The 71,274-nt window shown below is 48.0% G+C and overlaps 4 protein-coding genes across 8 annotated transcripts in view; 2 read left to right on the top strand and 2 right to left on the bottom strand.

Annotated features, from left to right (window-relative positions):
* Positions 1-4,727, top strand: part of Timp (Tissue inhibitor of metalloproteases) — a 23,625-nt gene extending 18,898 nt beyond the window's left edge. For 3 of the 4 annotated variants that reach the window (XM_017900700.1, XM_017900699.1, XM_017900701.1), the window contains exons 2-5: positions 3,142-3,268; positions 3,366-3,448; positions 3,549-3,785; positions 3,884-4,727. In XM_017900700.1, the coding sequence (XP_017756189.1) occupies positions 3,142-3,268; positions 3,366-3,448; positions 3,549-3,785; positions 3,884-4,105 (669 nt within the window). In that variant the 3' untranslated portion in view covers positions 4,106-4,727. Of the gene's footprint in view, positions 1-992; positions 1,037-3,141; positions 3,269-3,365; positions 3,449-3,548; positions 3,786-3,883 lie in introns of those variants that run through there. The other variant, XM_017900702.1, reaches the window with a different exon arrangement.
* Syn (synapsin) overlaps positions 1-10,344 on the bottom strand; it is a 35,113-nt gene extending 24,769 nt beyond the window's left edge. The window contains exons 1-5 of one of the 2 annotated variants that reach the window (XM_017900698.1): positions 10,229-10,344; positions 7,846-8,170; positions 6,220-6,473; positions 6,014-6,149; positions 5,809-5,913 (exon numbers count right to left, since the gene is read on the bottom strand). In XM_017900698.1, the coding sequence (XP_017756187.1) occupies positions 5,809-5,913; positions 6,014-6,149; positions 6,220-6,473; positions 7,846-8,103 (753 nt within the window). In that variant the 5' untranslated portion in view covers positions 8,104-8,170; positions 10,229-10,344. Of the gene's footprint in view, positions 1-5,808; positions 5,914-6,013; positions 6,150-6,219; positions 6,474-7,845; positions 8,183-10,228 lie in introns of both variants that reach the window. The other variant, XM_017900697.1, reaches the window with a different exon arrangement.
* Positions 10,345-15,766: 5,422 nt separating this feature from the next.
* On the top strand, positions 15,767-41,338 carry LOC108547912 (uncharacterized). The gene is made up of 9 exons (XM_017900623.1): positions 15,767-16,148; positions 35,252-35,488; positions 36,194-36,306; positions 36,426-36,535; positions 36,657-36,735; positions 37,231-37,370; positions 38,045-38,191; positions 39,052-39,274; positions 40,113-41,338. The coding sequence occupies exons 1-9, from the start codon at positions 16,059-16,061 to the stop codon at positions 40,309-40,311; spliced, it is 1,338 nt and encodes a 445-aa protein (XP_017756112.1). The 5' UTR covers positions 15,767-16,058; the 3' UTR covers positions 40,312-41,338.
* Positions 41,339-45,268: 3,930 nt separating this feature from the next.
* LOC108547965 (laccase-1) overlaps positions 45,269-71,274 on the bottom strand; it is a 48,496-nt gene continuing 22,490 nt past the window's right edge. The window contains exons 2-10 of the mRNA XM_017900705.1: positions 50,697-51,057; positions 50,089-50,373; positions 49,749-50,022; positions 49,072-49,276; positions 48,742-48,926; positions 46,999-47,194; positions 46,609-46,821; positions 45,745-45,975; positions 45,269-45,623 (exon numbers count right to left, since the gene is read on the bottom strand). Of these exons, the coding sequence (XP_017756194.1) occupies positions 45,451-45,623; positions 45,745-45,975; positions 46,609-46,821; positions 46,999-47,194; positions 48,742-48,926; positions 49,072-49,276; positions 49,749-50,022; positions 50,089-50,373; positions 50,697-51,057 (2,123 nt within the window). The 3' untranslated portion in view covers positions 45,269-45,450. The remainder of the gene's footprint in view (positions 45,624-45,744; positions 45,976-46,608; positions 46,822-46,998; positions 47,195-48,741; positions 48,927-49,071; positions 49,277-49,748; positions 50,023-50,088; positions 50,374-50,696; positions 51,058-71,274) is intronic.

Here is a 71,274-nt window from a genome sequence, read left to right on the forward strand (position 1 = left end):
GGCAGTGAAAGCTTGCTTATCCCAACATTTTTCCCTTTTCCTTTTCTCTAATTAGCAGAGGGGATACAAAGGTAGTGTAATGCGACAGGAGTCTAGTTGTGTCATCTAATGTCTTTTTTCTAAATTGATACAGGAGATGCGAAACTTGTGTAATTATAGTGCATGTTTGAATTACGCGATCCGTCTAAAGGTGAAATTTATGTGTGCAAATAGCGAGTTTAAATGAAAGTTGCGATTCTGCGGGGTTAACTGGAAGCTTTGGTGAACTCGTCAATTTTCATAGGCTTGGCACATGTCGCAAAGGTCAATTTTTCCAGTAACTTTTCACTCTGCGTATAAGCCAGGAGTTGATCGATTAACTGAAGTTCCCGAGGTGTTAGGAAAATTTTGTTGCAACTACTACAGCGAATTTTGCCCGTGAGTGTGAATCCGTGAGACTCGGGGACACAAGTGGCAGTTGCCTGCCACATGTTCGTTGCACCATAGATGCCTGACGGGAAATAGATTATTCGTGTTAAGATACGCAATGTAGAATAATAGTAGAGAAAGAATTTTGCCGATATGTCGGAAAGTGAAAGGAAAAGATTGAAAATCCATCATTTTGACGAATTTAGTAGTCGATAGGCCGAGTTGCGCGATAAAGCTTCACTGATTCCTCGCTGCTACACTCGAGTTCAGGGAAAATGAGTTTATGCTCGAACGAAGGAGGCGCGTTAAACTGTCGTTAATTAAAATTTCGTTTCGATAAGTAAAGTTGAGATAAATAAAGCTGTAACAGAGAAGCGAAGAGGTATTTACGAGTAAATGCATGGAAGGTGAGCGTCTCGAACGTCCGTGACTTCTCAATCGGTAAATTAGCAGGATACTAAATGTCATTCCGTACGGCAACGAATTAATTTCGCATTTGTCTTGAATGCTAATGAGACAGAATTTTTTCCCCGTGCTTTGCGACGTAGAAAATTTTCAGTCACGCTTATTGCGAGTTTCGCTGGCCGCTCGAGTTGGCACTCGTAAATTCTGCAACACCCGGTGCTCTGTGCGTAATTACGATAATCAGACCGCGCTTTATGGCCGTCAAAGGCAAAATTGCGCCTTGTCAGTGGTACCATAATGTCCCGGCCGAGGCGACGTCAGTGATAAAACCGCGAAATACGGCTGTAAACGTAAATAAAATCGAATCTCCGTGCCGGGGAAAACACCGTCGAGCAAGTGGCTCTACGAGCGTACCAGCGATGGTCTAACGTGCGTCAATTCAGTCAGATTGCCTTCGTCGTTAACGACCGTTTTGCTCGTAACGACTACTAGCTCGCTGTCAAACGAACGGTTAATATTTTCGAAACGATCGGGCGACGAAAGTTTATCGAAAACTGACAGTTCAACGATAGCGTAAAGCGTGTCTCGAACGATGATCGCGTGGGGTATAGGATCATGCTACGCGTTACGCTTTGAAAGCGAGTGCTTTGAATTGTACGTTGGTGAAATCATCGAAGCAATTTTTGGATATTTCAGTACTTACCTAAAAATAGTAGCTAGGTTAGCGTTCGAAATACGGAAGGTTTACTTAGAACCGATTGACTCGGTGGAAATGTGGAGAAATTATCATTGAAAGTAGATTTGAAACCTATCTATTCAAATGAAATAGCTGTGATTAACTCTGAAAGCAGAAAACCCATTGAACAATTGGACCGATATACTGGAGAAATTAATATCGGGAATGCAGGAAATTCGTTTAAAATTTATCGACTCGATTAAAGTAGCATTCTCGTTCGCGCGAGAGACGCGAATAATTAATTCGAAAGCTATCGATTCGACTGAAATAATAGCGAGATTACAAAAGAGACAGGTTCGCGCGAAACAACCTGTAGCCTCTGAAACGATATCGAAATCACCATGGACAATGCAAGTCCACGCGAAAGTCATCGACGCGACTTCGAGATAATCTCGAAGCTGGTCTAAGAAACACGGAAAAGTGATTTGAAAGCCATCGACGCGACTGGTATAATACGGTAGTTACTCTAGGAAATGCAGAGAATTCATCGGGAACCTATCGATCGAGGTAATCGCGGTGCAGTCGGCGAAGAGAATTCTGCAGCAGCCGGTTGGTTCCGTTAGGAATGCCTAGATCGTAAGCTGTCCACTGGTCTATTCTCGCAGACCTAGGGAACGTATCGTCAATACGATCTACGAGACGACTTCGCGATGTCCGCGTTCGACTTTGGTTGCACATTTTACGTCTATGTTTAGACCTGGTCCAGCTGACGTCGATAAACTGGGCCGAAGTCCGACCGCTTCCGTAACGTACATCGTCGTCGCAAAAGATGATCTCTTTGGTCGTCATTCCCGACGCTCGGTGTCATGAATGAATACACCTTTCCGAGTCGCGAAGCCTGCGACTTTGGGTCTCGATCTCCGTTCATTCCAACCAATTTGCCTGATCGATACACGCGATTAGAGAGGCCGTCTAACCTCGTCCTCGTCGTTGTTAGGATAGGCCCAAGCTTATCCGGAACGTGGCGTTTAACAATTGTCGATCATCGGTTTCGCAGAATTCGCGCATCTGTTTAGCCGCGCGTTGCAGCCCCGCGAGGATGGAATAAATTTGCATTAACGAGGTTCGCAGGTGGGCTGTCGAGATACCAGATTTAGATGGGCCAATGGCAAATTGAGATTAGCCGTTTAGGAACGGTCGTGATTCACCGAGACGTTCCGTTCGTCGCAACAAAGACGAAACGCGTGCTGAGGCTTAGTCAGGCTGTTTTACGTTCGTTAAATAAAGTCGTACGTTTCCCGGTATCCGACAGGTGACAACTGACTCGGATCGTTCAGATACGCTTAATCAGATTTCGAAGATAGATGGACCTTGACTGCGAGAGGAAGCATTCCTTTGGGCCGGCCATTATCTCGCCACAATGCTCGCGTGTCTTCAATCCCGGATCGTTTCATTACCTCGCCTCTTATCGTCTTATGAATTCCTACCTTTCACTCTTATCTCCGACAAACATAAATTCTAATTCCGATCCGTACACCTATCCCCGATAACGCGTAACGCATCGTTGTTTATCGCGAGAAATAAAATCTTCGAGCCGGGAAACGTGTCTTTTTCTAGCTCCTACGTAACCGTCTTCCCTCTTCTGTTCACAGATGTGGCAATTAAGGTTTTGGATGTACCTGCTGCTGATAGCGTTATCACTGGCGCCAGTGCAGAGGGTCGCGGCATGTAGCTGTATGAGCAGTCACCCCCAAACGATGTTGTGCAATTCAGATTTCGGTAAGTCTCGAGGATTTTCCGTGCGCGAATTTCATCTTCTCGCGTACTCTGTCCAAACCTGCTCATTACAGTTTTCTTCCTTTTCATTCGCGTCTAGTCGCCCTCGTGAGAGTGAAGAAGGCCACGCACGTGAACAGGGACGAAATCGGGTACAGCGTGAAGATCAATAAAATCTTCAAGGTACGTATGCATATGGAAATTTCGCGAAATCGTAGCATCGTTTACGCGAGATGATCCTGGGACGACGTACTACTATACGCGATCGCTCTTTCGCCAACAGGTGAACACCAAGTCATCGTACACCGTGCTGATGAAAAATATTTTATGGACCGCCTCGTCGGAAGTTATGTGCGGAGTACACCTTAAAGTCGGGGAAACGTACGTGGTAAGCGGGAGTGCGAATGGACGTGATAAGGCTCACATATCACTGTGCGGCATGTCGATGCCGTGGCGTTTGGTGACGAGCAGACAGCGAAAGGGCTTCAGACTGCTGTACCGTTTCGGTTGCTCGTGCAACGTGAGTAAAAGTTTCGAGATCGGGAACACCGATCTCCCGTCGGCGATTTGCATTTCGTTCGTTTAAATCACGCCACGTGTTCGTTTCGTGCACTTCAGATCTATTACACGCCCTGGTGGACGAAGGGAGCAGCTCTGGAGAACACGGACGGCAAGGAATGCCTGTGGGAGAGCAAACCAGGCCCGGAAGAGTGCCAGAGGGATTACGGGGTGTGCATGCCGGGACAAGGCGGTTGCTACTGGGTTCCATCCGTGCCTTACAAGAACTGCATCAAGGAGTATCAGCAGAAACGCGAGCAACAGAGAGCGCGGGAGCCTTAGGCTGTTAGGCGTACACGAAAGTTCTACGGTTGAACGAAGATCGATCACGCTGGCGAAAAATCGACGTCGCTCACGCCAGGTCGCACGTAGCACGCGTCCCGATCTGTCACGCGTTTGTCAAATTTCGCGTATGCCTCCAGTAAGGATGCTCGTTAGCAACGAGCGCGAGCGGCCAGCTGCTGCGACGACGTGGCAGCAGACTGCCGCTACACCGTGTGAACACGTCGATAAATTAATGCTATCCCGTCTAGACGACGCGTAGTTATTTAAATCGACCGCGACTAATCAGCGTCGTCGTCGTCGAGTAAAATGTCCGCGACGATTAAGGATTGGAAAAATTCTACGAGCGAACTAGACGTCGGCGGAGGACGGTGTCAGCGTATTTGTTCGGAGGCGTAGCATTAATTTCCCCCTACAACGTAGCGTTTTCATTTCTGCATCGTGTCATGCTCTATTTATTGTTGCGTTCCATCAGAAGTATTAATCGGGTGGTTGTGTCGGCGAGTACAAAAGTCGTTCGTTAATTAAACACGAAGCAGCGAATCGAGTGGTGAAAATCGTGCACGACTAGTTGGGAAGCTGTCGTTCAGGGGTATAAATATAGACCGTCGAACTCTTGAAACTGCTTGCATTTCCATGATAAATTACTTCCTCGACGTTTCGAGGTCTGTTGCATCGCGTTTCTATTAATGCACTTCTTTCCCTGTCTTCCCTACCTTTCTTTTCCTACCTTTAACCGGTCGTCGATAGTATTTATTACCGGCAGTTGCCTTCTTTTCGCATCCGAATAGAATCGACGATCGTCCACGAGCCAACCTATTCGACCAACCTAATTGATTCCCGTCCAGACGAATTAACCTACGAACGATCCGCGTATCGAAATTTCTCACTTTTGTACCGTTAAACGCCGCTATTAACCTTGTTCGCGTTTAATCGATTCGGCCGAGCTAACTCGGGACCAGCGGGTGCACACGATTGGCCATCTCTTTAGTTGTACATATTAGGCTATCGATGTACATTATACGTTTTTTAAATTATTCTCATTTCTCATTCTCGTTTGTACGTAACTTTGTCCTTTCTCCGTATAACAAGCCGCTGAAACGTATTTAATTTTTAGCCAAGCCTTGTATAGGTCTCCGAATACCGAAATAACGTAACGATCGAGTTTGTCCTTTCGAAGAGAGAACGCGTGTCACAGTATTAAGCAACGACGACGGTCATGACTCTGTCAGTGAGAGAGAAAGTGCGCAAGAGAGAAAGAGAGAGAGAGAGAGAGAGAGAGAGAGAGAAAAGAAGAAATTCGGTTTTCTTTGCAACGTTTACGTTCTCTCGCTATTCGGATGACGCACGAAGTTGCTAGGCGTCGTGTTAGAAATGTTACAATCGAGTTAGGTTCCTTAAACTATAAACTATGTATCCGAGCGTGATCATATCGTTTTCTCGGCGACAGTAACGAGAAACGGAGGCCCTGCACGTGGGTAGAACTTTAGTATAAAACACTAAAATCGTTGAAAGCGACGCGACGGAGGTTAGCTGGCATTTCCTAGCTTGAGAACGTAACGCGAAACGATGTATGTTAGTCTTAGTTCTTCCATTTGATAACTTTTGTAAGTATTATGATACTTAAACGATGGGAAATAAACGAGAAACGTGTAATTCGTTCCGTGGACACGGCGCGTTAATTGAATCATTCGGTTACTCACCATTTCGCGATGATTGGGGTAGTAAGTTTGATCTATCAGAGGGAAATTGTCCTTCCCAAGGCGACGCTGAAGTCCCAGGAGGTGCGCGAACACCCACGGTTTGTCCTGAAAGCGCAAGTACGATTAAGAAACCCGATTTCGCATCGAAGTTATCTCCATCGAGTATGTATCGTATCGAATCGTGACGAATGTACGACGTTCGTACCTGAAAGTTGTAGATCGCGGTGAGATTGTTGACGCTCGGGATACCGCCGTACATGAATCCGAGAAGAAGGTTCTTGTAGTCTTCTCCCGCGTCCCTCAGGTTCTGTCGTACCAGGACGAAATCAGGCTTGAAGGATCTACCGACGAAATTTCGTTCACTTCTCTCGCGCGATAAATGATAAACGAAGAGTGGGAAAAATCGTTTACCGGATGACTTTGGTCCCGTTACGATAAACGGCCATGGACACGATGGTACCAGCCTCGCTGGCCGTCAGGGACAATTCCCGAAATTCCGCCTGCTCCACGCGAATCTCGTAGTCACCGTGCAGCCTGCGACCCCGGAAGTACTTGCTCCAGTCGGTGTTCTGGTCGTCGATAACCAGCAGGGTGAAGCATCGATCTTTGTTGTAAGACGGCCCTCTGGTCGCGCTCGACACCGCTGCTCCCAGGATAGATGCACCCTGGTCGTGATTAAAATTTATACAATTAGCCGCCATGCTGCTCCCCATCGGCTTACGGTCGCAGCTTCTAACGCTCCGGAAGTTACACGCCTCTAATGGGATAACGAATACCGAAGAGATTGATGGCATTCGGCGCACGCGAGTGCCTGCATATTTCCTCGAAAGCATTAGACGGACCGCGTATCGCGTTCAGCATGCAAGAACGCAATTCTAGCCCCAAATCTGGCTCGCTCTATCAGCGGATTTGCTCCGCACGTTATGTACGAATGTAATCCGACTGAAAATGAGTAACCATATACGAGTTTACGTACATACATCACGCGTATTACACATTCGTCGAATGAAAATTTCAGACAGAACACGTTCGCGGAAGTACTCGCGATTGCTTCTATACTGGGTGGAAAATAACTTTGATCGCCCTCAATATCTTTTCAGAATATTTCATGGACGAACGTTGTACAGCGTGGGAGGAGGGGTTGTTACGTGCAAATTGCAGCTTCTTCGGTTTCTTTCTAACAATACCAGCCTTTCTATAGACCCGATGATCTTAATGGTTCCAGGTAGAAGAATATTCCGATAACAGATAATAGGATTAACCGAAGAGACTTCGTTATAGCAAAATTATCGAGGAGATGGGCGAATGCACAATGCGACCTACTGATCGATTAGTGACAGGTCACGGATAAAGGGCAAAGAACGCGTCTGATCGAATCCTCGTTTAATCCCATTATTATCGAACGACCTGATATTACGAGACGTCGAAGAATAGATTAGGGTAGGCACGAAAATTTTAAATCTGTCAAAGCACTCCACCCGTAAAGGAATTACAATTTTCGCGTTACCCATAGAATATCCCGTGCTGTACAATTTTCGTCCACAACCGTGTACGCCTCTAACGCGTGGCTGTACTATTTAATTTCCAATGGCCTTACCATAACGTCGAATAACGTCAACAAGAACGTCGGGCACGTCGAGACACGTCGAGACACGTCGGACACGGCGAGCCACTTCGACCGTTCGTGGCGAATAATAACACGTAACTGAGACAAAGACATCGGCGAAAATTGACCAGGAGCCTGAGCCGCGATGTTTACATCGTTACGAGGCCTATCTCGACAAACCACGCCTCTGGCCGTGATACTCGTGTTTGGCCCGTTGTACCGCGAGTCTCGCGCGATATTATAGACGAAGGGGTTAAAAATAACCGAGACAAAGTCGTTCGCGGTTATCAGTCCACCCTGTATGTATATCGTAGAGCGCATTTCCCGGCGCAACGTTGAAATATCACGGATATCCATAAACTTTGCGATCCGGCACCGCGGCGATTTGTCCATTCAGCCTAATCGCGCGAAGAAGGCAATCTCGCTCTCACCTGGTCTCGAGCAGCTCCGGTCAAGCTCTGAACCCTCTGCAGCAAGCTCTCGCGGGTCTTGGCCGGCGAGGATGGAGCGCTGGTGGTCCTCGATCCGGGTCTCAGGTTCAGGCTGAGATCGCCGCCGACTGGTTGGGGTGGTCCTGGCGGTGGTGCTCCAGGTACCGGTGGCTGGCTGGCCGGTGGAACTGGCGTTGGCTGAGACTGCAACGGCCTCTCCGGTACCGCTTGATACGATTGGGACGAATCCCTGGCCATGGAGGCCAGCCCGGAGTCTGTGCTTGGTTCATCGTCGAGCTCCGAGCTCAAATCTCCTGACGAGAACCTGGAAGACAAACTATGGTGGTGGTCGTGATAGTGGCAATCGGTCCGATCGTCCAGCCATTTCACGCTTTTTGCATTCTTATTTGCTCGGTTGCTTTCGTTTTACACTGCTCGGGTATATAATGCACATCGAACAGCCAGTGCTCGGGGTATATCGCATAGATGGCACGTTGGCAATGATGGACGATTGCTGATTGCTGGTTTGCATGCGTGACACGGGGGTGATGACATATTCGGCTCTGACGCGCGCAGCCCGTAGTCGGCTGGCGTGTCTTTCAGTGACGGCCATATCGGTTGCCTTCGCGTGGAGACGCTTCTCCTCTCGCGGACAATCGGCTGACGATCGGGTGACGGGTACCCGATGGTCGTGTTTCGCTGCACGGTAGTACAACGACTGGCAGCGAAGATACCGAGTTCGGCATTGGAAAGCTCGAAATAGTCCGGGGCACGTATGTTTACGGGCCCAAATGACGCGAAGCGACCACGGTAATTGGACAAAGGTCTGTCCAGAACGGTGCGAGTCGCTCGGTGAACGATCGAGATGGAAAATGTCGGGCCTCAGGCTGTGTTTGCACGATGCCAAAGCACTTTCTCCCACAATTTGCATGCACACATCGAGATTTGCGAAACATGGAAAAACATCGGGATACTCAGCTACTCTCCTCGCGACGTTAATATCGCGTAATCGTGCTTTAATTAAATAATGGCTGGCATGACGCAGCGCATGAAATAATCGCTCTTCCATCCGCGTCTCGTGAAACTCGAATGCCGCTGTTAATTATAGTTCGATGGATAAATCAGATAGCCAGCCCTAGATTAATCGAACGAGCCATTTATCCGCGCAGGTATTACGCGACGTATATCACCGTTGGCTACACGGCATGTCCGTTGTAGAGACTCTGTATCGAGATGGTTGTCCATTATTTTAGGCTTGCTATTGTATCAGTCCGTGTGTCCGTATTCGATGAAAAGGCAGCGACAAATGCGCCTGTCTACGAGCATCTATCGTACAAAGACCCGAATTCTTTGTCTCCCGCGTTGCCTACGCTCGCTCGTACCGTTACCAACGAATCGGAAACAGTCGTCGACAACGAGAAACAGCGAGTGAGGATTTTACTCGCCACCCGAGATGGTCCCTTGCACCTGGTACTCCCGAAAAAGCTCAACGACCTCTCTCGCTTTGGCACACTCCCGCGAGCTTTTAATCCGTGAACAGCTCTCAGCACATTCCGAGCTAGGCGCTTCGTTACTAACGATATCCGCTAGCTGACTATTTCATCGCTACTTTCTACGACAGTTTCGTCTCTCGTTGACCCGTAGAAAGGAGAGACACTTGGTCGACGATCAACGTTAAACGTGAGATACCGAATGCGAGATGTGCCGTGCTGCACAATGTATCAACGTTGCAACTATCTACCCGTAGCGTGTATTTAAATATAACATCTATTGATAATAATAACTAAAGTGGCATGATAAAAATACGTCGGTATATATAATTATATCCCCATCTCGACAAGGATCCACGTTAATTTGATAAAACGCTGAATACGCGTTTCCCATACCTGCAGAAACGAAAGGACCGAGACCAGTTACCAATTTCACCGTTACCTAACACCAGAACTATCAACCTTTAATCTCCTATCTAAATATAACCCGCGCTAATAATAATAATTAGAGTAATCCAACGAAATTAAACGGTCTCTCGTAATCGCGACTCTGCTGCTAAGGATCGATATCAATTTCGTCGAAATTACCTACGGGCTTGCGTGTAGTTCAACGATTAAAAGTCTGACAGCCAAAGAAACAGGTTCATCTCGAGCGCACGGTAGCTGCGACGTCGTCTCGGGCATCTAGAAATCTCTCTCTCTCTCTCTCTCTCTCTCTCTCTCTCTCTTTCTCTCTCTACGAGAAACTTTCGTACGGTCTCGCTTCCGAGTTCCTCGAGTCCGTTTGGTCAGCCAGAAGGGGGGAAAGCGTGGAGGAATTTTCATATAGCAACGTGTTATCGGGCATGCAAAGAGACAGGCGTCGCGGTTGGACAGCGATGGCTGGCACTCACCTCCGTTTCAGGTAGTTAACATTGGTAGTGAAGGACTGTCGAAAGCTGGAGAATGAAATGTTGCCGGGTGAAGGAGCTGTACCGCAGTATTTGGCGCAACCGCCGCGGCCGGTAATCTTGCTGGCTTAACACCGACCACGTCGCCCTGGCGAGAGCCGCAGGATCGCGGATGGTATTCGTCAGCGGGATTCTCGCGGACAAGGGACGATCCTCCTGTTCTCCGAGATGGCCGGGAAGCTGGGACAGGGTGGGTGGAAGAGGATCTGTCACGGACACGTTCGCTCGACCACGTTCGAACGGTTCGGTGTGTCGCGTCCTTTGCCGAGTTGCGTGGAATAACGCTTGAACGTAAGGTAATCTGAAAGGAAAGGGCGAAAGAAGAGAGGTGAGGAAGGAGAAACTAAACGATCCAAGTCGAAATCTGCAACAGGAACGGTGGGCGATGGTTAAACGAAAGTCCCTGGTCATCCGGCGAATGTTGATCGACGCGAGATGAGAGCGTAAAGAATGGAAGGCCGGTCAATGCAAGTTCGTAAGCACCGCCTTATATAGAGGCTTACGACGAGCCGGTTACGTAAAGGCAACGAGAGATAAAGCCTCTCGCTATACAGACACGGATAACGTATTATCTTGGGACAAAAGTGTCATTCGAGTTTTCAAAGCGACGTCCTTTTTTCCCTTTCAGCGAGACGCGTATTTACGATACTCGAAAGCACGCGTGAGATGATCATCGAGAGGCTTGGAAATATCTAACACGAGAGAGGGAGAGAAAGAGAGATGAAAGGTGAGAGGGAAGATAAATTTCTTTTATTTTTTTCCCTCCCGTTCCTTTTTTCTCTCTTTTTTTTTCCCACTCTCCGTTGAAGTATCGCTATAATTAAACCTGCATGTTCTCGGTAAGGAACAACGAGCTCGTGCGAGGCCCGCGATAAAAACGTCCACGCGAACACTCGGAGCGCGCGAGATGGAGACCCCTCGCAGAAATTTAGCACGGCAAAAGTAGAGCTTGATACTCCGCTGATCGATACGAGGCGGCGTGACTTTACACGCCGAAGAATTTTTACCACGACGGCTCGCTTCCACGGGCCACGAGCGTGATTTCACCTGCGATATCGGCATCGCGATACAGACGACCCATAACGAGTTATTGCCTCGCGCCGCGTGTTTAACCAGGCTACTAGGAAACGGAGGGTTAGCAATTTGTCCCCGCGTGTAAAAGAACGATAGAGGCGAAATTTTCGCCCAAGCGAAATCACGCTGTTGTTCCGTGCGAGCAAGCCGTGCGTGAACGCTCGGCGTCGAATCGAATATTGCGCGGAGGACGAGGAGAAACTGGCTACGCGAGAAGTTTCGAGCAAGAACGAAGAAAAGTTTGCCGATTTCTCCGAGGTCGGAACTTGGGCCGCTTTCCATACGAGAGCATTTTCCACTCGGAATGTCTCGAAACTTTAAACTAACGAAGTTCACCGCTCCGCGCAACTTGGCCAACAGTCCGCGTTCAATTAATTCCCGGTGATCCTGCGGGCCTAATTGAATTTCAAATCAGCTTCAACGAATTTCCAAGCCTCGCTCCGATCTTTCTCACGCGGTTTTTACACCCCTCGATTCTCCGGCAACACCCCTCGCCCCGCTACGCAGCATCCCTCTTCGCCGATGGAATTTATCTTCCGGCGAAAATTCGCGAAACTTCGCGCCGATGAATTAACGGACCTTGACGATCGCTTCTAATTTTAATACCACGATGGCGCGAGTTTGTCGCGAGGGGGCGAAGCGTGAGAAAAGTTTGGAATCGATAGATTTCGTGGCGCTCCCCCTCCTCTCCTCTCCGAGCTTCTCGACTGCGTAACGCGCGACATATTCGGAAATCGCGTATATTTAATCCTATTAAGCTACCCTCCTTTCCGCCCGTTTAGCACGTCGGGGATAATTTGCGTAATTAATCGGGGCGAAACGCGTGTACGTAATTACTTCCTCGCGCGTTCATATTTTCATAGATCTACGCCGTTCGCGTTCTCCCTAGGGGGTTTAGCTTAGACCCTAGTAATAATCGATGACGGAAGAGTCCCTAGGTGTTAGGAAAGGACAGGCGCATTGACCGCCCAAAGCTGCGCACACGGAAACGTGCACTTGACTGACAAGTTGTAAAATGAAAGAAATACTTGCCATTCGATATCGGATTCGCGAGTCGTAAGAGCTTATTCACGCTGGTACGCGAAGCATGTTGATTCTAATCACGGAATACGTCGATTAAAATTGTTTCAAACGAGCGTGGTACTTTAGTTGTCTCGTTTATCTCGTTTCAGGCACGAGACAGTTTGAACTATTACCCCGAGTACCGATATAATTGTAACCAGACATTCTATTCCTCGATTGCTTTCCCTCGTCGAACTGCCCTTATCGAGCTTCTTCGCTATTAACGTCGCGCAAACCGAGTCCGAAGGAACTCTTCTCGCATCGAACTGAAAGAAAGCAATCGAGGAAACCGAAAAATTGAAATCACGGAGTAGAGACGTCACGTGAAAATAACGTGCAGCTCGCACGCGAGAACGATAGTGTCGCTCCGTGCACGCTAGGAACTGATATCACCTACTCGACGTAGCACCGTTCCGTTCATAAGCTCCCGCGTAAATTCAAACCGAACCCAAACTCGACTAATAATTTCCTCGATGCCAAATCGACAGTACGTAAACTCGTCGATCGTTTAATCCCCCTGTCGAATGATTTCCAACCCTCGACGGAACTACTCTACTCGTCTCGCGACGAAATCTCTGTCGTCGACAGAGTCGGGATTTCATCTACGCCAATCAGCGAATATCTCCATCGACATCCGGTGCAAACCCCACGGAACGACGAGACAGGAACGCGAAATATATATTCTCCACTTAAAAATCAATTCCCCATTCCCTTCGATCCCCCCGTGACCGTTTCGAATAACCCGTGGTCCCCTAATCGACAGCAGGAGCAACCACCACGGTACCACGAAACACGAGCTACCGGGAAGCAAAAGAAACTAACGGTGGAGTAAAAAATCCGTAATCCAATTCACTTGACCTTCGAACAGCCGTACAACCGAAACAAATCCGCCGGTCGTTAATTCTACCATGGACTTTCTCCGTTAGAGCACACTTAGGAGCAAGGTCTGAGAAGCTGGTACTCACCTGTGTCGCGTGCGTGTACTACCCACTAGTTTGCCGGTGAAGCAGTGAGCCTCGGCCGAGGATCGCGAGGGTGTTACCCGGAGGGTTAGCTGGTCGATAGGTCCGCGTCTGCGCTCTTCTTATCATCCCTCCTCCGACGTGTGGCGAGCTAACGACTAGGGGAAAAAGGGACGAGCCCCTGTGTTTCCCGATATGCCCGGTCCCGGTTCTCTCGTGTTTGTACAGGGTGACGTTGTTCCGTGCACATCAAACGCGTTCCACCTGCTGGCCGACTGAAGATGAAACGTCAGACTGCACACACCGCTAACGCGTCCACGACCAGTCGATGCATCCGGGTCCCCGGGTTCTCGTGCATCCCTGCACGATCGACACCCGAGACTCGTTTTTCAACTTTATTCGCTATTCTTTTCCCTCTCGAAAACGAACTACGGAGACCGTTCGACTGGAGGAGCGCCGCGATACCGAGGGATGAAAACAGGCAACTGAACCCGGCAATAATATTCTTGCATCACGTCGGCAGCCTTCTCTTTACCCCGATAGCGTAATAATTATAGAGAGGCTGCCGGTGAGACGTTGATTTCCCGGTTTCCTCTGCCGCCAGTCCACTCGACCGGCTGTACTGTTCCACAGCCACGGCGGGCTGCATAAAAGAATTAATGCAGCGACCCAGTTACTCGCGATTCCTCGGCGTTGCACTTACGGAGCTTTTGTGCCTATGCAGATCGTACTTTGGAATCTTTCGGGAGATAGGATTTCCATTGTTTCCCGCGACGGTGGTCGGTAACGCACGGCAACGAATTCCCTTTGAATAAAATTTCTTCGTTTACTCCCGGTTTTTCAGCGTCGCTTCGCCGAGAACGCGACGGGATTGCTGCACGTACGCGTATATTCGCAACAATATCTGTCTGCGAGCACTACCGGAGATGCGAGATAATATTCAGCCAGAAGACGCTCTCTGGATTTTTCTTTTTCCCTTTCTCTCCGCTTTAGACCACCCCCGTTTCTGCCTCTCTTCTTCCGTTCGGTGGCCAGGAAAAGAGGGATCAGAGCGGCGGTTCGTGGGAATGTGGGTCGCAAACATTTTTCCGGGGTGGAAAGTTTGAAAAGAAAATACGGACGTCTGGATTCTCATCGAGATTACGGTTCCGGCACCTCGTGTCAGACGTGCACGTCTCGTTAACGGAAGAAGCCGTGAATCGCGGAGGGATCTTCTTCTTCTTCGTCGGAGCGTTTTATTTCCCCCGAGTTAACCGAGTTTCCCCGGCGGACTAATTAAACGAGCACTCGGTAGGTCGTAGGTGAAACCGTGTTAAAAGGTAGGAAAAGTCTCTGGGTTACGCGCGCGTTCGATTCTTTTAATGGGATCCGAACGATTATCTCTAACCTCGTTACAGACATCCACGGGGACTCGATGAATGATAATTTATTCGATTAACCGTGGTGGCAGGATGCTCGCATATGATCGTGGGAAATGTTGGAAAACGTAATCGTGCTTCGTTTCGACACGGATGCATCGGTCACGCAAATGCTTTCCACGTCAGCCAATGATCCTATAAGCTCTGCCTATTGTCTCCGATAGTCGCCATTGTCCGCTTCGTGACAACTTAAGAGGTACTGCGACAATACCCTTACCAGCGTCACGACTATCATCGACAGTACCGTAATTCCCGCGATCTTGGTTCGATCGATGACCGTTCGATCGATCCTCGGATAAAATTCGTCGGATAAAATTACCAGCTTGCGCGAATCTTGGCGCGTGTAATCGATCGAGAGGAGAAATTCCTCTGCTTTCATCAGCGATGTGCCGACGAGCGAGTTCTCGCGTAGTCAGCCTTTCCAAAATTTAAGCTTTAAAGCGGATCAGCCGTTCTACCGGACGACATCTACGTCTGACGGTTTAAACCCAGAGCGATTGTTAAAAGAGCGATCGATTTCTCCCCTTTGGGATGAAAATCCGCTTCTTTCGTACAAACGTCGTTCCCTTTCAGATTTCACGAGTCTATTCGAAAGAACGCCAAAGGGAATAATGGTCGAGAAAATGAAATTTATACGTTTATCGAACTACATTCAGCGTCTAGGGGAAAATAGTAACGAAACCCTTTCGGAGAACTTCGGGAACGTTCTCGAACTGGTGAGCTGCGTCGGTAAAGCGGGTCACTGCGCGGACAAGGTATCGCTTGCACAGTGCTGGCCCCGCGCGGTGATCAAGGGAAGCACGAATGGCTCATCGCTGGATTCGGAGACACGAATGCGTGGATCGCATACAACATCGGATGAAAAGGGAATGGCCGCTGCGGCACGATCTATCCCCACCAAAAACGCTGAACACCTGAGCGTCCCTGGGGGCAGCTCAGGAGGAACAGTCATTATTGCGCCAGTATAACATTCGCTTGCAGTTCCCTTGAACGAGCCATCGAGTTTTCGAGACACCATCCACGCGAGATTCACGATTCACCGTGAGACGATCGACGGAGCCTCGTTGTCGCAGAGGGAGAGAAGAGAACCGCGTGGCCGCCTCGAAACGTCGATCTTCGTTCAACGCGTGCGATACGATGAGATCGTTCTCGGGAAATAACGAAAATGTGACGTGAGACTGGCCGATAGAGAGCCTTGGCAAGAACGTGACACGTTTCGCAGTCGGTCGTTCAGTGTGTGGCACGCACTCCGCCAAAATGCCAGTGAGAAGGACCAATTTCCACGCGTTCACCAGTGCGCTTGTGTCGGTACTGTGCTTGGTCCTGGTGGCGCTTCGTGTCGGCCAGGTAAGTTCGGCACTGTCCAGCCACGAAATTTCACCTAGGTACCTACGTCTCCGCGCTGATTTCCGCTGCATGCGCGATAAATCCACTCGGGAAACTCTTGCGAAACCCAGGAATAACTGTTGTTCTCGGAATATCTTTAAATAGGGATATAACGTCGATTCGGGATCGAAGAGATGCTGCCGAAATATCGGACAGTCGAAGAACAACTCGGAATTTCAGGCAGTACGAATCTGTTCGGTTGACGACGACTCGAAATAAGCCGTGGATATCGCAGGACGTTGATCCGCTTCGGTATCGCGAACTATTAATTAGACGCTGGTGGAAATCGACGTTGCTGCGTCGCGCAGTAAGTAGATCATAGATAGCCCCGCTGGTATGCAGGTTTAATGCAGTTGTACTGTTACGTACCAGTATCGCTGTCGTTTATTCGTCTCCGTATCGTCCGTCACGCGCCGAGATGCGCGATACTCGCTCGCCGCTGGACGAACGAACTTTGACGAAAATACGTGGAAATCGAAACGGTAGTCGAGTGTTAGCTATCTGGACGAGATAACGCGAGATGCATGTAAACGCGCGTTCCGCGACGATAAATCGCCGCGATCGAGCGCCGCGTCGCCAGCTGACTCATTCATCTCGCGCAAATGCACCAGCGTCGCCTCTAAATCCGTGTGCCCATCCGTTAAACCGGGAAAAGGAAAAGGGCTAACAGGGAGAACCGGGGTCGTAAATTCATCGGGATTTGGAAAAATCGAAAGATTCCCGTGGAATCTCGTTCGTTCCTCTTACCCGCGGCGCGCTGCGTGCGAGAGACCGCGGGGAGATCCGATCGAACGGTACTCGAACGTAGTATCGTGGAAGCGTTCTAGGAAAAAGCGGATCGCTCGGGAATTCGCGCGCTAGCCGCGTAACTCGATACGACACGGTGATCTATCGGCGTCGGTAACGGCCGCAAACGTCGGCTTACCGCGTCGTTTCGGTGCGAAAAAGCGCCGCGGTGGCCGCGAGAAAAATTCGGATAGACCGCCCCTCGGGCTTCGCAGGGCCCGGGGTCCCCGGGGTCCCCGTGGTCCCGGTACCGGAATGCGTGTCCAGCGGGAGGGCCGCGTTGCTCCACGGCTCTCTCTCTCTCTCTGTCGTTCCAGTCGAAATATATATCGCGCGCGAGCACTCGGATCTGCGTATCGCCAAAGAGAATGCGGGTTAACACGAACGTGGCCACGCGTGTGCGTGAATCGATGAAACGACTAACGAATCGAGCGATTACGCGTGCCGGATAAAAGAACGGACGGCGCGTATGTACGCGCGAATCCAATGGCAAACTCTTTCGAATGGGGAAAACGTGCGAGTAATAATTCGTAAAGAATCGAACTTACGCGAAATTATTAATTTAACACGGGGCAACGATTTATTTTTCGATTATTTTCCGGCCAGAAAATTTTCCTAGATACGGAAGGCGAGATGCAGCGGACACCCGGTATGCGCGGCGCAAACGCGTACCGTTTAAGCGGGCAGCGGGAAACAATGATGCGCAGAGCGGAGCGGCTACGCGTCGCCTCGCGACTCGCGGCGCGGACCGAACTTTTACTCGATTAAAAAATCTATTTAACAGGAAACTGGCCTTGCCTCATACGGGGCTATCTGCGACGTGAATCGTAGATACGAGCCGGCTCGTTCGAATCCCGCGCGTATAAATAGAGCCAGCCGTGAGTCCCTGCTGCGGCGAGCGGAATTTTTACGCACGCACAATTACGCACGCGTCAGCGGCGAGAAAGGGCATCGGGTGCACGGCGAATGTTATCGAAATCGGCGATATGCTCTGAAAAGCTTGGCCACGCGAGAGATTCGAAAGCAGCTTTTGCGCAAGCTCGCCGGGAATTTTAATGGCGCTGGCCGGCAGTCGGGGCGAGCATCGGCGAATTAATTGCATACGCTTGTACGTCGGAATCGCGGAGAATCCCGCGAGAGGAAGGAATCTCTCGTTCCTTTTCCGTCGATACGCAACCGATCGAGGGCACGATCCTCGGGCTGACGCGTAATAGTAAGTGATAGTAGGCGGCCGTACCGGATGGCGCGGCCTCGCGACGCGCGATTTACTCAACGCCGGTTTATTAATATTTACGAGCGGGACACCCCCTCGCGCGACCGTCGCATCTGCGAAGAGTGACGCGTCGGGGCGATAAGTTGGAATCGTGGTGCAACTATTTTACGCCAGTTTCGTTATGCCCTTTACGCGGAGGGCTCTTACGGGCCGTACGCTGCCGCCTCGGAAGAATAGACGGCCATAAACGAGGATAATCGTAAAATCGCGCTACCGTTGTCTTAATAATGCAGCTTCCACGGCCGTTAAATTCCGGAATTTATTCGATAGTAATTTCAACGCACGTCGCCCGATTCCGCCTAACGTTAACGTCCACTCGCGGATTAATTCTCGAACGCTGGAATTACGGAGCGATTAGACGCGTGCGTTACGAATTCCCGCGAATTTTGTCAACCTAGAATCCCGAGTCTACGAGTCAACGGGGATCTCTGGATCTCTCGAGGATCGAGGAGCGAAACGAGAGGCGTTTAAAAACGAGCGTGAGCCAGTCGGTTAAACATTCGACGGCGTCCGAGATGACGCAACGGAGAACGACGCGATGGTAGAAAAATCCACTCCTTCATCCTTGCACGCGTTCGTGCGCGCGACATACCATTCGACGTCCTCGAGAGCAGCTGCGATCTCGCGCAGAAAAAGCCCGTGCTCCTCGTACGTATCGTAGCTCGAGCGAGCGCAGGAATTCGCGTTTTCCGCGAGAATTCCGGCGAACGTTTTCAGAAATCCGCGAACGCCCAAGATCCTGGCCGCGGTAAAGATCGGCGGAATTTAAAGCGCGACGACTGCCTCGCGTTTAGTCCGCCCACGTTGATCCTCTTGCGCCGAACCATCCCTCCGCGATCGTATCCTCGAGCACCCACTACGATCGTCGCAAAATCCGCCGACGACGATCGAGGATCGCGTCTCGATCCTCCACTTCTGCGCCTCGACCACGGGTATCTTTGACGCTCCACTTCCCGCCAGCCCTTGGACTTGAAGATTGTACTTTCGTATCGATTTCTTGCCGCGTCATCGACGTGGGATAAGGTTCGCGGGCCAAGTCGAGCCGATAAATCGGTAACGATCCGCGCGTCGATACCGCACCGAAGGCGTATGTTTATTGGGAATAACGTCGGACCGGTTGGCTCGACTTCGACGGGAAAACGAACGAGAAACGGAATGAATTAGAATATCGCGTCCTGACAGGACGCAGCGCGACACGGAGCGGTTTTATCGGAAAAGTTTCACGGTCTAGCAGAGGCATAATGCAACGCGCGATTAATTCCTACGCGATATTACATACGGTCGGTCGACCGGCAAGAATTCCATACGAATTCGCGATCCTCTTACCTGCTCGCGGCTCGCTGGTCGAACGAATTCGCGCAGGCCGAGGCTGTCGGCCGACAGTACGGCGGGGAACGGGGGCAAAAGCCATCGAAGGATTTTTTCGTCTGCGAGGCGCGTAAGTGCACCGCCATATAGAGAGAGCGTGGCGAACAAAAACGGGCAGAACCGTTGCATACTTTTCCTCTCATCGGCGTGTCCATTTCGGGAGAACGAGCACGGGGTCCAGATAGCCTCTCTGCCTACGCCACGGCGACGGCCTACGTTCGCCCGCGATAATATGTCTTTCCCTGGAGATTGCGAAAGAGCACGGGAACGGCCACGAGGCAACGGAGAGTATCGACGATCCACCCAACGCGCGACCATAAGCACTCGCGGTTGGTATGTCATACGCGCGTTCTATCTGCATCGGGGATCGAGCGCGTACGCGACGCCGGCCACACGGAAGCATAACGCTCGCGGTATTGTCCGATTTTAGTCCCACGTCGCGACGCCGGTCGAGCATCGTCGCGAATAAAACCTCCGCTTTATCGCGATAACGCGGTGCAAGCTTAGGTGGACGCGATGGGGCAATTTTTCTCCCCGTAGTCCGTACACTCGATACCACAGTCGGTTAAATTAGCCTCGGCGAGAGCAGAATCGGCTAGACTAAAATCTACGAGCCTCGAAGCCGCGATCTCGGAATCCGCGGGCACGAACTCGACGAACGACCACGCTAACGGACGTAAATTTGCAATTACGATCGAATCAGTCGAACCCTCGACTAATCGTACCGGTGGGAAAATTAATCGCGTTATCGGAATTTCAAAAAGTATAATACGCGTTTCGGTTGAAACCGACCAAGGTTGCCTGGACGAAATATGGCCGAACGGTTTATTACCATCGGTCTGGCCTGCTCTTTTTCCCTGGCATCGCCGGTGCTTTCGAACCCGGTACCAAGTTCTTTTACATAGGAATGCAGATGGTCGAGGCTACGGAAAGATACAGCGTTAACGCTGCGAGGCGTTGTTTTTTCATCGATTTGCATTGGTAAATTCTAGAATGATCTGGCCGCTGGGAATCACGCATCGCTTCAGCGTTGCGAGCCCGGGCTGTGTATCAGAGCGAACGGAAACGGTGCTAACGATGACGCGTTCTAACCAACGCGTGCATACTATCCGCCGTACTACGTACAATACGCGATTTCACCGCTACTCGCGGCTCCATTATTTCCACGCTTATCGAGATGTTACCAAACGTCAATGAAAGTGAATACGTATACAGCGAGCCGAGCCATCTTTTCCAGCCGACATCGCGTTCGCGTTAATACGACCATCCTCTCGGCGGAGGATCAATTTACCGATCGAGATCCATCGCGATCGCGATAACCGCGAGCACCGCGTTTGTTATTCGTCTGTGTATAAAAGTTGAGGATCACTGCCGGGCTGTGTGTCATTTTCTCAGTGGAAATTACACCTCTCGATACGTATTACTATGTTTCTGCAGTCCGATCAGATCTGATAAAGAGATTCGATAGGACGTTAGCATTCGGTTATAGTCGAAGATTGAAGGTTTTTAACGTGCCATGGCACCGGGTCTTTTGTCATGCTTCTTGGGTGGCGAGGCGAAAGACAAAGGAGCTTCGAGCTCTGAATATTCCCGGCTACGCCGCAATTAATTCTTTCCTTCCTTCTTATTCTCGTTTTCCTAATGTCAGCGATGCTGACAAATAAGCACGCCGGCACGGGTGTTCGTCTTCCTCCTACGCCGCGAGGCCAGCAAAGCGTTAATGCCTCGTTAAAACATTTCTCGGCAAGCGTGGTAATTAAACACGATCTTCCCGGTCACACCTTTCGTTACCATCCTGAAAATCGCTGAACAAACAGCGCGCGGTAGATCGCCGCGTCGAAACAATTAATACCGAGGCTACCGAATGGTCGCGGGCAACGATATTATTTCCCAGCATCGTTAAACATCGCACCATAACGGTGCCCCTTTTCACCAATTTTCTCAATCTACTCGGACGCGACAGCAGCGCCAACTATCTTGCCGTCGAATCCACTCGGGCGGCCGGAGGAGCTCGGGATCGTTGGGTCGTTGGATCATTAAATCCCCGATGCGAGCGAGAAGAAAGGAAAGAGGGGAAAAAGGGAAAGAAAGGAGCGAGGAAAAGGGGAGAAAAAAAAAAAGCGGCGTATTTGATATTCCCATCGCGGCGATAGTCGTCGGATAAGTTCCGCTCGCTGATATTCCCAGCAGCGAAGCTGCGCGCCGGCGCGCAAGTTCGATCCTCTCGGTCCGTGGTTTCGCCCGGTGCTCTTCCTCCGCTTCCACCAGATAGGATTCACGGACGCTTACATCTTTACGACAATGCCATTTCGTACGCGGCGCGGTGTGTTGCCTCGCGGACCGACGTGCACGTACACGAGTGGAACACAAAGGGGAAGCCGGGGTACTGCACACGAAGCGTGAAGAACGTACCTCTCGGCCGATTTCGCCCCGGCGTCGCCCCCGGGAGAACCGCGGATATAAATCACCATCTCCACTGACGTGGCTGATTTGCCGACTGCCGTGGGCAAACCTATATGACTGCTCCATGGATCGAAGCATGTCAAGTGTTTAAACTACCTATGGGGCTCCGGTCCACGGAATCCGACGGGTTACCGGCAGGGGGGTAGCCGGGAAGGGCGAGGGAGGCGCAGCAGTGGCGGATAGGGAGGACGAAGAAACGCGGGTGTACAGGATGCTCCAGAGGACGAGGATCGCGCGTTTCGGTGAACAACCGAGCCGAGACTGCGGGAATAAGCCGGCATGTTTATGCGAGGTTGTACGATTTCTCGTTTCAAACTGGTTTTTACGAGCGAGCCGCGAGTATCCCTGGGACACGCGAGGAAAGTGCGAAGAATCAAACGCATCGCGGCTGATTAAAAGGCGTATCTTCTAACTGGCCATTCGTATTACCATAAACGGCCAACTTTTACGCGCTCCTCCGTCATGGCCTGTCCTCTATCAGCCCCGACACGGCCCGCTGTCCGCTTAGCCGCGCAGCAAGCCGGCTTTGAAGCGGCCTGTACAGCCGCGCATCCTTCGCATCCTCCCGTTCTACCGTTCGACTCGAAATCGAATTCAGCCGGCTCTGAATTCTTCGTCGTTTTCTGGGAAACGAGGCAGAACGGCTCGGACTGCCGCATGAAATCTCGCCGCCTGTTTTAATGTCCCGTTCCTCGGACCGAGCACTTCCTTCTTCGCCCAACTTCTTTCTCCTTTCCCTCTTTTTCCACCTTTCGTCTCGTCACGGCTTCGTCGTCCGCCGACTCGAGAGCTTCGCTCGGCCACGAAACTGCCTCGGAACAAGAAACCGAGCTTTTTGGCAAATCCACCTGCGTACCGTGTATCATACGGAGTAATTTTTTGCCTCGCCTTCTCGATTAAATTAGCAGGTTGATCGATGTCAACCGGGCGGGGCTCGCTCCATTTTTCGGACCACGCTGTGTGTTTCACGTATCAAATATGACAACGCGTACCTCGGAGTTATGCAACCTTCCTCGAGATCGAAATTCGGTGGAGCTTTCTTTCGTTTCAGAGAAAACGACCGCCATTATTCATTAGCTAGATAGCTAGAACTACCGATCTTTAATAGGACATCTAAACATAGCGGGTGTAGATAATAGTAATTTTAATGGCACGAAGATAAATTTTTTTGAAAGTAGGTATACGTTTTTAGCAATTGCAAAGAAAATTTCGAGACCAATCATGTTGATTTTTACGGTAGTTCCGGTGTCAAAGATGATGAAATTATTTCCTCGCTAATATCGTTCAATGGCAAACGAATAATCCTAGTCGTCCCGTTGCTATACAACGATAATAATAAAAATAATATGCACGGGGAAACTCGAAATAAGATCCGCGGATCGAGATTATCACCGCGGCTAAATAAATAATCCCGATGTTAACCGAACCTGGCGGAGCTTGCACCCGAAAATAAATTTCGAACCGGACCACTGGTTCCGAGTACGACTTCGTTTATTGGCACTCTACTCCGACGACTCGGGATTAGAGATTTAAAAGACCGTTCGCCCAACTTATCCGACTGATCCGACTTATCCAGCGATCGAGGACTCATCGGTCGACCAGTCGAACTCGCAGACGCGTCGTCGACGAGGATCGTCGGAGGCGGTATCGCGGCGTGGAATCTTGCGGAAACTCGGCGGTACCATCGGCTCTGTGTACCTTCTTTATTCAGTCTGCGTTCTCCACGGAATCGGGATCGTTCGCCCGGTACCGTAAAATACGCTCGTACTCCGACGCGTACGGGGGATCGGGGGTCTGCCGGAACAATAAACGCGCGCCGTGTGTCGCCATTCGGATCGGTAATGACGCCGTTCCGCGGCGAGATAAACGACGCTGCTAAGAAAATAGCGTCGGGGGCAGCGATTCCGCGACGCTCCCCCGTCGTACATACTCATTATCCGGCTGATACCAATGCCTCGAGACGAAACTATTGGAACGTTCCTCGAGCTTCAGCCTCGCGCGATCGTTCCTACCGACATTACGTACGAATCCCGACTCGCCTCGTTCCTACCGTCTACCACGCGGCCGTAAAAATTCTACCCGGTTACCAGAGAGAGCGCTCCGGGAAGTTTATAAAATACAGTCGTACCGATAGAAACAGATTACTCGAAATTGGAGCTCGTTTGAACGACTAGCGACACGCTCGAGGTTAGTTAGCATCCGGCTCGCCGTTATCTCGCGTGTCGCGCGAACTTACCGTCGCGATAGTTGTAAACTCGCGACTCTTGACTCGCGTGCTGGCGAACGCGTAAATTCGGTGGAGGCTATGCGACGAAGCGGACGAGACGAGAGGATCGGCTGGCGAGTGGAAGGCAAAGTTTCGAAGAATGTCCGAAGATCTCGAGGATCGGCGAAGAGAGGTGCCGAGAATGGAAGTCAAGGCTCGGCGAGCCACGTGGAGAGAGGATTTCGCCGCGACGACGGCTGGACCAGTGACCTCGGTTGTAAAATCGAACGCAGCTTCGCCTTTTTGCTTTTTAATTTCGACGCTTTCACTTTTCGCCATACTTTTCCGTCTGGCCAGTGGCCGCTGCTCTCGCGTCCGATTCCTTTCCCTCGCGATGCTTCCCCCGAGACCGCGCGAAACGCTCGAGATCCCGTTTATTAATCGGAATGCCGGGCCCGGAGAAACGTCTGGAGCGGCACGCGATTCGTGGCCGTGTCGTGGAATTTCTAGGAAGGATACTCCGCGTCGATTAATTATTCCCCATATTTTCCTTTCTTCCCGTTCGCCTCGAATTTCGTCCAGACGCTGCGAATCCACGACGGCAGACGCGGATCTAGCAGCGCCGAGTCCGCGCGCGCGTCTCTGATAAAGCATCCGGGGGGATCAATTGCAACGACGTTATGGCGTTTTAATAATTTAATTGGGCCGATGGCGACAGGTCTCGGCTTGGCGCGAAAATTAAATACGTATTAATTGGAATAATTTTATTGCGGCTGCACGGTCCGTTTAAGCTGGACGTAAAATTAATCGCGATAAACACTGGACGGGGTGGACGAGAGGCGGGAAGTGGCACGCGGATTCCTCTCTGCGGTGTTCTAATAGAAATTCAAACCGGTGTTATTTTCGTATCGCCGGTTTAATTATATTCGACGGTGGCTCGACGACGTCTGAAAGTATTCCGATATTTTTTGCTCGGTTTTTCGAGACGCAGAGGTAGCTCGGATCGGTTAACGAGTTATCGCGCGAGATTAAGCAACCTCACGATCAGACGCGATAAACGATCCACCGTTGATACGACAATTTATTAATAAGTATACCGGGCTAAGCGCGAGTCTACGAATTCCCGACCGTGTCAGAGATTAATTAAAACCGCGAAGAGAAAGAGCATCGAGCCTCGCGAGCCCGCGTTCGACTTTATTCCGAAGCTCGCTCGTCTCCCTTGTACGTATACGTATCTGCGCGTGTACGCGCGTTTACCAGCGCAGCTCGTGATTATTAAAGAAGAACTGCTGGCCCCACGCGAGAAATTACATCGGCCGCCGCGTCGTAAGATTTATTAATTACAACGGACGAACGCTCCTTATCGGGGCTTAACGGTTCAATTAAAAACAGCGGTTTACGATAACTGGACTACGGAATTAACATCGATTTAATCACGGCTGGGATTAAATTGCATTCATATTTCGCGCGGTACACCTCGCTCTCTCCTTCGCTCCCGTGCGCATACGCGTACACGCGGGTTCAACCTGGCATCCGAGATGCTTCGTCTCCCATTTCCTTTTTCGAGCTGGCTGAAAAATTACGATGCTTTCACGGAGATAGGTAACGTCGGGGAAGTTGGCTCGCGTGGCACACCGTCGGTATCCATCTGTTCAAACACCGTGGCATTATTGAAACTTATCGTTTATCTATTTATCGACGCAGCTGGCGAAGGTAATAAGCATCGGTGCTCTCGCGCCACGCGCGTTTCGTATAATCGTAATAATTTAACGCGATTCACTTTCGCCATTCAATAACCCGCACGAAGAAAGCGTACACCGCCGCCCCGGCCACGCTGCACCGATGCGTCTATATCCTGCGCGCGCGCTATCTCACGCGGTTATTAAAGCCGCGGTGCACGGTCGTGCGCGCGGAACGTATTCACGAGCACGCGTGTGCATTTCTATCGGGCAGTAATTTATGCGACACCCGAGAAACAAACTCGTTGCGAAACTCATCCCCGCGTTATTTGCTCAGCGCGTAATCGGCTACTTTTCAAGAAGGCAGAACGGACCGTTTGACGCGGGGATTTACGCTGCTTAAGACCGCGGAATAAATTAGCCGTGATACAAAGGCGCGGGACGAAAGAGCAAATAAGATGGAATAGCGGCAGTACGCTTTGGAAAATTTCTACGCCTGTTCCGTTGCGTTCCGCGGATCGAGATCCATGCCAGAAGCACGATCGGCGCGCCGCGCGTTCCGGTCGTTGTGGGATCCAGCGACACTGGGGGCCAAGGATGAAATCGATATTTTCCATCGTCGAGATTGCAAGAGGTAATAATACGAGGATCGTATAAACATCGTTCGATTTGACCACGCTAAAATTTTATGGCCGTTTTTCAGCCACGGGTAAACTGATTAGACGATCGGTTATCGAAACGATTGTACCGTACTTTAACTACCAACGTCACGGTAGGTACGAGCTGCATCGATCGTAAAAATACATCTAGCTCGAGATGGGACGATACCTATCGAGCAATACCTGTATACCTGTCGTTGCAATTCACCGGGGGTGCAACGAGATGACCTAATATTGTATATCACGCGTGCGCGTAAGCGTTGGGCTCCTTTCATCGTCTGTCTTACGTTCCGTACCTAATTATCGGTGAAACTCGAGATACTTTCGATTGCTTCGAATTCATCTTCGTATATGACGGGAAATTCGAATCGCTTCGGATACGATTCGTATCTTAGACTCCTCGAAAGTCTCGTTACATCTCGAAATACTCTCGAAACTACCGAGATTCTCAAGATTGCGTTGGTAACTCGAATTTTCCTTTTCACGGAGATTCGAGATAATTATCGTTTCGTATCCGATCGCTATACTCGAGACTTCCAAAGCTGTCGAGATTCTCGAGACTTTCGAAACTCTCGAGAGCCCTAGGCTTCGAATCGTATTCGAATTGATTCGTAGCAATTAGAAGCGTTTCGAATCGCCATCGCTGGTCTCGACGTTCCCAAAGCCATTACGATTCTCCAGACTTTCGATACTTTCTAGGTTTCGAAGCGTATTCAAAGCGATTCCGAGTGTACGGGTATAGACTCGAAGCGATTCGAAGGAATTCGAAGCGTTTAGACTCTCGTCGCTAGCCTCGATGCTTCTAAAGACACCAACGTTCCCAAGACTTTCGAAACTTTTCACGGTTTTAATCTTCGAATCGTGTCCCAAGCGACTCGAATTTCCCATCGTGCGCGCGGATTCGTGGCGATTCGAAGCGTCTCAAAGTCATCGCCGATCTAGAGATTCCCAGGACTTTCGATGATCCCGATCTTTCGAATCGCGTTTGAGCTCGGATCCTGCCTGTGTGGACAATTTAGAATCGTTTCGAATCGGAGATTCCAACGCCCATTCGCTATTGGCTAACAGCGAATGCTTTCACTTGGCGTTTCTTCGGGATCGGGTCGCATCTCTTCGAGTACATTGTCTGGCGAACGACACGGAATATAATAGAACGGAATGCGGGAGCTCTCCCGTGAACCGCGGGGAATCCTCCGCGAGGATCGCACACTTTCACGTGTCTCGGCTTTTCCTTCCAGCCGTTTCTACCATGCGTAAATTTTACGGCCAGCCTCAGCCAGGGCCCGGTGCACTCTGCTTTCACTTGCACGCTTTCGGGTTTCGAGAGACTTTGCTACCGTCCAGGTGGCAGGAGATGACGCGCCCGTTCCATCAGATACCGCGAAACTTCCTTCGCAATTAGATCCTCGCAGACACCTCTGATCGTTCGTCGATCCCCCCGATTGCTTCGAATTGCCTCATGGACCTGGCTGCTCCATCCTCCCGGTAGTACGCGCCGCGTTATTCGTCAGGCCACACCCAGTCTGTAAATATCGAAAACAATTACGTCAACAATGTCGATTAGTCATTTCCTACGGGCTTCTCGGCTTGGGTTCTCGTGATCGAGCTTCCAGGTAGTTTGCTACGTACCGTTGACTGTGCTTCGAACCGTACCTGGATGCAAAATACTTTGGGATTCTTGGCAAAGTACCTGTAATTAGAAATTCGTATTAGTAAGCTCATATGCCTGTTAGCTGAGCTATCGGATCTCGACTCGGTTGCAAAATAAATACTTGGAAGGAATGACCGTTACTCTGACGAGATTTTCATCTGTAAAATGGAGGAAATCGAGTTCTTCGGTGACTCGCTATGCATTCGCGATATGCTACCCACCACCTATAGTACATTCGAAGGACTTGGAAGGAAAGGATTAACTTTATTATAAAATTATCCGTATTTGCATCTTTCAAAGTCTAACATTTCCCCCGGACATTCGATCCCGCAGCTCGGGTCGGCAATTTCTCTAGCCTCGTTCGCATCGCCATTAACGAAACGAACGCGCCAGCACCACCCTCTAACCCTCTCGTTCCTCAAACAATTTACACGAGCAAACTCGGCGAGGTCCCACGCGGAGCCAAGATGGAAGATACACGAAGATTTCGCGAAGCAAGTTTGCCGTTCTCACGAGCAGAATTTACTTAAAACCGTCCTCGTTCCATTCCGAAACGAACGGTACGACAGAGCCGCGGTACTCTCCGCGGGACGAGGCGGACCCGATATTAAGCCGACTGGCGAGCAAGTGGCCGTAAAGGCAACGCATGCGAGCGTGCGTGCGTATACGCATCGGCGATGGCCGTCGCCGAGTTCCACCCGCGGAAATTTCTTCGCGGAAATTTCTTCGCGAAGCTTCTCGGAAGTCGTTGCAGCGTTATCTCGGCGGCGTTCGACGTAACCGTTTTCCCTTGCCTTGCTTCCGTGTAAACAGGCAATTTTAAACAACGCGTCGACCCGTTAAACGCCCATCCGCGATGCAGGCAACAAAGGCCATCGGATGGGGAACCGCGAGGAACGGTGCGCGCCATTTCTGGCGAAAATGCCGCTGGCTTCGGTTCCGATGGACGTGCACGGGGAGGAAAGAAAGGGAGAAAAGAAATGGACGGAGAGGGAGAAGAAAAAAAGGAGAAAAAGGGAAAAGAAAATGGACGACGCGAACGGTTAGACGAAAGAAGCCGAAGAAGGCAGGGTCAATAACATACGTTTTGGCTTCGGCTTCTTCCTTTTTCCTCGCAAGATAATTCGAGAGCCGGCTCGAGCCCTCTGGCCAAAGAATGCGCTTTCTACGTTGCATGTGTCTGGCGTCTGTGCGAGCATTGACAAACGCTCGTGAGCTGTGGCTGTAATAATCGCGCGAGAGAAAAGGAAAGGGTTCGAGGGGAGGTAAGGAAAAATCAAAGCGTCCGATAGCGTCTGGTAATTGTTATATTAATGTCGGTAGTACGCTTTGTAAGTAATTTTATCGTTGGGAGGTGTTACACGCACGCCGCGTCTGCTTCGGGGACCGCGGCCCTCGGTAATGCTATAATTCGTGCTTCGGGCATGTCTCGGGCGTATGTATGTTAATACGGAGTATATTTTCTTCGAGTTTACTCGTGTATGTAAATAAAGAGTCTTTTGGAATTACGGCCATAAATTCGCGGAGTCGGCGCAGCGAGAAAGGAATTCTTGCGAGACGTGCAACGCAAACGTTTCGTGGATACGGATTTTCTTTATTAGCGAAATCAGCCCGTGAGATCGGTCTTTATTTACGAAAGGGCCGTTCGAATTCTTCGCTGCTTCAATTCAGCGTTAATCTCAATACGCTTTCTCGCTCATCTTCCCATTATTGTTCCACGTCTCTTCTCCATGGGATAAGCGAAATTAATCTCTAATGACGCTTTCGTTGCAATCTCGCCAGTCGTTTCGACACGTTTCCAGACGATCTACAGGGTGTTTCGCGAGTTTCTTAGGTGGAAACGTCTAACCCGAATATATCCGACATTTCACCGCGACGTTTGAATTTTATTTTTAATTTTACGGGATATTAAAGGGCAGTCGTAAGTCGGTAAATTTAATCTCCGACGTTTCTCGCTGAAAGTTCCTGTTTATTTGGTCGGCAATAATCCCTGGATATACTCGCTTCTCCGCTTTCTTCTTTCTTTTCTCAGCCTTCCAGAGTGCACGGTAAACACTGTAGCTAAGTGCAGACAGGTAAACCTATACCACGGTTTAATTTAATTTCGCACTTTCTTTCGTGCGATCTTACTGAACGGAGTAAATTGCGCAAAGCAAATAGAAATTATCCGCGTTCGCGTTCCAGCTCGAAATTGAAACGGTGACGACACGGCCAGCGTTCGCCTTTCAACTTTCAAAGTGATCCGTGTACGTTTGCCATATATTAAACGTTTCTAAACCCGATTTTCCTAGACCAGGAAATTATGAAACGCCGTGTACATCGGAAAGTTGGGTGAATCGATAGGATAGAAAGCGAAAAAGCTGGCACGTCTCGTTTCGAAGTCTCGATTCGTATAAGCCCGGCGAAAGTGTCGGGAGACAGGGATCGGTTTCACGAGGACACAATGGAACATCGCGCGTGATAGAAGCTACGAAGCACGTAAACAATTACCGAGCTGTTCCTCGAAACTTGCTTCCTCAGGAAGGCCAGTGCCAATGCGAATGCCCGTGGTATATTGCGGTTCGCGAGTGTGACACAGCAGCATTGTTCCACGGATACGTGACTTCCTCGTATTTTTCAATCACTAGGCCGCACCACGTGCTGTTCCGCACACGTTTAGTATTTTTCCAGAGCATCGTTATAACTTTCCGCTCGAGAGACCTCCGCCGAAGGCGTGACTGTTCGACGTTCGTTTGTTTCTCCGAACAATCGACGTTACTATAATAACCGAGCTTTTCAACGCAGCCACTATTACCCAAATAACGGAATTACCAGAGAAACTAGCCACGTTATTTCGTTAACTCGAATCGTACAAACGTACTCGTAGGTAATACCTACCTGGTAAAACGTTTTTCGCCAAACTCGAGTATTTTCTTCTCGAAAATGAAGCGAAGTTTAAATAATAGGTAGTACTCCTGGTAAAACGTTTTTCGCCAAACTCGAGTATTTTCTTCTCGAAAATGAAGCGAAGTTTAAATTATTTTTTACTTTTGTTTACTTCGTATCGTGATATGTGACACGTGTAATAACACGCGTGCATATTATAACACGCGCAACCGTGTATCTAAGAAGTTAATTTCAAGTAATTTCGCATTATCCAAGTGCAGTAGTCCGTTTACTCGGAGTGGACATTGCAGAACAGGTAGTAATCAGCAGGGTTGAACTCGAGGAACTGTAATAAATTACTCGCTTCTTCCAGAGTCGAATGATCATACGGTCCGTTTAAATTTGCCAACAATCAATATCATTGCAGTAGCTAATAGGGGTAAACTCGGGAGAAGATAGATCGTACTATCCGGATGTAATTTTTCCGAACTCGAATCGGCGTACACTTTGCCTCTACTCACAATTGGCATCTCTGTGGTAATTAGGAGGTATAAATCTACGAAATCGCAATAAATCACGCGATCTATTTAAATGTTCAATTTAAATTCTTCAAACCTGAGTCGACGTAGGTTTGCCTGTATCGGCGTTCCTGTAGTACAGCAACCGATAAGGGTAAACCGGGGGAATCGTAATAAATCGCACGATCTAGCCAATCAGAATTTTTCGACACACGGGTCGGCATACAGCCGGTTACCCTTTAGCCAATAATCGATATCGACTGATAAAGATAAATCCGAGGAAAAAATAACAAACACTATAAATCGCGATAGATCTATCGAAACACGGTTCCCTCGAACTTGAAACGACCTGTAGCTCGCCCCTACCCACGATCTACGCTGCTATTCCATGGCAACCGATAAGCACAAGCCGAAGAAACCGCGGTAAATCACAGGATCTAGCCAAACGCGATTTTTCGAAGGTCGGATCGACACGTACCACTCGTGACTCGGACTTGGCGTAAGGGAACGATAAAAGAAGCAGAAATCCCGATAAACCACACCTCCCCGGCGCAAAAACAGTAAAACTCGATTCCGAAAGGCTTTATCTCGAACAAGCAGAAGTTTCACGGTTTAGCGCCAACTGCCTCGGACTCCTCCTATTCGCGTATTTAATAAAACCGATACGGCGAAGCGAAGGTTCGCGTATGTCCGACGTTTCGATAAGTCCGCCAATATATTTCACCCGACGCCGAAAAATGCGCGGCCGCTTCACAGCCGATACTATTCCGCCCTCGTTCCAGCCGTTCGCATACTCGCCCATGGGTGTGTACTATCGGAATGCGTTGAAACATTGCGGCCACGAGGCGGTCGGATTAAATCTTGATACATTGCCGCTATCCACGCGTAAAATTCGCGCGCGCGTGCGCCAGTGCACGCACGCACGCACACACGCGTGTGCAGTCTCTCCGGGAACGAAAACGAAAACGAAAAGGCCCGGCAGAGAGAGAGAGAGAGAGCGAGAGAGAGAGAGAAAATAAAAAAATAGATAAAAATGGAAAAAAAGGGAGAAGAAACGGAGAGAAGGAGAAAAATAGGAAAAGAAAATGGTGATTTATCGACGACGAGGACCGATCGTCGATAGCGTACGTTCTATCGTAGCGAATTACTAAGTGGCCACTTGTCCGCCACGGTTCCTCGTACATGAATTATTCCATTCCGTGACCGGTCGTCGCGCGTCCGCGCCGGCTAATTGTCGCTTTCCCCGTCGACGAGCAAAATCGCTCGTTAGCGGTTACATCGATCCTCTCGAGCGTCGCCCGTGGCCCTCCGCTTCGATCCCTCGATCCCACGCGAAATTCGCCAACCACGTTCACCGTGTTATCTAACCGACGCGCTAACCCGGGCCCGCCGTTGACTTTCCTTTATGTAAGCGGCCGGTTTCCGTGATGTCACCGTTTGCGCCTTATTTTCCTCCGCCCCCGGTTCTCGCCGCCCAACCTAACCTGTCGGCTACCTGGACGAGCGCGGAGCGTCGCGATGTCCGATTGCGTCACCGCGCGTCGTTCGAACGGGGCGTGTACCGTGGCACGAGCGTGGTTTTTGCGTCCGAGGAGCATCGACATTGTCGTCGGTAGCGTCTATTAGCGTGACAGCACGCGACCCAGAGTCTACCGAGCGGGCCCAGCCCGATCGGGGCTAACGGATTTCGTGCCGCGACGAATGTCGCGTGCCAATGGGGCCCGCCTAGCGATCGTGAATCATAGTAATTACGTATACATGCCGTGACTGGCTGGTCGCGATCGCGGAATTAGAAGTGGTCCCTTTTGTCCCGTTTGTTCCCGAAGATTCCACGCCGCAGCCCCTGGCGCAGCCTCCAGGACCACGCGTCTGTAGTTCCTCTTCGTGTCAGCCTCTCAATGAAGCGTTCGTTAATTGGAGCTACCGTATCGATTACGTAAAGCCTCGGGCCCCGCGAGCGTGTACTCGCGGCCAGGTTATAATTAGTACATTCCTTTTCGAGCAGTCACGAGTAGTCACGAGTAGCGAGGAGGTCGAAGAAATGAGCCCCGGTTGCCTAGCCGCGGTTTCAGATACCGGGCTAAACGGATAAGTAGGCTGAAGGCGTAACGAACTGGAACGAAATTCTATTAGCCGTGTACACAGCGATATGTCGCGAGGCTGTCGTCGCGATAGCTTCCAGCGTACCCGTTGGTACGCGCGAGTGCGCGTAGGTATGTATATACGCGAGGTCGGTGAAATGCTAACGATCCAGGGGTGGTTAGATTCGGAAGCCGGGAAGGAACGGAGCTAATCCCTGAGCGGGAAGAAAGGACGGGGGTGCCGGGAAAGAGATATTGGAACGCGTGTCATTCGTCAGCGTCGAAAGGGAGACAAAGGCGGCCGGTGCCGGCGTGTTCCATCGGATAATAGAATAGCAGGCGAACGGGGGTACCGGAGGAACGCAGAACGCGAACACAGACCGAAAAAGGAGCAACTAGCAAAACGCAAGGACGCGCGTATACGTTACCATGTCGTGTTCTCATAATCGATTAGCCGTCCGCGAGAGGAGGAATCCTTTTCTGTAACCCAACGCGTCTCTGATCCTTCTCTGTTTCGCTGCGGAGAGAGGCAGCCGAAGCATTTAGGACCGCCTGGCCTTGCGAACGCCTACGTTCCAGACCTTTGTCTCGCTTCCAACAGCCTCGCTGTGGAGCGTCCACTCGTCGCGGTGGCATCTCTCCGCCGCGGCTCGGCTCGTCTCGTCTCGTCTCGTCTCGTCTCGTCTCGTCTCGTCTCGTCTCGTCTCGTCTCGTCGTCGGGCCGATTTTATTGTTGGCGTATATCCGTCCCGGCGCTGTTGGACGTATATACGCGTCTACCGTGTTCGTGCTGCGGGGCGGTGAGGCCACGTGAAATTGAAAGTTAGCGTGGGTCGATAGCTACCGCCCAGACCGGTCCAAGTTTACTTGGGCATTAAGTTAGCGATTGGCCCGAGAAAATATCACCGGACTGTGAACGTTATGGCTGGAGCTGGAGCGCGCGAGACCGCGCGGAAAGTCGCGAGTTTTTGGCCGGATTTTTCAACGGGTACCCGACACTAGATTTGCCACAACCACGAGGATGCTTCCCTTGAACCGATCGTAATTAATTAAATAATTTATAGCCACGAGACGAACGAAGGACGATGATGCCTGGTATGCGAGCTTTTAAGGGCAACGGGCAATTAACCGCGTATAATTAAAGCTGGCAGACTAATTAGCCGGGTATGTTAATATTAATTGCTGCCTGCTCGATTTTTTCGTCTACCCCTCGAACGCGATTCCCATGATCCCACTCTGTCGATACCTTTGACTTTCCACCCGAGTGTCTCCGCCATCTAAGCGAGCTTCGCCGAGGATTATCTCTCGTTCCAAATCGGCCACCTCGAAGCCGCTTCCCGTCTGGATATTTCTCGTTTCGCGTTTACCGGTCCGAACCGACGACTCCTATGGTCTATAGGTCGACTCGGGCGACGAAATTCCGTTGGCGAATCGAGAATTCGCGAGCTCGGAAATTCGCTCGTGCAGATGCAACTGGTTTACACGGAAGTCAATGTGGTTCTTGTTCGATCACAGGTCACCGGTCAATTATTGGACACGGAGTTTCAACCGACGGTTACAGCGACATGCAAGGCCGGACACATGACGATACGAGTGAACCTGAATCAGAGTTTCGTGGGAGCTGTTCACGCCAGAGATTTTCGGACGCCGCAGTGCATGGCGCCCGGAAACGGCTCCACGCACGCCACCCTCGCCATTAATCTTCTCGCGCCCAAAGGTTCTCCGGATTACTGCGGCGTTCTGGTAAACAATGTAAGCAATTCCTCCATTTCGTTCATTAAAATTCAAATCGTGCTGCGCGTAACATCTCCGATGGGAAAACAACTAATTACCGAAAGCCGCGTGTTTCTGCGCGTCGGAAATGGGGTCAGGTGAGACAAATGTTTCATTACTTTCGCTTCCAAGTTCACCCCCTATTCGTGTACGCATCTAAAGAATTTCTTCGTTCACCGCCCTCGGAAATTACGAAGTAATTTTTCGCTATCGCGATCAGAGGAATAAAATGAAATAAAATATCAACGGACGGTGAAAGTAAACACAGTGGCAGAGATTGGTTAATTTCACACCTGGCTTGTAACGAAAGTCTCGGTAGATCTTAAGAAATTCGGAATACGTAATTATTCATCTCACTGGCGATGGGAAAATTGTGAAAGGTAAACTTGGAAATACTCTCGATACGATCTATCGATACCAGGAACAAGGATAAATTCGCGATTGCCAGAATTTTCGCGGCGGTATTCCGTTAGGCTAATGGCGTCGCGACTCGGGGTTCGAGAAGACCTGTGCCGCATAACCTCGCTTATGAAACGATATCTCGAGTATCGGGACGAGACACGACGCGTTCGACTCTCGTTACTTTGCACGATATTATCGGTATTCTGTTCTTCAAAAGCCCGTACTGCCTTCGTTAAACGTGCTCGCAGCAAGTTCCCCTTAATTCCGTTGTAATTCTCGCAGGACACCGAGGAGCGCTCCATCCCCATCGCGGTGAGGATACACAAGACCCTGGAGCTGGCCGACGATAAATTCTACGTGATCACGTGCGGAAAAGCTGGATTCAAAAACGCCAAGTACGTGTAACAGTTTATTAATATTAGCCTGTATCTCGGGGATATCCGCGAGATAGAGACTAACCGTGGCTCCGGAGAAAGACCTTAATGCCATGGGACACGATAATTTCTCTGCCCAGGAACGAGACCTCGTTGGTGTCGTTGCGCCTTTTGGACGGAGGCCACAAAGTGCAAGAGGCTATTTATGGTCACAACTACACTTTGCGTGCGGAGATCTCGCGACCAGATGGTTCGTACACGGCATCTCTCACTCCGTTTCACCCCTTACGTTTAATTGGAATTAACGAGCGCGCGTAACGCGTGAACGCGCGGTCGCGCTGACGCGTTCTCATCGATCTTTCTCGTTGCAGGAATGTACGGAATCAAGGTAAAGTCCTGCTTCGCGTTCAACAAACGAAACACCAGCGTGCAGCTGATCGACGATAAAGGGTACGTTCTATATCCCACGTCTTTTCCTCTTCGTCCCCTATCGTGTTCCATATTACGCTCAACGATTAGCCTAAAATCGGTATATTCGGTATTGCTTTCAAACGAAAGGAAATTTTGACAACTTTCGATCCACGATTAAATTTTCGTCGTCTTAAACGACAGCGTATGATTCCGATTAACGCGTAGATGTGCTTTAAAAAATATAGGTGCGTGATCTAGCAACGAGGTAAAAATTCGACGCTACTCGTTGATTACGTGACGTATGAATATCCATGAGACATACCGATCCGTCGAACTCTCCCGTTCGTACATACGACTAAGCGTATGTGCCGTGTTACGTAAAGTCGTCCGATTCCCCATTGCCGAATCGATCGGCGATAATTCGAACGGACACCGGGTTGCGTAATCCGTGATATGAATTTTGTACGATTCGAACTGTCACGGACCGATCACGATCATAACCGGTTGCGTAACGCTCCGTTTTCCATTACAAAGGTGTCCCGTAAAGGCTCGGGTCATGACGAAATTCATCTACGATCGGAACACCGGCCTGGCGGATGCGACATTGTTCTCCATGTTCCGGTTCCCCGACAGTCCGCAGGTGCATTTTCAATGCGACATCGCCGTGTGCAGAGGTAAACCGATTCGTTCAATGATTTCCGATTACCGACCTCCTCGGATCTGGGTTACAGCGTGCCGTTCAACTCCACCGTCAATTAACGTGTTCCCTCGAACACTTTCGTCGAACGTTGCCAACGAGTCGTTTCAAACGTTCCAATGTCAGTTCGTGCCCATAATTACTCTCGATCTGCCGTTTAATACGGGATCTAGCAGTTGCACGCAAAATACTTAATGTCGTCATCGTGTACCCCGATGATACTTTACACCGTTTTCGTGTCAACGCGTTGACACCATTCGTACGGAAAAATTCTCGTATAACGACCTCGTCGTATTCGTTGTAACGAAGAAAATTGCACGAATTATGTTCTTATCCGTGACAAATTCTTCGATTCGCACGAGTTTTCCTACCTTTTTGCAAATTAAGTTAAACTTTGTCGAAGATATTATCCAACTGTGCGGATAATCTCGTAGATCGGAAAATTAGAAAGTTTGATTACTCCTAGAGAGGTAAACGAACGAACAATTAAACGAATTCTCGGTGGAGTATTTGCAATCAGGTTTTCGTGCCACTGTCATTTTGAAGTAGACTCGAAAACGGTTTTTTCCACCGGTCGGGCTGACGTCGAACGGTAAATAACGCGACGTAGATAACAGGTGAAATGCAAACGGTTTATCTTCTTTCCTCCAGGAAGCTGCGGCATCCCCGTTTGCGAAGGCGATAACGAGGAAGATATAAAGGGAGCGTCCTTAATTAATGGGCAAAGCGTGAGCGGCGAGGAAGGAGTGCTCCTGGCTGGCACGAGTGTGTTCGTTCTTGACCCTGGTCAAACGCCATGTAAATATCGCACTGTACTTTTCATACTGAACCCTCTCTTCCTGCTCCTCTTCGCGATACCTTCGCGATTAAGCCTATCCCGCTCATCCTCTCTAGCGGAACTTTTGCTTCGAATATTGAATTAATTAGTCGGATCGTCGGGATTCTCCGTCTCTGATCGTCCATTTGCTCTCGCGTTCTTCGAATAGCATGCTACGAGACTCCTTTATTTAGATTTTCTATCGAAATTGCTACCGCGCAGAGACGGTATCGTGACTGAACGTGCGTTCGAACCCTAGCGCAGTACCGTCTCAGTCTCACCGGTACCCGAGATGAACAAAGCGCGATTGCATCGCGTGTCGTTGTGTTTGGTAGCGTAGATAAACGCGGTTCAGTTGCACGGTGTTTCTCCAAGTGAACTGAAATAGAATAATCGCGAGGATGATTACCGTTCGCATAAAATTCCTGCGATTATTCGATCGGAGTAATCGGGACGATGAAATATCGCCGAGACCAAGGGCGCGCAGCGGCAGAATTCAAACGTCCAGTGAACTGCATATCACGGCGGAATGCGGTTGCCGTTTTTCACGTAAAATCTGCAAAGGGCGATCGCTCTGCGTGGCAATCAAATACTTAAGACGATGGTGGAGCCATCGCGCCACTTTTCGCCATAAATCGAAAGAAGCACTTGGCACTTTTCCGTAATATCCCCACGCGATGACCCCTGCTACTCGAGCGACGAGGATGAACGGAGATTTCTCGGCATAAATCGCGCGAACCGTGATCGCGTTGCTCGCCACTTGTCGATGAACATTTTTCCAATGACCCCTGGCACCGAAACGGTTAACATGGTATAGTAACGCAAATATCTTGTTCTCCAGCCGTTCAGACACTGTACGAGGACGGCAGCGTTCATCCGTTATGGCTGTTGTGGCTGGCGGTAGCTCTTGGCATTCTATTCCTCATCATGCTGATAATCAATATATTCCTCTGCTCGGCGATGACCTGCAGCTGCACCAGGACGGACATTATCGAGAAGGAGCCATCGATTATCGAGGACTACGATCCGTATCGTAGCTGGCACGGCTCCCAATACGGCTCGAGGTTTGATTTTATTTCATTTTTCAGCCACGTCTCACAGTCCGTGCCCCGAGCACGGCCGAATGATCTCTTGAAATTCCGCGGAACTTGTAATTACCCCGAAGGCGAGAGGGATTTTTCATTTCGCGTTAAAGGGTAATTGAGATGTTCGGGAAACGGGGATTCTAGGAATGTGCGTGCCTCAAATTGATTGAAACGCGGTAGGCGAACAGTGAATTCTTTCCACCGATTGCTAGCTTTGCACCGAGCCATGTAATGGATGTAGCTCACGTGAGTCGAACGAGCGTTCGAGATGCATGGCATACTTGCATTTTTTTAATCGATCGCTTTAACGGATCCAACGAGTCGCCAAATGCTATGCCGGTGTGCGTATAGTTGCTTCCAACGATATAGCGTGCTCGTAAATTACTGTATTAAGCAGCCGTACAGATTCAGCCTGAAATAGCATCGTTAGACCCATCCAGTGCGAGGATAATTCTGAATTCCGAATCGTTTCGCTGATTACTGCTCGCTGCCGATCTACCGCGGTCAATTCTTGTCTAGTTTCTCGAATATCAAAAGAAGGAAAGAAAAATGAAAATCACGAAGGAAAAATCCATTCCGAGGAGTCAGAAGGCTTCTGTATTTAAATTCCATTCGCTATACCATCTCAGTGTCGTTCGAATCATCCGTACGTCGTGTCTCATCGTCGGATGCATCGTCGGTTTTAATTATCCTCGTATCGTTTTCTATATCTGAAGCGACAATCCCGAGCCTACGCGTTTGATCCACTGACTCATTGTCAGCGCGATTATTTTTAGACAACGATGGTACAAACGAGTGAATCATTGCCTGTGTTTAGGTACTCCTTAAACGGGAAGCAAGGATACGCTTCCGGAGGATCGACGATGAATTCCACGAGGTCGATATCGACCAACAGCGACCACTACGCCATAGTCCACTCCAGGCCGGGGAGCAGATACTCCGGGCCAGGCCAGAAGCACCATCATCATCACAGAGGGCCGCCATCGAACATCGGCTCGCACTATTCCGGCAAATAATATCCGCCGGACTTACGTAACGCAAACGGAGGTGGAAAATATGAGAAGATAGGACGAACTGTTATTTTCATTAACGTCTCGGACATAATTCAAGCTCTTTTGTAACAACGCAACCACGCGTAACGGGTATCTAGATTCGTTAGAGTCATTGCTCACGCTGTTCAAAGACAAACTGCTATGGATGAGATGATAGACAATGGTTGATCCTTGACTCGAAATAGAAGCGTGCCGACGCCTCGCCGATCATTCGTTTAAACGTACTTTCAACGAAGGAGCAATCACCGCTTCGCTGTTCGTGAAATTGATTTCGCGTTAAGGATCGACTCGCGTAGCTCGACACGTCCTCGATAGTTACTACCGGCATGTCGCACACGTAGCACGGTCCCAGGTGGCTGCCTCGTGGTGCATTTCTCTACCAACTGTTCGAGAAACGAAAGAGCTATCTCGCGCCAGCCTCGAAGAGGCGGGCAAAGACCTCTTCGAGGAAGATCGAAGCGTAAGCAAAATGCGCGCGAATCGCGAGCTATGGCAATCCGTTCCACTTATGGTTAGTATTCTTCGTAACGAGAGACGGTTCTTCAGGCTAGATCGTATATGTATCATATGATAGTCATAAACATAGGTACTTAGCATCCTTCCTTTTTTTATAACACTGCGCAATATCGTACTTATCTAAGCGGAATTAGACGAACGCTTTTGTACATAAATTCGTTAATCGGAGACACGGTCCATCGCGATCAGCCACTCGCGTGCTTCAATTCCGTCCACCTGGGTGTAAGCGTCATCGTCGCGAGCGAAATTTGTATTTTGTATAAAAAAAAAGAGAGAGAGGGAGAGAAAAGAAACGGAACGAAAACGAAACGAGAGGTCTGCGAGTTGCAGATAAGAGAGACAGGAACAAGGCGTAGACCAAGATTTTCGCTCTGTCTCGTAGGCACGAATTTTTATTGTAACAGCTCAATGAAACATTCCATGTTCAACGAGTCGCAAGTACACGCCCTTTAAATACAGTAAAAATGTGGAAAAATCTCTGCTCACCGTTTATTCTACCCGGACCCATCGAAACTTCCGCTCTGCCGACGATTTCAGAAGCCAACCGACGAACCTGCCACGGGCAACCGATTTAATTTCATTTTCGTTGATAGAAACATAGTGGATGCTCGAGCAGGTTGAATTTCCTTTCTGTTTAAACGTAGCTTAATCGTGGTAAAAGCGAATGAACGCCGGAACGAAAGGTGGATCGCGTGACTCGACTACTTTGCGAGGAGAATCAGCCGTTTTGAAATATCCGAGGTGCAGTTATTCCGTAATTAAATCTGTGCGCGTTCGCAAGATGAAATTATCGGTAAAAGTGTGCGACCCTGGCTGTTAGGGTGTGCTGCATACCAGTCGTTCATGAATACGTCTTGTCACGTAAAGACGCGCGCGCATTATTCGCTTTGTCATACTAAATACCTCGGCGAGGACGCTCGCTGGACACAGGTACGACGGAGACTGCAGGAAACGCATTTAAAATTAGAAAGTCCTAGACGATCCACCATTTTTGCTGTCCGAATTCACCTGGTGAAAATAGACTCGAATAAATAAAGAAATAAATAAACAACACCGTTGGGAATACCGTTGAAAATATCTGACGCGAGATGAAGATAGCGAATGCTATAATTTTCGCAATTTTCCAAATAAATCCAAATTGCTTCGCGGTCAAAGAAATCGTGCGAATGTAGAACGAATTTAGTTTCACAGAGAAAGGTTAGTAAATACCGCTTCACACTCGAAAGAATCGGAAGAAATATTTTTAGCACATCTGCTAAATACAAAAATATCGATATTTACTGTTCGTTCGTCTAAACCTGGCAAGACAGAAAATTCTTCCACTTCGGTGTATGAAAATACCCAAGAAATTGTTTTAAAAAATAAGAAGCCACGTCGATTCGATTTCTTCCGTCTATTCGAAGTTCGTAGAAAAGAGAAGAAAAATTGTAAATTGCTCGTTGCTTCTCCCATGCGACGAAGTAAGGGCTACGCGCAACGTAAGGAGAATTTGCATACGTTCCATTAATCCTAACCCGAGCCGACGAGCACAGGCTGCTGCTCGGTCCCGTCGTGTTCGATATTTTTAATCGACGTTAGAGGTAATGGTTTCGATGAAAGAACCGTAGAACGTTTCATTCGTTCGTTGTTAAGCCGTTAATTATTCGGAAAGGATCACGTGTCCGGGTTAAGCGTACTGTTTTCTTCTGGCTTAATTGAGTGAGTCCGGGTACCGCTAGTTTTGCAACTTCATTTAACACGGAACTTGTTAACGTAAACGATAACAGTATTCTAGTTTCTTGCATGGTCGTTGTCCCCGGTTTTTAAGAAAGTTGGGTCAACGTCTTGTCGCGTTGCAGCGCGATAAAAGAACGAAGCGATCCTGCGCGGCGTGCAACGGGACCTATTAGGGTTTTTGTTCGTCCTCGTGCGGCCAGGATAGTCTAGAGCTTTTAAAAACAAATTTATTATCAAATGTACATCTTTATCCGACAACGGTGTATACGCGAATTACTCGCTTAAATACTACCTGTACAGAAAACACAAAATCTCATCGCTCCTTGTGGACGATGACCGCAGGATCTCTTTAGGCGTTTCGTTACATAAATAATCGCCATCGCGAACACCGACTCTGCGATTAGTAGACGACTCTGGTCAAGTACAAACGACGCCGTTGTCACGGGTTTGCCATGGAAGGACGATGGAATTCAGCGAGGATCCCCGATCGGTACTCTCGCGAAGGTCTGTCCGTAGATCGCAGACGATTCGCCGAAAGCGTGTTATAAATAAGTTAGAAATTAAAAAGGGAAAAGAGAATTCGTAACGAAAGCGACACGCGATGATGGGACGTTGAAGAACTATGATCGATGGAACGTCTGGAAACTGATAAATCAATACTCTTTCACTGCGAACGTCGGGTTAAAATCCGCGAGTAAATCCTCGGGAATAAATATCGATCGCTTCGATAACGCCCTGGGGAACCTATTAACAGGTGAAACACACGGAACAGCTGCGACGAGTTGGTCTCTGGGAAATACAAGGCTGTCCAATTAAAGCGCAAGATCTGTAAGATCCCGGAGCACAGGATCCACGGAGGATCCAGCTCGGAGGACGATCCACGTACGCGTTTCATCTTTCAACGATGCCGAAGAGAATATCGCCGGTTCGCGGTTGCTGCTGGAACGCAGCTCTAACCTCTTCCTTCGCCGTAAATTACGCGAAATAAATTACGACGGTTCCGTGGCGAATCGTGACAACGCCAGGAACACTCTGTTCCACGCAAACGATACGCGTCGCGGTCGCGAGAAAGGCGACGCTGCGTTGTCTATGCTGGCAACGTTCACCTCGTTAACCCTTCGTGGTGACTACGCATCGCCGCGATTGAGTATTTCGTGTTTTAATGGTCCGTCGAGTGTATTTAGCGAAGCGAAATAGAATGGTTTTATCTACAAAAACGCGAGCATCGTGACACGGTGCACGTGCGTTCGTGGTGAGCGAGAGCAGCGAAGTGCAGCTGCATCGAGCCACGATCGCTCAGCGGTCATCAAGCGTCGTAATCGTGAGTTGAGAGTAACTGTTTTAACAATGTATTCCCCGATCTCATGATAGAATCGAAGAAAAAAGGAAGGAACAGGGGAAGAAAAGAATAGAGAAAATGGAGGCACCGTGGATAGACGTAGAAAGTACACGAGTGATTTACTCTCGCAATCAATGTCGATTCTCGGTTTGGAAAATGGTGACGAACATGTATAATAGAAGGTATACGACAGGTATACCCGATATCGATGTATAGCTGATCGAGTATCGATTCGAGGATTCGATGTTCGCGATTAGGCCAATAGGCGGCTCGCCTCCTGTCAGACTCGGAGGGAACCAGGTGCGCGAGGTGACGTCGAAATTTCGCGCTGAGCAAATAAATAGCGAATGAAATAATACATCGTCGATCTCTCTAAAAGATAAATGGGAAAAAGGTTAGCGAAAAATAAAAGGAAAATACGACGCGGCCTTTTACAAGCACGGCCACGTCGCGAATCTCTTTGCACCACTCCCGTCTTCCTTGACACTAATCATCTACGGATATTTTTTGTGTTTTTCATTTTCCTCCACATATTAGGTAATAGCTAAGAAGTTTACCTTTAACTGCACTGTAAGATACCCTAATTGCACTACTTGAAATGCTGACAAGGACAAGAACGAAAGCCAACGCGCCTGTAGTTTTGCAGGCACGAACTTCCTCCCTAACTAAAAGGCCACTTTAGGAACCTGGACTCGATCCAGCGAAGCGTTCCGTCGTTCGCGTCGCGCCACTTCGCTTATGCCCGGCAGCCGCGATCATCTGGCATCGAAACGGATACGGGTTTCCTTAAACAGCGTTTCTCTAATGATCACCGGATCCCGGACCGTATCACGGTGAAAGGTCTCCGCGGTACGCATTGTCTTCGCAGATTCCTCCGCGCGCCATTTTGCTCCCCGACACTCCCACGTTAATGTCTCGTTATAGCGTTTAACGACTATTTCTACATTATTTACACAGTTACAAATGTTAGCGACATTCGCGCGTCCATGCGACAGCTCGCCGGATGCTTTGCGCCGTGTTCGCCGGCGTCGCGTTCCTCGTTCGCCTCGTCTTCTCGACCAAATCACGTTGATTAGGTGAAATCGTCCGATTCGGAGGAGGTTGATCCGCGCAAAAGTGGCCGAGTAAAGCATCTAGGACGTAATAAATATCGGCTGTTTGCCAGCGTGCAAGTCGTTATCGCCTCTCGAGGGAACGATCGCTATTGCGGCACCAAAAGCGGTATCGGTTCTTCGCTGATCTTTCCTCCGGCACGTAGGAACACCGCGACTCTCTTCGACTCTCTCTCTCTCTCTCTCTCTCTCATTCGCACTCTTTCACTTTTTCTCTCTTCCTCGCACTCTTTGTCCACTTTTTTCTCTTTTTCTTGTTGGGTCTCTCTCACGTAGAACGCACCCCGACGAACGACCCCCGACGAGAGGAAGATTTCTGAAATAGATTCGCTACAGCATACTGACTACTTTACAGGAATACGCTAAAAATATCGTGTATGCTTTGGACCGCCTCTGATCGCTGACTCTCCTCAGGATGCATCAGTGAAACGAGTCTAGTGTCAACGACGGGGGTGTGATGGGTGGTAGATGGTCCCCGCATCTAGGGAAGTTTGGCGGCACTGGTGGCAGATCCGCGTGCGTCCCCACGTGCAGAATCAGGTTCATTCCGATGAGTATGTGGAAGAGGAAGTGACAGTGGAACAACCAGTATCCTGAAAAAGGAGAAACGATCGTGGGTAACAGGTAAGGAACGACGATCGGCTCGCTGCCTTCTCTTTATTCCCTTTTTCAACACGAAGAAGAAGAGTCAGCTCGTTGCGCAATTTTGCTCACCTGGATTGTCTGCGCGGAACCGGAAAATGACGTAGCCGTTGTTCGGAACGGCAATAGTGTCCTTGGCAGGTGGCAAATTGAACTGTCGATTCAGAAGACCCCTCTTGTCGAGATCCAACGCGTGTTTCAGATTGATCTTCTTCACGTTCTTGTCGGGAGAGCGACCGATACCGATCACGTTGAAGGCGTATCCGTGTAGATGGAAGGGATGCGACAAATTCGGTTGTTGTACTGTGAACCATTAGACAAAATAATTTAGAAAATTACCGTTTCCGAAGTAAAACGTAATTTACGCAACGGGTGGAAGAAAAGGGGTCGATGACGCGTGGTGTACGCCAAGAGGAGAAGAAAGCGTAGATAAACGCCTAATAAATCTTCCAGAATCCCTTCTTTCCTCGTAAAATCGACTTTTATGACGAGTATTCGATATCTCGAGTGAATTTCTTTCCAACCCGCTGAATATAAACCGAGGAATTGATTTAGAAACGTACCGGGTTACGGCTGTCAACAAAGAATCGATACGTACATCGATTCCTTGCAGTTTCATGCCTGATAATATTAAAAAAGAATTATCAAAATGTCGTCAAATGTCTGCAGACCTGTTGCACTAGGCTATGACAGTAATCGTGAAGCCACGAAAAATTATTTTTAAAAATAATTCCAAACCGTAGAACGTTAACAAACGAGTCTATGTTCCGTCAAGGAGGATCAATCGTAGAATCGATATTCATGCATCTCTCGCTCCTCTTGTTACCTGTTATACATCCACAACCCATTACACGTCTCCGACTCTTTTCTTCTCGCCCTTCTCTGCACCCTGTAAGGGTACATGAAAATACGATATATGGAAGAGAAAAATCGTACCTTCATCTACGAGCACCACTTCGACGACCGCGTTGTGCGGGATATCAACTTGATGGGTGCACATGCAGTTGGCGCCGCAGTCAGCTGGCCTGTTGTCACCGTTGCAGAACTGCTCAGGCGGGATGTCGTCGATTTGCGAAAGCGGAGGCGCCGGCGGAAATGTGAACGAGATTTCATCGACGAGAGAGATTACGTGATCTCCGGTCGGGGCGACTGTGGGGAGCACAAGGTGAAATGATAAACGCGGCTGGAGCGCGTTTGAATTCCGATTTAATGGATTCGATGGTAATGAATGCTTGCGACAGAGGACAGGAAAAAGAAGCTATTCTTCGAAACCAGCGGCCGTTTCCTATGAAGCAGCCGTGATTTTGAAATCGACCGTGCGCTTACCCAAGAACCGATTATACGTTTGCGGCTGGAACACCTCCTCTGGCCTGTAGAATAGGAAGCGGAACGGCAAGAATATTTTCACGTCAGGACGCTGCTGCAGAATTCCTTGGTCGATCTGTCGGGAGTTCTTCAGCTGGCTCACGCAAATCGCGTCCTCCCGTTGACGATTGCAAATCGCGTCCAAGGGGTTCAGTACCTGGAACAGAGGGTGCATTCGTCAGTGAGAGGAAAAAATTCAGTCTCCTTATCCGCCAGTGGTAACAAGCAATTCGCCGGTTTCTGCGTTACCTGTAGCTGACTAGTTTTTTACTACCTTATATACTGGTACTTGCGGGGTGTTCGTCGTAACAACCGTCGCGAATTTTTCTGCGCTTTCTTTTTCTTTTTTAATCGTAGCTCGTTTAACCCTGCAAGCTTGTTACGAACGTGTCTCGTTTTACGGATCTTTTACCCGGGTTCAAGACTGCATATCGATACAGAAAATAAATAGCTTTGTTCGAACAAAAATCGGCGGGAAGCTATGACAAATTACAGTAACCGTGATGATAAAATTAGCTTTTATTTAATTAAATTTTAAGAAATTAGTTTGATATACGTATATACGATGATTGCAAAAGTAGTCTACGTTACGTATGCTTCGTTTCGAAATATTTAAAGTTCTAAAAATCTGAATGTCATCATCGTGAGTCAGAACATTAATTATATCAAAATTGGAAACTCGATCTAGCAGATCAGTTTGCTGCTATTTTGCAGAAATGGTTTTACATCACCGCGATATAAACGAATACACGTAATAAAATCGTTTTATTCCGATTTTTGATTGAGACACTTTCGTAATTACTGGCGCATGTAATATGTTGTGTAATTGATCGATATTTTGAATTCAAAAAGCGTTTAATGGGAATCGAAACACGTATTAACAACAACAGATGCAATTAATTGTAAGTGAGCTTGTAAGTATCATTGGATACGAATGATATAACATCTTCGACTTGCGTATTAATGAAGAAAGTTGTTACGTTTCGCGTTACTTTCTTGAAAGATTACACAAGAACATGTAAAAGAGTCTCATACAGCATCGTTAAATTTGTCTCGATATTACCTAATTAATATTTGGACACTTTAAGAAATCGGTGCACATTTTCATCAATTGAAACATTATCACTGACTCGCTCAATTTTCCTTGAAATACGAGAAACTACTCATCACAGTCCATAGATACAAATTTTACGTAATCACCCACAACTTTTGAATTATAAACGATAAACTATATAATAATAAAATTTAACTTTGCCAAAATATTCGGACACGTAGCAAGTTTAAATAAAGATATATACAGTGCCTGACAAAAAATCGGGTTAATTGTATGACCATTTATCATTCCTCCGCTAGCTAACCTCTATTCGCGACACTTTTTCGTCGCCTTATTACAGGTGTCTGAAAAAGCACGGCGATCATTATGCCAGACACCTTTTGCAATGAAAAAACCAGACATTACTCTCCGGCATCGAGTCGATTCTACCGTTCCTTAAAAGCAACGATCGAAAAAAGGGCCGAGAAATGACGAACTGCGATGAATAGAGACAAATAGAGACACTAATGCAATTCGGTTCGGGTAGCTAGCATGGCCGCTTGGAGAGCGTGGTAATTAACGAGCAACGAAAGTATCGGGAATTTCCTTTCGGAACCGGCGTTTGGGATATTAAAATGGCTAATAGGAAGCAAGAACTGCCGTATACTTACGACACCCTGTGGAAGACCAAAATCGTAAGTGGGCGCCGTGGTGGTTGGCTGATATGGTCCACGGGCGTACCGCAGTATGCCTAGCTGTTGTGCACGCGGGATACCGCACTCGCCGAGAGCACGAACTTGAATCCAATACGCGCCGACCGGTTGATCCGCATTTATTACGAAGTCGTATCGTTCGCCTGTAAATCATCCAAGTCGGTATTTACTTTCGCAACCGTGCCAATTAAAGAGTCTCGGGGGATAGAGCCTCGGCGCGCTTTCCCTTCGACCGAGACTCGCGAGGATCTCTGACCGGAGCGGAGCGCAGGGCCCAGGGGACGTTACCGGAGAACGAGATGATGGTGTCCACCGTGACCGGCTGCACTGCTTCTCCGTCGGTGGAGATCACCGTCAGGGAGTGACCTTCGAACGTAATCTGAGATGGACAGACCGATCCGAAGGAATTGATCAGTCGGAAACGATAACGCCGACCGGGAGTTATGGTGAACACCTCCAGGGGTGTGTTCGTCATGAAACCGGTGTTGGGATCCTGCGGACAGAAACGAGTTTTAGAGTGTCTCGCGTTGTTTACGATGCTCGATCGCCGCAGTACTCCGTTTCGGGCATCGAGGTTTCTTTGCGAGGCAGCAGGGATCGGGAGAGAGTGATTGGAAATGGAAACAGGGAGAGGAGACTTAATTTATGGATATTATAGATATCACCTGGGAAGAAACGAGGTTCAGGGTAGCGAAGAAAACGGCGTGGAAGTGGGTTTCGCAGAATCGATGGCAGCTACTTGCGCGTGAAAGCTGGCTTCACAGATGTCTGCGCGAATTGCGCGTACACCCGAGACTCTATTTACCTGGTAGATGAGTCGGAGCAGTCGCGAAACGATCGATTCGCAACGAAATGTAAATACCGTGACGAGGAACTGCGTTCGACGAGACTTTTCCAAGATGGATCCGTTCGTCGGATAAAGGAACGAGACGAAGAATAGCTATGAGAAGATACGGGATTCGTACCCTGAACTGTCCTTTTCCATTGATCAACACGCTCTCGGGGGCTTGACCGGTGTTAACTGCTAGACGGCCAGGGAAACGCTCGGCCGCGTTCTCATGGAACCAGTCGCTGATGAGAACGACATGAGTAGTCAGATCGTAGTCGTAAAGGTGGCTGTTAGGGTCTTTGCTCGGCGGTTGACGTATTACGATACTTCCGTAGAGGCCGTCTATTTTCTGCAGTCCTGTGTGAGCGTGCCAGAAATGCGTGCCTTCGTTTCCAGCCATCCATTGGTACCTGTTTACAGGCACGCGATGAATGTCTCGAATAAACTTTTTAGAGGCAAGATTGTTTTGCAATTACCTGAACGTGCTACCTTCCTGAATAGGGCATTGCGTCACGAACGGTACACCGTCGTAATATTGGGAGCCTCTCTGCCACACTCCGTGCCAATGGATGGTCACTTCCATACCCTCGATGTGGTTCTCCACGTCGACCACGACCTTGTCGCCCTGACAGACTTGGATGCTGGGGCCGGGTACCATTCTATTCGCTGTCAAAATGCCTCGTTCCACGCCGTCTGCTAGCACGCACTGGCAGTCGCTCCAGACCACGTTCGTGGCGTTAGGGGTACAGATTTGGCACGCTCTACGAACGAATATAATTTATTCTCTATTCTACGATCTATTCTTAGCTGAAACATTAATTCATTCGCGTTGGATCACTCGCGTTTGAGAATTTTGGAATATTTCTTCGTCTTTTATTGAAACTCGAGTACGACGTGTCTTGACATTCGTTACGCTTTGTTTTCAAAAGAAATTAATTAAACAGACATTACGATGCTATTGGGCATATTTCGCGAATTGCAGAAATTTGCACGCACGTGTCACGCGTGCGACACACGCTCGCAAATAAATCGACGGGAACGAGTGATCGACACGGATGATTTTGGATAGAAAGAAGGTACTCACGCTCCAAGGACGGTGTAATACTCAAGGGTGAAGTGATAGTAGCATATCCTGGGCGGCTCGTTCTCGCGGCAAGCTCTGGCGCACTCGTCCGGCGAGGAAAGCGACGGATTTCGACGCAATTCAGCCGTGGCGCGCTCGCTATAATCGAGAGGCCTCGTCCTTGGTGGTCTGACAGTCACTCCTCGACTACCGAGATTGTCGATTCCACCGAAACCACTTCGAAACACATTACCAGTCGGATGGGTCTGCACCAAGCCATGACTCGAAGGGAAGAAGTTGCTGCTATCGTCGGTGAAGATGTTGCCTGTCTTAATGGTGGGTGTCCAGAAGGACGAAGCCGGTGTCTGATCGGCCACCACGTCTGAAATCGCGTAGAAAGGGATCAATGAACCTATCATCGCGTTAATAACCGACATTCCAGACTGCAAATACAATTTGTAGATTCGTGTATTTAGGAAGCCGATTGCCATAAATGAAGCAAAGGAATCCTGTCCAAATGTGCAATTGGGAAACATGGTTTCACGGGTTGCGAATAAAGGTAAAGACTCTAGTACGTGACCCGATAAAGAGAGAAAACTATCGGTAAGAACACCTAGGAAACGGTCGACAGGTGACCCGAGAGGTACTACATTTTTATCCTTTTTGTATCCGTGATAGTAATCAGTGCGCCGCGACGGAACGAGTACGAGATACACTGTAACAAACTCGGGTAATTAACGGCGGACAAACGATACGCGAATTACTATTTATAACAGATAAATACACGTTTCGACGATGCGCCAGTTCTCCGCTATAAACGTTACGACGTCGATACGGTGCACCATGCGCTATAACATAACTATAACGATACATCGGCTGATATCCAGCGCCGCTGTTACGACGACGCACGAAGCGGGTCGGCCGCGAAGAAAGCGGCGGGCAGGTAAAAAGATTCGAAAGGTTCTCCCCGGCGTTTCTCGCGATGCGTGTAAAAGCAGCCTGGCGATCTATAAGGAAAAATGGCCGCGATTAAAACGCGCTACCGACTTCTAATGCGCATTCATAGTCCTAAAAACGATCGTTTATCTCGGCGGTGCGCGCCGCTGGCTAGCTCGCCGCCATGTAAGTCGCGCGATTCGCCAGAGAAATTACTCGGACGCGAATTCTCCAGAGTCAAGGTGGACGTTATCTCGGGGTTATCTGCGCGACCCTCGCCGAAGATAGCCGGCGATCTCGTTGCGCAACGAACCAGGCCTATCTGGCCTATCCTCGATGGAACGTTTGCTCGTGCATCCGGGGAAAGGGGAGAGGAGAGGAAGAAAGAGAGGAAAATAAAAAGGAAAATTCACCGCCCTAGAAATCGAAGCCCGAGCGTATCGTATCGTTACTCAATAGGATAATTACCGGCAGGTACAAAGAGCGATTAACTAGTTAATTATGACGGTTACAACCGTGATACGAGCGCGAAGCACGCGGCCAGAATGAGAACGACGAGCGAGCCGCGATTAATTTGATAGTCACATTAGCAGCACGCCTCGCGTCTGCAATTTCCCTTTAATTATCGCGACGCTCGAGTGACTTTCGCGAGCGATTTTCGCAACTGCAGATGCCACGGCCTGCGGCCACTCGAAATCCCGATTATGGAACACTTTCCTGCCCCAGTCGTTTATTTCTCTCGCGTTATTATTTTCCCCGACTCTCGTCCGATCTCCATCCTCGGGATTGTTTCGCTTCGTTTGGACCGGTCCTGATCCGGAAACCTCCAACCAACCTCGTCGTTTCCACGCCGGATATTTGCAATAAATTTCGTCGTTGTTTCCCCGCGACGCGTTTCCCGCCATCTCTTAATCGAATTCGAAAGGGGTATAGAACGGCGAGGAAATTGTCTGGAACGGTTCGGTTTCAAAAACTCGTGGTCAAGCTCGACGACGCTTTGCGAACCGGTTCCGTCTGACGAAAAGAATCACGAGTACGGGGATCGTGGAAAAAATCTGCAGGAATTTCGGATTGCGCAGCATTCTGGAAGTAGGACTCCGGTCTAGAACACCGGTAGAATGTCGATCTAGGGTAATGTTCGCTCAATGAAAATCAGAAACGCCGCTGCACTTGTATCGCCGTATTCGTCCGTAGCCACGGTGAAACTGTCGATATCTCGCGAGTTTTCCGGGCAACTGGAAAATCGGATGTTTCTCGTGCAACGGACAATAAATATTTTACCGCGAAGAACGACACCGATGGAAAGCGGAGAAAGTCTCGGTTAAATACTCTCCGATAGAGAGTGGACGAAACATTCGACAAATTTGACGGCTCGTGCGGGTGTCTATGCAAGCGAGTACTATACTAATTGTCAATCCCGTTTTCGCGAACGTTTTCCGGAGTTAATTTCAGAGTCATTAGGGAAACGAATAATTATTCGTATCGATTACTTTCCTATAGATTGGTAGCTTAATTACTTGATCACCTGGCTCGTTAATTGACGTCTCAACGAGAGCTAGTTTTATACACGACTATAATTGTAAAAATGGTCTTACGTCGAAAACCTGAACGAATTTGAATTATCGGCCATAAATTGCATTATCCAAATCGCAAAACTTGTCTCGAACGTACATTCGTAATTACTATATACGTATGTATGGAATATGAAAATTGAAAAGGGCTTTGATTTGTTAAAAGAAGAAAATAGGTAACTCCGTGTATATTCAACCATCCCATAATATACTTTATACTTTTCGAGCGTTTATAGCATACCAAAGACGCCGATCCTTGTCTAATGCGATATTCTTTTACCCCTATTTTCGTACATGGGGACTTAATAATCTCGAAACAACGGTGTACAACGCTATTGCGCTCTTTTTACCGATTTCTGTCACTTCTAGATCGCCTAGCTTTACCGGTTCCGCGATAAACTTTCTATAACGAGCAGCTCCAACTTTCCCAAAAGCGGCTGTCTGCTTGGAATACGCCATCGCGAGAGGAAAAATTCCGAAACCAGTCGTTTCGACTAATTCAACGGTCCCACTGCTAATTAATAAAATTCCGAGCACATGATTGGCTCGATCGTGCCACGAATGCAATCGGAGAGGCAAAGGGGGTTGGCTCTCGATGTTTAACCACCCTGCGCAACTATGGACACTATGCTTAAAGGGTTATAGTATTGTAATTCAGCATTCTATCCGGTCGCACGCCAGGCGGTCGGCCTCGTCCGCGACTGGCACAGGCGTGCATTATTTACGACCCTGCACCGAACAGACATCGTGACGCAAAAATTCTTCGCGGATGAATTATGCCGCTCGCTTGGTATGCGAATTTTTTCCGCCAGACAGCCGCCGAGCATCTACGAAGCTTCGAGCTCGCGTACGGCTCTGAAAGCTGCCATTTGTCTAAACTGTAACGTGACTTTCGCGGCAAACGCCATGGGAAACACGTCTCGCGAATTATTGCTCGGGGGTAGCTGAGAATCACACGACCGAGGGGGATCCGAGTGTCGCTATTTTCATTTCGTTTGACGCTAAACCTATCGCGATTGTTAAACGACCGATGGGCGAGGAGAGGAAAGAAGAAGAATCTTAAAAAGAATACAACAAGAGGAAATATCGTTGAATTATGTAGTATTCAATCCCGGACGAGCATCCGCAAATTCATCCACATATTTATGTAAGATCAGGTTACACAGTGGCTCACGAAAATATTAGGTCTACCGAAAAGTTCTGTCCGTTTTTAGAATAAAACAAAATAATAAATTTTTCATACATTGAATAAACTTTATTCAATAATATAATTGCCATCATTATTTATGACTTCTTGCCAAATATTGCCAAAATTTGACAGTATCATCGATCAAAGATGGTCGCCCAGAGCGTGGCTAATCAGAAAGATTGAAATCATCCACTTGAAATTTTTCGATAGAACATCATCTGCGTGTTCTATCAGAAACACTTTCAATAAATTTCTACACGCTTCTGTAGCATTTCTTCCTTGTCGGAATTCGTACGAAATATGAACTTTATCAGTAGCCATGGGTACATGATCACGTCTCACTGAACCCTTAACGAACGAGCGCATTTTTCTAGAACAATGACCAGTAGGTCGACGGATTTTTAAGAGATTAAGTGCTTTATTTCCAGAGCGAGAAAAGGTGCATAATTAATATCGCTTTATTGGATTTTATGGAAACTTTCAGTAATAATAGGTAGTATATGAACAGATATGTCCATACAAAAGGATACTGTATTGAAAATTTCAGAAAAATAATGGGAGTGCATGATGAAGACCGAACCTAACAGATTTCCTGAAACATCACGTCATGCCGCCTTTATGGCGGCATTCGATTTTTTTAGAATATTTACAATGTCGCGAGTATGGCGGCATTCGTTCGCTAAGGGTTAATACTAACATGAATCATCTTCGCTTTAGTTCATATGCTAGGTCAGTATGTATACATTCAGTGATAAAAAGATAGAGCCAAATATGCGTCAAATGAATATGCGCATATTTGTTAAAATTCGTTGTAACCGGAAGGGACAGAACTTTCCGGTACACCTGATATTAAGAGAGTATTCTAACTGAAAAATTCTATTTCAATGCAAGTGTACGTGTACGTACAGCATAACGAGTTACACGTGGATCGATCTTTTCTACTTGCAGATATTACTTCACGTGAGTGAAATCGTTACTCGAAGTTACAGTCCGATTCCTGTTTTTTCTTTAATGAAACTGCACAACGATGCGAGATAAAGGAAACTTTTCCAACGAAGAATGTTAACTTCTGGTGCTCAGTTATTCTCTAGTTAAAATTTGTCCGTGTTAGGTCCCGTTTAAGAATCAAAAAAATTGTTAAAACTTTAGTCCGATCGATTTTACCGAATAAGTAAACTGAAAGTCATTTTCTGCCAAGAATACCGCATGTATATCTGATTATGCTTTACGCGCACGCGAACTTTCATTAAATGCAGAATTTTAGGGTTAGAGAATTGGCGATATAAAATTAAGTACAGAACAACGTCTACGTGAGTCTACGTGACTCTCCTCGTGACTTGCTTCGACTTCCGGCCACGAAGCTCCAGAGAACACTGTCAAAAAGGATCGTCCCTCGCTTTCCCCGATTGTCCTTGAAAACTACCCTCACTCCGATTACCGAAAATCTCGCGGATCCATCGCGGCTGGTTTTCGTCCTGCCCACTCACTTTCTCTCGCTTTCTCTTTTATGGCCCTTTTCCGCTTACGATACTACGATTAATCATACGTAAAGTCAAGCGAACAAAGCGATGACATCGAATGCGGAATTTTAAGTGAAAAATTAAAAAATGGTCATTGGAACTGTGGATCAGGTGGTTGCTAATTTTCTGGTTATTAGTAAAGCAACTTTTCTACAGCATCATAGACCCTTCGATGCCTCAAGATACCTAATTGAACTTTACTTATCTCCGAGAACGGTTATGCGAAATTGGACTAACTATTTCGAGATGTATAAACATCGAGAGTGCTCTGACTCACTTGGAAGTACACGGCATCGTATCTATATTACTATGCTAATTAATTTAAATTGCAGAAATTCTTCGTCGAAGAACTTATCCCGAAGGATACTGATACTTTTAATACTTCAACGACAGGAGAGTAATTGGAGTTCTAATTAAATTCTGAATTATCCTCGAGAATGCTTACGTGAAATTAGAGCATTACGAGGAATAATCGCTGTACCACGTTATCGTGCAAGTAGGTAACCCTTGGCTTACCTTATAAGTTCCGATGGCACGTGCCAACAGTGAACAGCAAGGTCGGTCACACGTCGAGTCATTTCGTGAGAACGCGAAGAAAGAATAACACGTAACTGAGCAGGAAGACTTGGACGAAAACGAAGCATGAGCCTGACCCGTGCTGTTTATGTTAGGCTTATTATCTACGAACCACGCTTCTCACCTGTGACTCTTATGCTTTGCTTATGAATTCCTTCCTACAATTCTCGCATGATATTGTAGACGAAGGATTTTTCTAAGGGGCTATCGAAATTCGACTTTTTCGATAATAATATTCTACAACAATTGATAATAATTAGTACAAGACACTGGAGTCAGAATGACTACTAGATGTAAAGAATACAGCTTCAGATTGGAACGATTCAATTTCAGTAATCGATATTCTAAGTTTAGCTGTCATTCGCGAAGGAAAGATCCATAAAGCAGATGAAAGGTTTCCCATCCTTCAGCGATTCCACCGTAATTCCGCAAATCGGTCGAGTAGCCAATCATCGAAACGAGAAATAAACGCAGATTAGAATCCCTAACCATTAGGATACCTAGGAATCATCAGCGCCGAAGGAAAAACAATTCCATCGATTTTAATCTACAGCAATGGCAGAAGCCTCGCATCTCGTGAGCATTTTTCGCCCCGACGTGAACACGATCATCAATACCGTCCCTAATTCGAAGAATCCCTGTACATTTAGGAAGCCATTAGAATCAGGCTACGATTCAGAGGAAGGACACGAAACGCGGAATTAACAGGACCCGCGTTACGATGCTGAATCACGAGCTTCGGAATCCTCGAGTAATCATCGTAAGACCATAATTCCGCGAATGCTTGTGCTACGTCTAACGCCGCGAGATTATCGTTGGAGCGTTTCGCTTCGAGGCGATGCGAGGCCAATAAAGACGAATATACGAGGACGTTTACGAGGGGTGAGAGTAGAAAGCGTGAATAAATTCGCGATTTCTGCGATTCGAGATTCGCGAACGCGCAAAAAAGTGCTAGGCGCGGGAGTTGGCAAGCGGACGAGCTCGCGTTAAGGAAACGGCAGAGTGACTCGTAGCACGGTGTCAGGATGGTGTTCGAACAACGAGCACTTATCGTTGGAAACGGTCGAACGGCCTGTCAAGATGACGCTGCAGTCCCGACGCCGCCCTGACGAGGGACTTTCACTGTATTCCGCACGCCAACCCTAACGACCGATCTCCAGTCGATGTGTCATCATTCGACGTCCCGCGGGTCGCGGCTTCATTACGCAATCACCGTGCTTTTTACGTAAGATGGAACGCGCGAGGAAACGCGGTTTACATAATACGCCGCGTGTCTGTGGCCGATCCGGCCGTCAGACCCAGCTAGAGAGTCCACCTACGTCGTCCAGGCAGAGAACCTGTCACGCGGATGCTCTTTACGATGACAGTACGGTGAAGCAACCCCGTGACAGTCCAGTTTGCACACCGGGGGAACGCGAATGTGCAATACACCTGGCAATCCTACGTCTGGGTTTCGAGAACGCTTCTTCCCTCTTCCACAGACTATGTGCACTTGCGAAAAGCGTAGGTACGATGCAGAGGACGCACGATCGAAGAAGACAAAGGAAATCGAAAAGGAATCGAGGAAAATGATAGAAAGCTGAAGAGTCCAAGCGATCATCGTGGAGTTAGGATATTTATGACCGTATCGGGAAGTTAGGCGATAGCAGAAGTACCCGAAGGGGTGGTAAATAGGGTGGAAAACGAGTTTCTAAAGCAGATCGCTCGGAGATCCCCAGGCGTACATCGGGATTGCAATTTGCATACGCAAAGAGCGACAAAGGCAGAAATTTCGTATAAATGGTCACGTCGGGTTGCAGATTGACGTGGGTCAGAAAATTGGGGAATTAAGGAGGTGCGAAATTAGGAAATCGCTCACCGAGGCTCATTTTTGTTCCCGTGGTTTTATACGGTTCACGCTGCCATAATCGAGCGAAGTTTGAACGCTGAGAGCTAAGAAGGGAGGTATGTAATAACGGTAATGTCATGGGCAATTTGGCTCGAACATCGAATTTCGCGATCATCGTATGCGTGAGGATTAACGAGAAAGGCGTGTTCCTAGGTACGCTTTCTTGAAGCTTTCACTTTCATCCCTGAACATGGCACGGTATTGTGCATAACGAAACAAGTTTAAGTACACGCATCCGGTTAATTTTCGCCAAGAGGAACCGGCCACTCGCACGGATCTTAACTTTCAAATTTCCAGCACGTCACGTCCGCGATGACGTGGGACCGATCTTAATTACGCGCCGAATTGCCTCTCCGGTTCGGGATCGAGACTCTCGATCGCGCTCTCCTTGCACCTCGACCGTCGCAATTTGCGTGTGCTCGTTGTTCTCGTCCCGACCCGCGATCGATCCGTTTCACACGCTCGAAAGGACCCCTCGAACACAACGGGACACCTGAACTGGGACAAAGGAAACGAAACGGGACCAACGCTTAAATGTCAAGCCTTCGACGTCGATCGCGTCACGAGTCGAAGTTTGTCCTTTCCTCGGTATGCGATTGAACTTTGCAGTCGTACTTGAACGTGCCGAGGGAAACGTTGATGCGAGGAAATCGTTCTGCTGGGTGTCTATAACCTTTAATTAAATTATCGTCTGTGAACGGAACACGGGTCGTACCCACTCGCGTGGATCTAACGGGACGCTAGACTGCTCTTTCAAGATTAATGCGAGGGAAAGTTATTGTTTCGTGGGTGGAGTATCGGTTAACGCTTTTATTGCTATTGGTCGATATGTCGACCTCGATTGCCTACTTTCAGATTATTAATCGGATATCTTCCTTCACCCAAAGGTGACGAGAGAAGCATAATTTAGTATCGTACTTTTCATAGTACCACATTTTGTGTTAAAGGGGTTATAACGCAAAGGAATAGTAGCGAGTGGAAAACTGTGGAAAAACTGTATAGATTTTTATTGAACGAGCGAATGGTTAGAACTGGCCTGCTTAGGGTCACGCAGGTCAAAAGTCGTCCTCAGAAGACTGGAGACAGAAGACAGAACGCAGGGGAAGGGATCGCCCCCCTCATCGCGGGAATATAGAGTTTACTTCACTATTGAATTTTACTATGACATTTTGGAACACGTCCCGAATCCTGACGAGGATGATTTTCATTTCTGTCAACGCGGGTAACAAGTGCATCGATCTTATGACACCGTACGATTCCCGATGCTTTCAATATCGGTATTTTATCTGCAAAAGCCGTCATTTATTCGCGATGCTTAATAACGAACGCCAATAAACGAATACCGCAACAGCGATCATGCCAACGATCGTTCAGAGATATGCCGCATTCGCGGATAGAGTAACGACCGTGCAAGGAAGTGAGAGTGGAATCCGGAATATTGCGTGATGATATTACAGTTTCGTTTCATTACGTACCGACGACGATCACGATAATTATTTTCCGCACGATTAGACCGATTAAATTGTCATTTTCGTTATAAAACTAATAGCGGTTAACCTCGTTTATAAATAAATCGTTAACGGACGATCCTTGCGACACGTTTTGTTGAAACGATTATCCAGAGGATAGCGGAGATAACATTGTACAAATTTCAACTTTTTCTTTAGTCTGTAATATCCGATAGGTGATTCTCGAAGAGTTTGCTTTGCTGAACACCAATCTGTAATCGAGATTACACTGACAACTATAATTTTCGGAAAATGTGAGTTTTTCTAAAAAGGCATGATTTTTATCTAAAATGAAGTATTACGGAAAAAGTAAGAAAATTAGGGGGTTCATTGTTGTCTCACAAGTTAAGTGAGAATTTGCCATTTGAAACAGGTTCGTTATTCGATACTTTTAAAATCCGAATTACTTTTTAATATAAAATAGTGAAAAAATAAACTCCCGTGTAATATTCAAGATGAGAATGATTTTTCTAACGTTTTTACTTTTCATGTAATACTTCGTTTTAGGCAGAAATATAGTGGAGATAAAAATATCTTGACATATATACAGGTATCGTAGAAATTTATTCTATGCAGTTACGAATGCAGTTTTACTTCATAAAATATGCATAAATTGTCAAATTTATTGTTAATAAGAAATTATTCATAATGTAAATTTATAATAAAAGTGAAAAAATTAATAAATTATTAGGTATTACAGCGGAAAAATAATAATTAATGGAATCGGTAAAGTTCGAAAATTTCCGATCGGGGTGGGGGGCTTGACTGATCGGAGGCTATATAAAGGGTGACGCGATGCAGCAGAACTCATTTGTCGCTTCGACTTTGGAAGTGTAACATGTAAATTTTCGTTGTTCGCGAGGGGTGGGGATTCGAAATGAGGTTGGGACTGACCGCCCACCCTCACTCCCACTCACTAAATAATTTACAAATAATTTTTATTTTGTTTTTAGGTATTAATTACTTTTTTATTTCAGTTTTTTATTTATTTATTGTTCCTTAATTTTATTTATTATTTATTTATAAATTATTTTTTTCAGCTTTTAATTATTTTTTCTTTTTTTCAGATGTTATTTATTTCCCTCTATTTATTTTTATTGGACATTTCGAATATTTCGTATAATATTCGAGTGTCCCATCGTTGTCACTCGAGGAAAGCAAACTTTACAAGAATTATCCGATGGATATTACAGATTAAAATTTGCGTTGAACAGCGTAATCCACGAACTCGAGGTAACGAACCGTGCTAAGGATTCGTCTCATAGACTGGGTCGCAGGAGTTATTCGCAACGTGGGAGTCACAAGACTACGCGGTCACGAAGGCTCATAGCTGTAAAGTTCAGAGAAAAGGTAAAGTTCAAATAAAAGTGAGATGGTAACGGGATGCTATTGACTCGAGTTAATGTTGCTCCTTGATCGTGGTCCCGCGTCCTCGTTCTTGCTGTCGACGACGAGCCATCGAAATGTCAGAGTTAATGCGGAGAAGCTTTCGTGCCTGACATCATAAGCATTACCTCGCTATCCTTCCTATTACCTCGCCTTGGGTAATAACAATCATCAGTCGTTGTAATACGTTCACCTTGCGGAATCAGAGCCACTAGAGATGGAATTATCGACGATGATCGAAATCTAGCCGCTTCCACTTGACTCGAATCGTTTCGCGTACCTTGACCCATTTCCATTTCGACGTTTCACTTTGTCCACGAAACACACGACCTCACCGGATAATTGCACTCAACTATTTCGCATACGTTGAACATGTATCAGTATGTGGAAACACGATAGAAACCTTGTTTCAATTAACGCGACGCGAAGAAATAGGCGCACTTGTAATTGTACACGAAAGTATTCGAAAGCTTGCATTTTCTATCTTCAACGACTGAAATACGTATATATGTACGTTCAATCGAAATGCCTAAGACGATATGACGCATACAGTGAGGAGGAAACACTTAAACCGTGCCAGCGAAATTAGAAAATAATTCAAGGATACAAACGATATTTGTGGCACATTCATTGAAGATACGGACCATGGTGGCGCTAGTGAGTTCGGTACGAAATGCGTCCAAGAGTATCATAGTCAATAAAACCTTTAATTTCATAATTAACGGTGCTGTCGAATATTCTTCTGACAATTCAAATCAATGGTGGAAATTTATAACAAACACATTGCGGAATTATTTTTCAATTTTGCTCTTGCTTACTTATCCCGCCAAGTATTTCACTTCAACGTGAATGTATCATTTCTCAGGTGTACGTGAATATTCGAATACCTTCGTATCTAAACATATTTCGTTCGAGCCACCAGATTGCCGCTCTTCGAAGACGGACGAATGATATTTCCCAGAGTAAAGGATCACGAAGTTTAACCACGCGAACGAACGCTTCTATTGATCGCGAGAAACGAAAGATGCTGAGCGTCACGGGAACCTAGCCGAGATAGAAAGCGCGATGATCCGCGAATGAACTTGGCCTTGTCCTTGTCCTCGTCTCATCTTACGGAACGCTCGACAAGCGTTCCCTGTGTTGTGCAAAAGCCAGGTATTGTGCAAACGGCATCGAGGAGAGCGTCAAAGGGAAGGTGCAGCGAGTGTTGCATCGTAGCTCGCGTTCGTAACGATGCCGCATAAACACCAGCTTCGATTGCGCTAATGAGCGTAATAACGGTCCACCAGGACGAGAGCTTTCTAGTCACTGGGTTACGTCTAAATTGCCGCGCGCGATTCATCGTCTTCTCTTTTCACCCTTTGTCTCCGACCAACCTATCATCCGCTTGATTTATGCGCCGACGCGATTGTTTTCTTCGTCACACGTCGCTTCAGCTAGCGCCGTTTTCCGGACAGGCTTATTAAGTTATTCCCCTCATCGACTCGCTAACGTTTCACTAACGTTGGCATGAATGACGGCTGGTCGTCCGTCATCAATCTCGATGCTTCTGTTTGTCAAGCAGCTGTCGCGTAGGTAGGTCGTGTTGAAACAAACGCCTCCCGGCGCTTCCAATGGAGCTTATGGGAAAAGTATTATTGGAAAACGCTAAGTAACACGGTGGCAATTATTTTGGTTGTTAGTTCAGTTTTGATTACGGGAAAAAAGAAACTACGTATCGATAATTAATGACTAAACTGATCCGCAGCGTTCGCTATTTTTCAACAGAAGTCGAAATAAACGCGATCACGCCTCTTGGCATTTCTTAACGCTGTGACCCCTGTCACTCAAACGGTCAAGTATCATTAAGACGAATAACGTGCAGCAGTGGAATCTTAACGCACCATGAATCGCGTGTCGTAATCCGATGCAGTCACATTTCCCAGCGTGAAATCCGAGCAACGCGTGCCACTCGGACAGCTCCAACTTGTACGTTTAAACAAGAAACATTTTCGGAATCGTCATCCGTTGCCATTTATCATTGCATCTTTGCATAACTTTCGGTCATTTCAATTTCGCGCAAAATCGCGGTCAGCTTTAACGAGACACCGACCGCAGCGCCACGCCGCGGAGTTTAACCATTCGGTTTCCGCATGCCTGTGCCACGTGTCGTTTCCCGGGGGACATCCCCCTCGAGAGCCTGCGTGCCAAGCGATCGCTGTTCCCGCAATAAATTCACCGTATAAACGAGGCGATCGCAGGCCGGCCAAATTAATGACCGGTTTGAACGGCCGATGCAAGTGAAAGGCGTACGATCTCGGCCGGTGGGACACCGGAAGTGCGCGTGCACGAATTTCACGGCCGATATTATCGTTAAAATCGTCCTACTAACGTCCGAGACGTCGATTCCTTTAATTCTCCCTGGGTATTATGCTTCGACGGGCATTGCACGTATGCAGGAAGTGAACACTTTCGCTGGTAATCGTTCAATGACATCGCTGCTACACCCACGTGTTCGATTACGTGGATCGTCGCCATCTTTGAATTTTCGTTCGAGCCTGGCGCTACGCTCGTTACGAATCAAAGGCGAATCTTTGGTCTGTACGTCCACTCTGAACGAAAATCGCTGCTAGTCTTCGACGTCGTTTTACCTGTTTCTAAACATCCTATAATCTCGTTATTAATCACGCCGCGAGAGTCTGTGGTTTTTACAGGATGCCTAACCAGTTCCATCGCGCGGAGCACGCTCCTTTAATGGAGCTGTAAACGTAGAAACCATAAAATCAGCCTCCGTTACGTTTACCGTTTCCCAAATGCTTTTCCTTATCGTCACGGTGTCTCCGTTGGACACGCACGGAAACCGAATTCGGTTTTTACGGCCGCCATTTTATGCGTTTCCTATTGTTTCGTTCCCGGACACGCCGACGCGTATAAACGATTTTAGGTCGATCAACCGTCGACTTAATGTCCACCCGGTGACTCGGTGAAACGTCCAGAGATTTTATCTTATCGTGAAAGTGTTAATTATTATCTTGTTCCCGATTTTTAACGCGGAAGTTTCACTTCGTCGGAGTTGCGTCTGCGACAGTCTCGTGTAACTCGGTTTCGCTTTATCGGAGACAGACGGAGTTGCAAGTTAACTTCGTCAGTTTCGAAAATTATTCCGAATATGAATTATACCGAATGTCGACTTAGTCGCTGAACTAACAAACGCGACCAAATTTCATCCTTCGCGAATGAGTGTCCGTGAACTGTAGCCTGGATATTTTCACCGCTCTAAGCCTCGGTGCCTATGGGTGGTCGGTCAAGGATTTTTAAGTTCTGGATTCGCATTGTCTAAGAATATAGATAAGTCAAGATTACAGGCACGGTAATTCACTCTGAACACTGGTCCATACTTTCTTCCCAGCATTGTTATTGTTACTATCATTATTTGTCAAGGACTATCGTAGGATTATATCAGACAGAACTAGGTTGCACCAGAGCCTATGAAGGTTAGGTTAAAGCTAAAAGCGACGCAGCCATTCGAAGATTAATTCGAAAACGAAGGTGGACGCGAGGCGTTTTGTCAGCGTCGATACGAGATAATTACGTTAAAAAATAAGTATGTTAGCAGATGCACGTGCACGTGTAGGTCATTGCTTCTCGCCGGGAGAGCTTGCTCCTTTCTCTCGTCCGCGATTTTTATTTCCATCCCTCCGTCTCTTGGCCAGACGGACAGCCGGCTGATGACTCGCGGTTTATTTTCGCCGGGATACCGCGCCGGGAACACGTGAATCATGATCGCTGCCTACGAAGTACGCGTACACGATCCCTCGAGATGTCGTTCACCACGCCGGAATGATTCCTTCGATGCCGGATCATCGTTCATCCGCCGGGGTTATGCAAAGAGGAGCCAGGGCTCGAGAGGTTCCACGATTTCCGTGGCCAAAGGTCGAGCCGTGTCGCGGGGATTATTTAATAGAACGCGCGGGATACCTTCGTGTCAGTGTTTTGACAGGGCAAAGACGCGCGTCAATCGAACGGCGAACAAAGAAACGGTGTAATTGATCCTGACGAGTGTCGGGACGCGGAGAAAGTCGAAGAAGTCGAATTACCCTGTCTTGGATTTTGATTTAGATTCGTTAGATTTATATTCTATCGCTTCCTATTAAAGCAAAGCTTAACCCATTAACTCGTAACGGAGAAATAACGGAGAAATGCTTTTACAACACGCATGACGAGTTAATTCGTCACGACTATTCGATGAATCGTTTCTTTTTTGTCACCGCCATTGTTTTCGAGAAACGAAATCCGCGAATAATTCGTTAATGCTGAAAATGGCGAAAGAAACTCGCTCGACTGCTAGAAACGAACATAATAAGAGTGTACCGAAGAAAGAAACGAAATTGTTATATTCAATTACTTCTTATCGTATTATTATATGTTTCCGATCTAGAAGAATCGGCAGGGCGGAGCTATGCACTCCATCGATCACTACGCGTTCAGAGCTATAATATATAAAGCTGATCGAGAAGGAGAGGCAGCTGCAGTAGAACGACATGGAATATTGAAATTAACAACCGCTCGTCTATCTCGAAAAGGTGTCATATCGAATGTTCGCATTAGCCAGGTACAGTGATGATCTAAATGCGACATAGATCATCGGATTTTGCAACCAAGCAGACGTAACAAGGACTGATGAATTCGTCGATGCATCTTCCTCGTCAAACCTATATTTTATCAAGGACTATGCTATTCGACATTTCCAAGTCATCAGCCTATTATCTCGAAACACTCGATTCGTCGCAGGTCGTCGTGCAAAAACAGCTTTGTCGATCGAGTCGTTGCGAAATCTTGGTAGCAATTCTTCGCTCTAATGCGTGGTAATTACTCGGTACTCTCCGAGGATCCCCTTAAGGATCGTTGGAAAGCGAGATTCGGGTCAAATGTGTCTTCCGAAGAATTACTAGATAACCTCGCGATCTAACCGACGAGCATCTTGAAAAAGATCGTCTTACGTCAGCCAGTGTTCCCGCAGCGCTCTGAATCCTCATCTCGCCGATCATTACACCTGGCAAACACCGTTGCGTTCCCTTTTTTCCATCTTTTCTTCATTCTGGCAACCAGTTTGTCTTCGTAGAAAGTGCGGAATCCAGAAAGGAGAACGTTCGCGCGAGCCTGAGTGCAATTATGCATCGAGATAAGTGAAAATTCTGTATGATTAAACGGCGGTCCGGTTTTTAACGCTGCAGGATGTGAACTCGCGAAACGTGCGTTAAACACGAGTGGTACCGGGCCCTGGGGAGGCGGGAGAAAAACGATGGAACAAAGCTTTCTCGTCAATTAGAATCGGGAATCCGGTTTGCGTTCAGTCGCTACTATTTCTCACACCGTGGACCTTGATAACCTCTGGAAAAACGTCAAACATCGCTCGCGACCATTTGTCCGAGTGAAACCGCGCGGCAGAAGAAAGACGTTACGTCACGGCCACTGTTCCTTTTTATCGACTTTCAGTTTACCATTGGAAATTGAGTGCTACTTGCACAATTCCTCTGGTGGGGAAACGAGGCAGAAAAATGAAACGGCGACAGGCCACTAGCGAAAGGAACCGCGTACTTTCGTGGGAATTCGTATCGTCGTCGAGCGAACCCGGCCTGGCATCGAACGCGGAAGAGAGTCTTCGTTTCTTCGTCGCCGGACGGAATTTCGCGTGTAATTTGGCAACGAATGGCCAAATTACGCGATAATTCGAGGTATTCGGGAAAGCGATAAGCGAGCAGAGATGTCGGTCTTCGTCCACGTGCACTCGAGTTACGTGGATGCTGGACGTCGATCTTAACGAGAGTTGCTTTCTTTTCGTCGACCCGCGGCGAAAAAGTGACCGACAACGTGGCAGGAATACCCAAGGGGGATCAGGAATCAGGTGGAATCTTGGTTGAATCGAGTTTCTTGCACGATAGGCTTGCATTCGCCCTGATAACCTCACCTTGAAGAAGTCAGCCAGTGAAATACCGCGTGTAGAGCGGCATACGGGGAATTTTCGATTGCTTAATTAGAAAAAAAGAGGCACATGCCTTCCACCGGTTCGCCTCGTTGTCTTGTATTAAATCGAGGTTAACTCCGCAGCGGACAAGATCGATGCTTTTACCGCCATTAGGTTGCGTCCGAAGCCCGCTTGGCCGGAAGGAAAATTCAATTACGCTTTCATAACGAGCGCGTAATCCCGTGGTTCGATTAGCTCAACGACTATGTCGTCGTGAGGCAGTAGCGTAACAGCCGATTCGATTTTTTACATCCGGTAATCGCTGGGATCGACGATTCTTTCGCTACGGTCGTCCAGCGAGTCGCCTGTCGATCCCTTGCCAGAAGGCTTCTCGATCGAGTTCTCCCGACGACGATAAAAGCGGAAGGCCAGTACCGTTGTCACGATCCGCTTGCACCGGCGACGAACCAGGCCGAGATCGGTTTCGTTCGTGTCTGATTGGCTGCATGCTGGCCAAGTAGCGATGCAGAAAGCGTGACACAGTTTCAGAGCGGCGATCGTGGGACAGTCGCCACGGAAATGGAGAGTGATCCTGCGATCTATGTACACTCTGGTGCATTAGTATTTGGCACTCGCACGTTATCGTAAACGCGTGGATAATACTATTAGTACAACTCTCTATCGTAAGCTCGGTTTCCGATTTCATCTCGGATGACCGTACAATGTCTTCAAGAGCCAAAAAATGATATTCGATACACACCTGTGCGAGTAAAAAAGCATTAACACGGTTCTCCGGGTTGCGAAGAAGAAATTCTAACCACGTGAAATTACAACCGCGTCTATCGAATTTCTGCAAAATGTACGTCGAGAATATTCGCGGTGTTCGAATCAGGACAACCATGATACCGGGTTCGTGATAGAAATCGGCGTGTCACGCATGCGCGACAATTGTGACGAACGCGTGGAACGAAATCGGTGGAAATAGATCTTCGTTTCGATATCCACCTCCGCTGCATTTTGAATTACTCTCAGGACTCCAGACACAAAATTCAGGAAGGAGACATTCACTGCCGGATAAGCCCGATCAGTGAAAGCTGTTTTTGCATAACCAAACGATCATGATGGAGGAAAAAAAGTAATAGTTTTCATTAATTTATTACGAGGTTTCGAAACGTAAGATGCGTCGGACGAATACATAACTACACGATGAAATTACGAATAAAATAAAATACTCGAGCCCGATAGCGTATGCACCACGGAGTGTCCGCCATATTTTCGTCGCTCGACTAAAATGGCCTCCCACGTGGACCAAGCCGACGCGTCCAGCTTCTTATCACTTGGACCGACGCAACTTCCGTTTTGTTCCTCTTTCACTGGCGATACGTATCCTGTTTAACGTCGAGACTCGCGTTCCCTGCGAGTCTGACTAATTCGAATACCAGTTGCGACGAGATCGAGCAGTTCCGCGGAGCAACCTTCGATCTTCTTAATGCAGTGGTACTACTTAACGCGGTGAAGTTGCTTTTATCTTGTAGTCAATCGATCGTTCCGGTGATTTACAGCGGACCTATTAGTCTTCGTTTATGAGCCGCAATAACGATGCTTTTTATAATCCGTTAATTTTCTCTTCGACCTGCTCGGGTATTATAAATCTGCCTAATAAAACCGAATAAAATGCCAGCTTCTCGGGAAGCCCGAGAACTCGGACGGAAATTATCTCATGACTGATCGAACTTCCTATCGCGGAGCTGTCAGGAATGCGTTTCTTCGCGTCGTTAATCCCGTGCACCGGTATCCAGAAGTTTCAGACACACGCGGTGTCTGGCTTTGAAAGATCTCGATCGCCTCGGTCTACCCGACGCGCTGCAACGACCCTTACCTTGACCATAGTCGAAAGAGTTTTGCCGGCGTATCGCGAACGGTAGACAGAGAGCTGAATCTAGTGTTACAGATCTACGCCGTTTCGAGATCCGCAGGTATCGTGTTCACCTGTGTGTATTGTGTTACGTGCGAAATGCCGGCGCGTTGCACGCGATGAATCGAGCTCGGAGCAGGCCCGATCCTCGGCATTGAACTTGGCCAGCGACATCGGGGCTCATTTGCCGATAAAAGATGGCATTCGACAGTCAACGACCGGTAGAAAAGCGGTCGAACTAGTTTCGTGGCGTGCACGAATCATGGCCTACTGGTTTCGCCAATGTCAAGTGTACGACGGACCGCAGTCGGGGACCGGGTCCCTCTTGCTTAATACCCGCCTTAATGGTTCCTCCGGCTCTTGTTGTTCGCCTTCGAGTATCTTTGGGGCCCCGGTGCAAGAACCTCGAGCCGGGTCTGGTCGCCCGTGGTGACCGTGGAACGGAAAGGAGCACGGTGTGGGTGTCGGTGAACAAAGGAACGACAATGGTCGACGGTCTCTTTAAGGGGACGCGTCCGAGTATGGCGGATCCTACGGCGTCGGTAATCAACTTAATTAAGCGAATCGAGTTTCGTACGGTTAATGAAGCATTGTCGGGACTTAATTAGAGGCCTGAGCGTCGAACGGGAGCTTTCGTAGATGAACTTTCCACGTGCACGCGTGCAAACGATGTTTATGTCGCGCTAGTTGGCGCTGCAGTCGGGACACGCGGTGGCTAATTGAAAATGGCCGGCGCCTCCAGGTAATTAACGCGCACGGTATTCGATCGAGGACTTTTGGCAGGTACACGGGGATTTCGCGCAATTAAGCTAGGCCAACGGCGCATCCGCTGGGACCTCGAGCCTCGTGAATTATTTACACGCCGATAATCCCGGTCAGACGATGCAATAAGGCAACTCTGGGAATCGGCTGGAACTTCGACGGTTGGCTAACGAATCGTTTAATCGAGGTGAAACGGGCGGGGAAAAACGGAATCGGCGTTTCCTCCTGTTTCACCTGCCCCCCCGCGACCAAACGCCGCTTTCCCAACGAGCGCCTAACCAATTTTAGAGCATTTATGGAAACTATGGCGGAAATGGTAGGCGCAAGAAAAACAGCCGCTCTTTCTTAACGATTCTTACGCTCAAACCGATTTCTTGCGCAACAGGCATATACTCGCGAGTGTTAGAGTTGCTCGGAGATGACCTGCTCGAAGAATGCGATAAGCTCATTTTTGCTGAAACAATCGTGGCAAATAGAGCAATCGAATATTTTCTTTTTTTCCTTTGTCTGGAATTTTCACGCGTGTCAAGGCCAGCTTATGAGCGTTCTAAAGTAAATTAATAATAATCGCATTAATTTTCTATTGCTCTATCATCCAGCGAATCTTTGGGTCTTTGGGCAACAATTTTCCCTATAAAAAGTCGAACACGGAAATGCAAATTAAGCTGTTTCGGAATAACACGCGAAGCTCGAGCCTCAGTCGATACTAGACGTCGAAGATATCCGTAGAACAAGTCCTTCTATAGCCGAGTACTGCCAGCAAAGATTTTAAGCACGTTCGAAATATTAAACCGAAGTAAGCGGTAGCAATTTAGTAGCAATTACCTAGTAGCTAATGAACTAAATTGAAATCGAGAGTTAAGCAATGGATTTTTTCTGCCTGTTTTATTGCTAGGTATTAAATACCTACAACTACGAACCGTCGACTGTCCCGAGTGTCGGTGATATTAACGACCTCGTTTTGGCATCAATCGTGGCCGCAATGGGGTACAATAATTTATAACCGCGTAACAACGTTCGAGCTTGCTATTATACAGCGCGAGGAATGCGAATCTGATTCACAAAGGATTACCAGGCAGCACGAATCTTCGTGTTACCTGTGTCTCATCAAGGAACGAGATTATACAACACCAAACCGCAAAGAAAGTGATATAAGTTCCCTTTTACGTACCGTTCGAATTTCTCACAGGAAATTTCTTTCTTCCCTGTCAATCGATATTTTCGTGAATATCTTTACATAATTTTTTTACACGGTCCACTTTCACCACCTGAACGAGCTCCATATACGCGTGCATATAATTATATTAAAAAGGGACAGAACGATAAAGCACGCGTACAGATATACCATCGTCATCGCTGTCAATTATTTAAATAAAAGAGGACGAATTTATATTACCGTTGTCT

This window comes from Eufriesea mexicana, unplaced genomic scaffold (assembly GCF_001483705.2).
Source record: "Eufriesea mexicana isolate 0111107269 unplaced genomic scaffold, ASM148370v2 scaffold1312, whole genome shotgun sequence".
Lineage (NCBI taxonomy): Eukaryota > Metazoa > Arthropoda > Insecta > Hymenoptera > Apidae > Eufriesea > Eufriesea mexicana.

What these genes read in the sequence shown, in the direction of transcription:
- LOC108547912 (XM_017900623.1), top strand. Translation starts at nt 16,059, where the DNA reads ATGCCAGTGAGAAGGACCAATTTCCACGCGTTCACCAGTGCGCTTGTG. An exon ending in GCGGCGTTCTGGTAAACAAT is followed by an intron (nt 35,489 to 36,193) that starts GTAAGCAATTCC and finishes TAATTCTCGCAG; the next exon opens with GACACCGAGGAGCGCTCCAT. An exon ending in GGAGATCTCGCGACCAGATG is followed by an intron (nt 36,536 to 36,656) that starts GTTCGTACACGG and finishes TTCTCGTTGCAG; the next exon opens with GAATGTACGGAATCAAGGTA.